Here is a 72,089-nt window from a genome sequence, read left to right on the forward strand (position 1 = left end):
TAATATCATATGTACTGCAACAAAAATTCTTGTTTTGTAATATTATATTATTAAAATTGGATGAGAATTACATGTTGTTGTATGTTTGATTTGCATGCATATATATTAATTAATTATTATTGTTAGTAGGGAGTAGTTAATGATAATTATGATTTGTAATAATGATCTATATATAAGATAAGTATCTTAAATAGCATGTAGTTTTAATTTATATTTATATAGCTAGGTAGATCATGACCATTAAATTCATATTCATCTAACGGATGTGTGTGGTCCTAAGTTCTAATTATAATATTGGTTCTAATTTGAACCTCACCCTATAATTATATATTATATATACTTATATTTATATGTGTAATAAATTATATATGTGTGTTCTAACTTCTAAATTCTCAATTCTAACAATTCTTTTTCTCATACTTGTAGGAGATCTTAAAGACCTAAGCCTACGAAGATAAAGACCACCAGAAAATTGAACGAAGACTAGAGAGGAGAAGAAAACAATGTAAATATGTAATCTAATATAGCAATTTCCAACTATTGTCTCAAACAAGAGATTATTTATCAATGATTAAACATTCAAATTCAATCCATAAATTGTCACAATACTACTGCAGCAAGCCAGCATCAACAAAAGAAATGCAAAATAAAAAAACTGAACAGAAACATAGATTAAACTGCAGAAATCTAGGCAGTTTGAAGCTGCAGAAATATGGGCAGTGGAAGTTTAAAACTGCAGAATTCTGGGCCCTTTTAAGTGCAGAATGTAAGTGTTTAACACATTAAGTGCAGAATAACAAATCTGGGCAGTGGGAAGAATTGAAAATCTGGGCAGTGGGCGGAGGGCAGAAATTAGATATCATCATCATAGAGATCCAAAATATTATCTCTCGAGCGTATCTCATCATTTCTCTCACTATTAGTGTTTGGTTCATAACCAAAATCATCGTCAACATCTTCATCATTATTCAAAATAATTGGTGTCCCCTCTCCTTCCATTTCAACATCATCTTCCACTCGAGAAGATGCAGTAGCCCGCCTATGACTACGACGAACCCCAAGATTTCTAAATGCATCCAAAGCTTCATCTACGGCATCCCACAATTCATTATCAACCGGATCAATAACTTCTCCATTCACCCACTCATTGTCCCATTGAAAATCTTCCAAAACCAAAGGATTAAAATCTCTCCCCAATTCACGCCTCTTTTAGAACCTTGTTGCAATCTTTCGATTGTATTGAACATAAACTGTTAGGAATATGTGATGCTTGATGATACAAAGTATTTTATTCTTACTTAGAATAAAATTGCATGTAGCTGATTAATTGATGGCATGCTAAGGCAGTATCAATTGATCAGATTGACCCATCAACGGATGATGAGGTACTGTAACAAAGCTGGAGTATCTTAGCAGTTGATGTAAAATAATGTGTACTTTTAGATTAGCAGTTGATCTATCAATGGATGTTTAGATAGGGTGACATAATTGTAAATATGAGAAGTCATGTAATCTATCCAAGTGAAGTGAAGATCGATCGGTAATCATGAAGTATCAATGGCTATTTGGAAGAAAGATTATCAACCGCTACATCAACACCATTATCCCATAATTCAAAAAAAAGACTATCAACTGCTATTTCAGAATATTATCAATCGATAATATTAGCAATTGACTATCAGCAATTGACTGCTACAAGTTAGGTAAAAGACAAAGAGCACATGGGTTGATGTGACAGATGCTGCACCAGCTTTGGAAGCTAAACCAAAAGGAGTTTAGTCAAATATTGAGAACCTCGAAGCCTACCATTTCTGGCAAAGCAACAAGAATTTCAAGCTGCCAAATGCAGTATCAAGTCCAAGAAATTCTATATTTGTACTAGCTAGAAAGTGAGTAGGAAAATACTTTTACAGACTAGTTTTGTTTGTATTAGTATATATTCACTTTGTAATATACATTTCAAAGTATCCAAACACCAAGAACTGAAGAGCAAAGCATTAGAGAAAGTTAGCAAGAAATTGTAAGCTTCTGCTCTTCATTCTTATGTAAGCAGCCAAGTACTTTTTACTTGGAAGGTTCTTGATATAAAAATCTCTCAGGTGGATCAAACAATCCACCTGAAATTTTTAAGATCCTTGTTCTTTAAATTTCTGTTTTAGCTTTTATATATATTCTCTTGTAGTTTGAATATAATCTGTTCTGCAAAAGTTGTTGAAATTTTTGTTAGATTGTATTCAACCCCCCCTTCTACAATCTAACTTATTGTTTGTGTTGTCTAAATAACATAAACTAAATTATTTAAGCGTTGGTGTTCCAATCTATTCCTTTTTTTGGTGTGAATCTACAAAAATAAACACACACACACACACACACACACACATATATATATATATATATATATATATTAGTATTCTATTCTAATAATCTAAATCAAAAGTCACTTGCTACTTGTACTTAAGGAAGACATGAAAGTACTTACAAATTCAAAAGTACTCCAATTGCGTTGACAACTGGAGGAAGAACAACAAAGGCCAACAATCCTTTTTGCAAACATTGTAAGTTCAAGGGTAAGACCACCAAAAGCACCTCACCAATCAACTACAATTAAAATACAAAATTACAAATTATGAGAGATAAGTGAAGCTTTAATTTACAAGTACAAAATTACTAAATTAGTCTACTTACGTGGGATTTTGGATTTTCTTTGTCGAATTGAAAGTTGCTTTCTAAAAGCATTTCTTGAGTTTTCATATTGATCGGCTTGGTCACTAATCTTTTCCACCAAACTTGTATCAAGCACCATCTTTTCAAGAACATCATTAAACTTCATCCGTAATTGGCAAGAATATGCATATTGATTTTCTTTGATATCAAAGAACTTTCCCGGATTAAGAAATAAGGCAGCACCATACAATTCTACTTCCATTTGAGTTTCCCAACGTCTCTCAACAATTCCTATGACTTTCTTTAAAATTCTTGTCTTCTTTTCAAGTCCCATGTTTATTCGATTTTTGGCAAAGTCCATTGCGGCACAAAGCTCCGCCATTGCCGGCTTTTCATCCCCATCAACAATCCTCAATACTTGCAAGGAAGTGATACTCGAATGCAATCTTCAACACTATTCCAAAACTTTGTTGAAAGGCTAACACCATGTACTTTCCCTCCCGCAACCATTTTAGCCAACTTGGAATTGAACCAATCTACACTACCGAACAATTTCCTCAAGGCTTCTTGATTCTTGTACAAGCTTTGTAATGTAAGAAATGCGGTAGCAAATCTTGTAGCTCCCGATCTCACAATATCTCTGCCTTGTGTCTTCTCTCTCATGGCAGCTAGGAGTCAGCCATGTCTATATATAAACGTTGTTATTGCTCTACCATGTGTAATAGTGACATCAAATTCCTTTATCTTAAAAATAACCTCTAACATCAAATCTAAGCAATGTGCAGCGCAAGGAGTCCAATATAATGTAGGAATCTGACGACTCAACAAGCCTTCAGCAGTCTTAAAATTAGCTCCATTGTCCGTCACAACCTAGAACATAAAAATTTAGTTTTATAGCAGAAAAACAGCAAGTTTGTAGCTGAAAATACAGTGCAGTTCATAACAGAAAAACAGCAGGTTTATAGCAGAAAAGCAACAGGTTTATAGCAGAAAAACAGGGCAGTTTATAACAGAAAAACAACATATTTATAGCAGAAAAACAAGGCAGTTTGTGCAGAAAATCAGAGTAGTTTAGAGCAATTTAGGACAGACTAGAGCAGTTTAATGTACCTGAATTACTAGATCTTTTGGCTTGAAACATCAACGGAAGATAAGAAGAAGGTTCCTTCCGGACAATTAGCAAGAAAGTTAATCAAGTGTCTACCCCTTTTATCGGTCCATCCATCCAACATGAGTGAACAATCATATTGCTTCCAAGCTTTCTCTTGTTTTTCTTTTAACTTGTCCGTCTCTTTTTTTGCTTTCTCGAGTAATGGCAATCTTAACTCATGATAAGTAGGCGGTTTTAAACCCATTGTCCAATTGACTCAACCATGATTTCATAAGTCCTTGAATTTGTGGCATTAAATGGTATACCATTTTCATAAAAGAAGTTGGCAATGTGCATTTTCACCGTTTCCTTTCCCTCATCACTCTTTGTACAATTTTCAAGAGTAGTTTGCTTGGCACCTTTAGTATGTCTTTCCTCAATCACTTCTTCGGGAGTTTTCCGAATCATGCTTGCAATACTCTTCGATGATTTTGAAGCCGGTATTGTGAAGGCCATTTTTCTTTTTGAAGTTGAATCCAAATGAAGCATTGTGTTGGAAGCGGCAGCTGATGCATTGTGTGATGGAATATCACGAATCTCATCATCATCAATATCAACATCATCATCTATTATCATGGTTTTCCTGGCATGTTTGTCAATATACTCTATCATCTCTTTCTGAATTTTCGTTGTAGTTTTGGGGCACATTAATACATCCGCATATCCACCTGCAAGATGTTTCTTCAATCTTCTAACCCCCGAACACATATTTTTTTTTACAAAGAATGCATTGTACCACATTCTTATTATTTAAATCCGGCCAAAATCCATATTTCCAGGCCGGATCAGCAGATTTGGCCTTCCTTTTGGGGTCATTATACGGAGCATAAACAGCCTTGTTCGATGCCTCAGCCATTCTGCAGATTAAACAAGTGTGTGTGTGTGTGTGTGTGTACTGGCATTAAAAAATAGCTACTGCAGATTACTTTGTGGGTATATATAAGTGTGTGTGTGTGTGTACAAGTATGTGTGTGTATCAGTGTGTATAAGTGTGTGTAAGTGTGTGTATCAGTGTGTATAAGTGTGTATAACAGTGTTTTTGTGTATGTATATAAGTGTGCGCGTGTAATTGTGTATATATACAAGTGTGTGTGTGTGTATAAGAGCAGAGGATGCAGATTGCAGAGCTTACCTGGAGAGAAGAAGAGATGAAGGGAATCTGAGTTGGAGTCTGGAGAAGCTCAATCGAACTAACAACGACTAACCACGAGTCCACGACTAACAGCGACTTGGAATCGATTTGTGGCTGCTGGGCTTTCGTTTCTACGGTTTAAACCAACTGGATGTTATGTTTTAATCAACTGGGTTGTTGGGCTTTTGCTGGGCTGGTGTTTTTCTTAAAATTAAAGGAGAGTCGACCGACTGGGTCTTCTAGTCGACCCGAGTCGAACACTAGTTGGGCGAAACACTAACATTCTCCTAGTCGACCTACCCAGTCGACCTCTGTTTAGTGACTACTCGACGACTAGTCAAGCGACTCAAAAACAATGGTGTATATAAATGAAATAAATAGTCTCTGCGTTTTAAAATACATGTCCACTTTCAAAGAATTACACATATCAAGAAAAGTGAATTTTAATGAAAAAAATATGTTGTATTAAGTCATTAACTGAACATAATATGTGGAATATGGTTAATTTTAGAAATACAAATTAGAAATATGTGAAGGAAAGTTGATTTTGAAAATATAAACTTACATTGAAAGTTAAGTGGATAAGTACATTGAAATATATATTTTTATCTAAAATGGACATTGTGAAACAAAAGGTGTAATATGTTCCAAAATGCAGTTTTTTTATATAACAATTAGTGCAGGTCCCAATTGATTCAACGGTAGTAGTAGAGCATAGTTTATGTGTAATTTTCAGAACAAAAGGACCGACCTGCTATACCCAGGACCGGTCCTTAAACAGCCCAGACTTTTTTTAAATAATCTGGACCAGGCTCTTATAGTTACCGGGTCGGGTCAGGTCTGATAAATTATGGAAAAGAAGGACTACAACTAGCCTGATGGACCAACCCAGTCTAACCTAGCTTTGACCCGGGCTTTTCTTCTCTAAAATGAGTATATACATATCTGTTATCTCTAGAACAAACTATACATCACTACACTAGTTACCGACTCATCACAATACACTCTCCTCCGCTCCCCGACTCGTCCGCCTAGCTCGAACTCGTTCTAGTCACTGAATCTCCGACGATCCACCAGAGTTCCGGTGGGTCACCACTCAGGCACTCACCTCCCTGTCTACGTCGGCGACTAATTGCCTCAAGAGTATGGTTACGAGGAGAAAGGAGTGTTTCGGATCCCCTGTGATGTCGTCGACTTCGAGAAGGTTCTAAAAGCCTCGGGGAAAATTTCATCGATGTTCAGGATCTGATTAATTCCATCTCCGATGAGTTTGATTTTTTTTTCATAGCTCTTTTACAATGCAGTCTAAGGCTCCGTGTTTATTTCTCTTCTTCAAGTCTGCTGATAATATATAACTCTAGATAGATGTTATAATAGGTGTTAAAAATATAGAGTTACAATAGGTGTCTGAATGTGGTTTTTCGTTCTTTGATGTGCAAGCTTGTTGGCATATGGGTATGCTTAATATATGTATGTTATTTTGCCTGGGATTTCCCTTCTTAAAGATGCACTTCAAAATCAAGTACCCTATGTATGTTACAATAGTAGTACTTCAGTTTACTAACTATTTTATTGTTGATGTTTCATTTAATATTATCTTGTTTTTTTTAATTGCATCATGATTAATAGTAATTCTATTAATCTTTTGATATTTTGGTTGTAGGCTATGATGTATGTAGTTGTTCATTCCATCATTATCAAAATGATTGAATGACAATCCCTGTGAGATAATTAGTTTTATTTGCATATCTTTTTGTAATGCATGCTTATAGTTCCATATATAACATGTAGGGCCTATTTGTGATTGACTTGCCTCTAGAGCTATCTTTGATATACAAGAACTAACATGCCTGGTAAGTGTTGAGTTGCTACTAGTAGTTAATAATTTTCCGCAATTAACACACTTTGGCTTGAGAGCACCATTCTCAAGTTTTACTTTCTCGAAAAAACTCTAACAAGGAGTTGAATGCTTATGTTCCACCACTTCATATGCTACAGCAGATGTAGATCTAGCAGTGAAGACTTGAGGATTAGCATTTGTTGGATTTGGCTTGAGGTCATGATAGTTGGATTACACAGTCGTATATGTAGAAATATTGATAAAAGATTGGGAGAAGAAATAATGAGATAAGGTGAAGTATTATTTATGTTATTGATATGTATGAACTTTACGAAAGAAAAAAAAATGATGTTAAAAACTAGTTGTCAATTTTATCATTACCAAAGGTCATTTTATAACTGTTAGAAGAGTAAAATATGGAAATAACAATAATTACTTTTTGGCAGATCACATGGATGGGAGGTTGGAACCTGAAAGTGTGCACATATTTACATGGAGCATTTGTGCATCATATTATTTTATATTGTTGTAATAACTGTAGACATTATTTTATATTGTTGTTATAACTGTAGGTTGTTTCTGTACAATGTAGTACATTGAAGGGAAAATAGATTTTTTTGTCACCCAACTTATCGTGTCTTTAGAAAACTTATCACTCAACTATTTTTTTTTCCTTTTACTCACTAATTTTAGGTTTGAATTTTTTTTTAGTCACTAACTTAGGTTTGGATTTGATTGCTAGCATTCTGATAATTTTTTGTAGCATCATTAATACATAGTGATGGTATGTAATATTTTGCCGATGTGACATATTTTTATATCTTTATATATAAAAATAATAACATAAAATGAGCTGAAAAAAAAATTAGAATGAGGAAAAATTATAATTAGAATTTTAGAAATTCATTAAATCATCGATATAGAATCAATAACTTCAAATAATTAATCATCTTTGATATGATAAAGTCTAATTGAGTAATAGTCTAATCGAGTGATACGATGCATCATCGTCTTTTAATATTAAAGTGTCAATCGACTAGTTCAGCATAAGATCGCTCTTAAATTTATCTTCATAAATTTTAATAACTTTATCTTATTACAATTTTCAAGATAAGCATAAATAAATAGAGATAAAAATGTATCGTTGATGATTGTCCTCTACAATGCATCATTTTATGTTATTATTACTCCCCATGTCTCTCTCATTTGTTTCCTACTACTTCGCACGTACTTGAACACTCTTATAAAACATAGTTTCATAGCTTAGTTTTTAGAATTTCTTTTGTGTATAAAAATTTAAAAGCTAATTTTTTATTCGAAAGAAAAAAAATAATTTATGAAACTAAATCTTTTAGAAGCCGTAAAATGCGTGTCAAACTCTTATCACGCAGGATAAACGACCTTTGGGAGATAAAAGGTACTATATAAGGATATAGACATATATCAAATTATCAAAATATTATAGAGTACCACTATGTTTTAATAATTCTACAAATAATTAATATAATTCTAATATTCAATTCCGAACCTAACTTTAATGACAAAAAAAATCTAAACCTGACATTAGTGGGTAAAATAAAAAAAATTCATAGTTCAATGGTAAGTTTATAAAGACACAATAAGTTGAGTGACAAAAAAATCTATTTTCCCCACATTGAATGTACATAAGTAAATTATTAAATTGAGAAACTCCTTTAACTTCCTGTATTTATTATATTTTATTTTGTCCAGGCTAAATGGGCTTATACCTGACTGGCTGCCAGGCTTTTGTTAGGGATATACTGAAATATTCGTTTGAAGTATATAACAATTATTTGAGAATCTTGAATGCATGTTTTCACATTGTCAGAATATTATATATTGTAGACAATCTAGTATCAAATGGGATAGCAGAAGATTAGATTGTCGAACTCCTTATATAATATAATAAAGGTTCACAGTCTAAATGGTGTTAGACAAACCATTGGAACGACTGAAGTATTATTTGGAAATAGTTTATCTTGACTATTGAATAATACTTATATACTTTGTGTATATTGAACGGGATCAAAATAGTAGAATAATTGTTTCTTTAATTCTGACAATAAAGAACTAAGATTCTATGATGTTATTAATGCTTAAGTTCTTAATCTGGATATAGTGATTGACACTTGTATTTAATGCACATGCCTTGACTCATAAGTTAAGTAATTTATTTTAAATTACGAATTTATGTATTGGGCAATGACATTATATACAGAGTGGGATATTAACTATAAAAGGAAACCGTGTCCGAAAAATATATTCGGGTGATGATGTCCTCTTGAAAGCTCATAAAGATAATTATGCTTTAGTCCTGCAGGCAGATTTGTTCTTGCATAATTATAAGGTTGAGTGGATGATCAAGGATAAAAGATATTGATTAAATTAATTGTCAGAAATTAATTTAATTAATGGACATACGATATCTTAAACATGGGGAATTTATAAGCAATTAATATGGGAACCAAATTAAATAATTAATTTACCGAATTAGGAAAGGTACTGCAAATATTAATTCTTTAGTGGATTGAATTAATATTTAATGACATTGGGCCTGGCCCGGAATGTCATTAGAAGGCCTGACCTAATGGTCCATGATCCCTACTGTAGCCTATATATATTCTCGTTCTCCTAAAGCTGAAAGACACACCAAAACGAATTCATCCTAGAGTCAGAGAGAGGCAGACGTTTTTCTCAAGGAGACAGCTAGGGTTTTGGGTTTTCGGAGCTTTAAGGAGAGGCACGCCTTGGGAGATCGAAGGCCACACTTCGTCCAAGGAGAATCAGGGAATACAGTAGAAGACGTGGATTTGAATCGCTTGTGCCGTAGCGATTAAGGTTAACATTCTGTTCAAACTTTTAATTAGTATCATAAAACGCAAGGCCAAGGTCCGATTGTTCCTACAGCTTTTATCTAGACTATAACTGGGCCACATTATTTTTCGGGTCGGGCCAAGTTTTTATTGCAAAATTAAGAACTTGTTAGGACTTACACGACACTTTTTAAAAAATATAATACATAAACACGACACTTTTTAGTTCTGCTAAGGTTCTTAGGCAAAGAGTTCTTAGAGGACATGACCGAACTTAATAATAGAGTAGTATATTTTAATCGTTTATATCTATATGTGTATATGTATATACAATTATTCTAATTTTATTATATGTGAAAAGTAAAATCACCATATTTCTCATTTTTCTCTACCGAAAATATTGTGTTGTCATGTTATCCTAAAAATATAACTGGCATTCTTCTTGGTGAAAACTGTAAGTCTCAATACTTATAATATTTATTTACAGGCTTAATGACCTTTTAACTCTCAAATTTTGGAGGGCTGTTCGGATGTGGCCTCGATGTTTCAACTCGTTCGCTTTAACCCTCCAACTTTCATGAATGTACCTTTTAACCCTTATACCGGTATCATTGAAAAAACGGTATAAATCAGAGGGTAAAGTTGACAAATCTTATTGTGATTAAAGTTTGAGTGTTCCTTTTTAACCCTTAAAGTATACACATGTGACATCACAGTGACCCACCAACATCAAGTACATCTCTTGTCTCAGCCTTGCACGCTGAGTTCGAAAGAACTCGTTTGCAGGTTAATAGGCTTATAAAGGAACAACTTTCAGACCTAGAGAGTGAGAAGAGAGCAAGAGAGGTACCAGAAGTGTGATGAATTAGCGTTTTCATATTGTTCACTGTGCAGGTGCTGGCTAACATGGAAAAACTATCTCGCCTCAATAATCTCAAGCAAAGACGTATGCACACTGGGGGCAATGGGGGTACTTGCCCCCAGTGAGCTGCATAGTATTTAGTAATATATAGTATACATATTTCATAAATCAAAGCTTTGCCCCCACGGTTCAAGCAGGGGATTTTCATAGAATCAACCAGAGTTCGACTCCTGGCTGCAGCACTTGACAAAACAGAGTAATTTGATCAGAAGCTAAAAAATAGAACAGAGCAAAGCTCCTGCCCTTCCCTGTTTTCCGGAACCAAAAAAATCAAAAGATTTGATATTCAGCCTCAAATCAAAAGAAATCAAAATCTCTCTCTTGTCTATATTAAGGTTAGTGATTCTAATTTAGTTTATCCTCATATCATTTTCATGATTGTTAATTTGTTAGTATATTTTCATTGAATTTGTATGTTTAATTTGTGGTGGATAATAGGTTTGTGATAATTAGTATACATTTGCCATTATTCTATAATTAATTGTGAAATGTTTGATAGTTGATTCTAATTAAAAGCTCATATATATGGATTTTAGGGTTTGAACATAATTAGCTATGGACAAGTTTCTTATTAGGAGAACACCATTTGTTGGAGAACAAACAATTAACAATGATGCTAATACAAGAGATGAGCCGCGTTCTTCAAAACAACCTCGTATAGAAATTGATTTAAATAATCTTTTATCAGATCCCGGGTTAAGAAAAAGCATTCTCGAATATCATCCAAATGATCGAGATAAGATACGGAGATTTTATCTTCAAAAAGGACCATGTCAACCAAAAGATCATGATTTTCCACAACGAAGAATTGGATTGATATTGAGACGATTTATTCCTTCTTGGTTTGATGATTATAGCACTTGGTTGGAATATAGTATTTCAAAAGATGCGGCATTTTGTCTATGTTGTTATCTATATAAGTCGAAGATTGAAAAAACCAAGTGGAGATAGTTTTACCATTGATGGATTTACAAATTGGAAAAAGAAAGAAAGATTTGATTCTCATGTTGGAAAGCATAATAGTGCTCATAATGTAGCTTGGAAGAAATGTCAAGACTTGATGAATCAAGAACAACACATTGAAGTAGCCTTTAAGACACATTCAACTCAAGCTCGAAAAGAATACCGAATGCGTCTTACATCAAGGACTTGTTTTTCGGGGAAATGATGAGTCCTCAGATTCGGTTAATCAAGGAAACTTTCTACAATTATTAAAGTTTCTTTCCGAGCATAATGAAACAATCAATAAAGTTGTTTTAGAAAATGCTCCGGGTAACTCCAAGCTTATTGCTCCTCAAATTCAACATGATATAGTACATGTTGCCTCCGGGGAAACTACTAAAGCTATTATTAATGATCTTAATGATGATTTTTTTTCAATCTTAATTGATAAATCTCGTAATATAGCCGTGAAGGAGCAAATGGCTATTGTATTACGTTATGTGAATTCAAAAGGATGTGTGATTGAGCGCTTTCTTGGTATTGTACATGTAAGTGATACAACTTCTTTATCACTTAAGTTGGCAATGGAAGGACTTTTTTCAAAGTATGGCTTAAGTATATCAAGTTTACGTGGGCAAGGCTATGACGGAGCAAGTAATATGCGAGGTGAGTTTAATGGATTAAAAGCATTAATCTTGAAAGAGAATCCTTCCGCATATTATGTCCATTGTTTTGCTCATCAATTACAATTGGCCTTAGTTGCCGTGGCAAAAAATCATTCTCGTGTTGCTTTGTTGTTTAATGTGGTTTTTATAACTTATCAAATATTGTGGGAGCTTCATGCAAGAAAAGAGATCTTCTTTGTGAGACACAATATAATAAAGTAATTGAAGCAATACAAAATGGGGACATTCAAAGTGGTACGGGTTTACATCAAGAAAGTTCTCTTCAATGACCCGGGGATACACGATGGAGTTCTCATTATGTTTCCTTAGTAAGTTTAATTACTATGTTTTCTTCCGTTATTGATGTGCTTGATGTGATTGTCGAAGATGGTGCGAATTCGGAACAAAAAGGCCAAGCTTGTGCCTTACTTGCTCTAATACAATCATTTGAGTTTGCCTTTGACTTACATTTGATGAAAAGGTTATTGGCACTAACAAATGATTTGTCACAAGCATTGCAAAGAAAAGATCAAGATATCATCAATGTAATAGGCTTGGTCAAGATTTCTAAGCAACGACTCCAAGAAATGAGAGATTCCGGGTGGGAATCTTTGCTTATTGAAGTGTCTTCTTTTTGTGAGAAAAATAATATCAATGTCCCAAAGATGGATGACAAGTTTGTGGATAAAGGAAGATCACGAAGGAATTCTCAAAATGTTACGAACTTGTATCATTATCAAGTGGAGTCTTTTTTTACTATTGTTGACATGCAACTTCAAGAACTAAACAACCGTTTCACGGAGACAAATTCAGAGTTACTTCTTTGCATTGCTTGCTTAAATCCTAAGGATTCTTTTGCGGCATTTGATAAACAAAAGTTGATTCGACTTGCTCAATTTTATCCTTATGAATTTTCAAGGGTTCAAATTGCTATACTTAAAAATCAATTGGAAACTTATATTTTTGATATGAGATCCGACAATCGATTCTCAAAAGTTCAAGGCATCGGTGATCTTTCCAAGACTTTAGTTGAAACAAGGAAGAATGTTTTGTATCCTCTAGTTTTTTTGTTAGTGAAATTAGCTCTAATTTTGCCGGTTGCAACGGCATCGGTAGAAAGAGTATTTTCGGCTATGAATTTGGTGAAGACTAGACTAAGTAATCGTTTAGGAGATACTTTCTTAAATGATGGTTTAGTTACGTATATTGAGAGGGAAATATTTGATAGCATTGATAATGTGAAAATCATTCAAGGCTATCAAAATATGAAGTCTCGTAGGGAACAACTATGAAATGTATTAAATATATTATTATAATATTTGGAAATTATATACTCTGCCCCCATGAGGTTGAAATCCTGGATACGTCCCTGATCTCAAGTGCAAGGTAAATATTTTTGTTTTCATAAGGGCACAGCCGGAACCGGGATCCCCTCTGTCCATATTGTTATCAAAATTTTACATTAAAATTTCTATTAGGATAGTTGGCATAACTAATCCCACTTATTTACATTATGCACACCTCTAGTCGTGACTAAGACCAACAAATTAAGTCAACTGGATATGTGGCTTCGAGAGTAATGCTATAGATGTCTGTCTCTAGAGGCTCTAGGCTTTCCGCTCCATATATGATTTTATAATAAGAACCAAAAAATCTTCTTAATTTGTGACTATGTTTGTCTCACCTGTCTTTCAAATGTTGTCCAGGGTTATACAACTAATAAAAGACTTAGAATGTCTACAATTGTATGAGATCCCTAAACCAACAAGATAAACGAACAAACATTTCTCTGGTTAAGTTGGTCCATATAGTTTTTAGCATCTTTTGTCATCTAATTTCACATGGGGCCTTTGGGATCTGCCTCTCTTCAACTTACATCCAAATATAGTTCTCGGGGCTGATGTATTGTATGACACATGCAGTAGGATGATATGTTTGGCTGCTTGTTTATTCTGTATAACAAATTGTGATTTGAGAGCTTATTTTACATGTGTTGTACAACGTTTGATGATCTTTTTTCCACTGTGACTTTTCTCCTTCAAAACTCTCTTGGATCAGTTTTTATAACATCCTATCACAATAGAAGGTAATTCATAATTTGCATCCTTTAGAATCTACACTGTCATTACTATATAATCTTCTATTTTTTTAAATCTTTATTGAGAAGTCTAAGATCAGACCACCATTATCTGAATCTAAAAGCATGACTGCTTTGTCCTCCTCCATAACTGTGCAACCGTTTAGTCCAAAACTATACGAAATTTCATGCCACTCCACATAGTTTTTTACTTTGCCCGGAACATGTCTTATGCATAATATGTAGCAGATATTAGTATATGTGCTTTGACATAATGTGTACTGGTTATTTTGACGATGTGTACAAGTTTGAATGAGTTTATATTGTTATAGTTACAGAAGCTAAATGTGATGCTTAAAGAAACTCATTCTACGTGTTAGAAACACGTGGCATATGTAAAACATCGAGGGTAAAAAGGTATGCAAAACATCAAGGGTAAAAAGGTATGGCGGGAGTTCTCGAGAATTTTGGAGGGAAACAGAGGGTAAAATGTCAAACTTTTGTCCACCTCGTTATATATCGGTGTATACTATAAGGACTAAAAGGTACATTCGGAAAACTTAGAGGGTTGAATCGACCGAGTTGAAACATCGAGGCCGTATCAGAACAACCCTCCAAACTTTGAGGGCTAAAAGGTCATTAAGCCTTATTTACAAGAAATAACATGATAAATAATGATATTTTTTATTTTCATCTTCTATATTTTAATTTGTATTTTTTAATTTATTTTAGTTCAATATCAAATATATTTATTTTGAATAATGACATAATAAATAATAATACATATTATTACATAATCTGGTCATAAATATATGTGAGCCTTTTTATACTTTTTATGTACATGAAAATATATTCATCAACCTGAAAATATTTTTTATCATATTATCTTAAAATATAATTTATAATTATTTTTTCTACTAAACTTTGTTATTTTAATACTAAAATTATTTATATCTAGAAATAATATGATATATAATACTCTCCGTCTCACTTCTTTTATCCTGTTTGACTTTTTTTAAGTCAAATTGACCAAACATTAACTATTGAGTAATTATTCTTACACGATTTCTAAAAATTGAAAATATATAGTAAATTAAAATAATCATAGATTCTAGTAATATATTTTTTTATAGGGTTATTTATGTAATTGGGCACTCACTTCATACCAATATATCATCCGGGATACTTTAAAATTTTCGGTCTTATTTGAAACACCATTTTCAAAAATTGTATCAGATTATCGGTCTTAAAAATAAATGGTTAAATTCGAAAACAAATCGACAGTTTGAGAAGTGTTCCTCGTTGGGATCTAACACAGCAGGCTATAGAGATTATGTTGGTACGATTAATTGAATTTTCGCGTCTAAAAAATGAGTGAAATTGATGGTGGAAGAAAGAAGTTATGAATAACCCTAATAATCCATATGTAGCCATTTTTTGGACGCAAAAATTCAATTAATCGTACCTACATAATCTCTATAGCCTACCGTGTTAGATCCACATGAGTGACACTTCTCAAACTGTCAATTTGTTTTCGAATTTAACCTTTTATTTTTAAGATTGATACAATTTCTGAAAACGGTGTTTAAAATGAGACCGAAAATTCGAGAATGACCTGGATGATATATTGGTGTGAAGTGAGTGCCCAATTAGATAAGTAACCCATTTTTTATAACTTTTTTCAATTATTTAATATATGTAAATTTCAGTCAAAGTTGACTCAATTTGACCACAAAAGGTCAAACATGACAAAAGAATTGGGATGGACGGTGTAACATTTTTTTTATTTTTATAAATTTGAAATTTTGTTTATAATTTCTTTTAGTTTAATAACAAAAAAATAAAAATAAATAATACATATATAATTTTAATATTTAAAAATAATAATCAATTTTATAAATAATATAAGTTTTATTTTTCAGAAGTTCCGATAATATATTTATGGGTTAATTATCTAACTGGGCACTCACTTCATACCAATATATCATCCGGGGCACTTTCGAATTTTCGGTCTCATTTGAAACACCATTTTCAGAAATTGTATCAGTCTAAAAAGTAAAACGTTAAATTCGAAGACAAATCGACAGTTTAAGAAGTGTTACTCATAGGATTTTAGGACAGTAGGCTATAGAGACTATGTAGGTACAATTAATTGAATTTCTGCGTCTAGAAAATGAGTAAAATTGATGATGGAAGAGATGGGTTATGAAGAACCCTAATAATCCATATATAGCCATTTTATAGACTCAGAAATTCAATAGCCATTTTTCCAGCAATTGATCAATTTAAGTCGATGACAAATCTCAAAATAGCAGCAGCTCTGGACGCTGACGCAAATGCGACAGCTCGGGCTGTGCCAAGCAACGAATTGGCCACTTGGGCGTGAAACTCTAGTGGGTCATTGGAAAGTGAATGGACTGCTGCTTCAAAATCCAGTCCACCAAAATGGAAACCAATCACCAATTCAGCTAAAAGTCTAAAACTGAACATAATCAACAGCTAGACAAGAAGCTCATGTGTTGTAATTCATTTCTGAGGTACCTGCAAAAGTGACTCCAAACGTGATTCTCAACTGTGCACAAACGTAATTCTCACGACAGAAACCACCGAACAAAACGAAAATTGCCAACATAAATACACAATTAAGGGGAAGCGTATAGGAAATTGCCGGAAAGATGGTCTAATTAAAAAACCATAATCTAGCCCGCTTGGAGTAAAACTTAAAGGACGCTAAATCTAAATATTTAGCATATATTCCCCTCCCAACTCTTGGCTCTTACAGATGATATGTTAAACAAAGGATCTTTTGTGTTCAACTCACGCACCTTTGTAACAAAACGAAACATTAGTCTACAGTATACACTGTTACTGATAACCTATATTCTCTACGGGTATATTAAGGGTACTGGAGAATGAATATACGAGCAACGCGGCCAATCTACATCTTCAACTGCCCCCGGTTTTAGATCATACAAAACTGGAACACGTTGAGTCCTGACGAACTGGTAACAGGTTCTATGGGTCCACTTTCACCCATTCATAACGTCCGGGAAGGGGCTTCTCTTCGAGTGGATCAAAGTTGTACCTTAAATAACAAAATAAATGTTTTTAGCATAAGTCATTATAAAATAAAAAAAATACTTTGCAAAGTATTTATGTGCTGTCAGTACTTTTTGATAAACTGTTGTCGTTGCGACTCCTCTGCTTCAGAAAAGAACGCTTCAAATTCATGTGGCGTTGGTACTAGCACTGGGTTAAGAACTATCCCATTGTCCTCGGTTGAGTTGACAGCTCTAGTAACGGAACCAGAAGTTCTAACAACATTTTGGTTCCGTGGCGAACTGCAAAAACTGGCCTCCCGTTCCTCCCTACACAGAACATGTTGAATGATGAAGGTCTACCTTATAAATAATACGACAATATTTACCCTGCATATCTAAGGTGCAACACCACAAAATTACACAATTGAGATGTGACACTTCTACACGGACGACAATCGATCAACAGTATAACAAGCAACATACAGGAACAGCCAAAACATGAAGATTGGCAAGGAGCAGAGCTTTACAGTCAGACAGAAAAATAACTGGTGGAAGAAGTTGAGTGCTTGTGTGTGCACATAACCGATTTTCCCCAAAATATTATCGAATAGAATAGCCAACTCATCGAGTGCACAAACGTTAATATGCAAAGCTGCACTGACTCATAAGCAATCAAGTGAAAACCATTTAAGAAAACAGAAAAGCAACAAACAATAAGCGGACAAAATAAGAATAGCACAAAACATAGTTCAACCCAGCACTCGCACAGAAACAAGTAATGACAAATAATCTGACATGGCCCCTTTTTAGATTAGTAAGCTTCAGAAAAATAAGTGCTTCTTTCTCCAAAAAACACCTATCAGCTAATTTTTTAAAATACAAGTACTCATACGGCAAACAAATCACCTCTATAGGAACATCTTTAGAGGAATAAGCTTACTTTCTAAAGACTAGCTAAACCAAACCGGGGGCGTATAAATAACCTTAACAAATACATATTCCCGAAACAGAGTAATCATTACATATATTAGTATATTACTCATGCCCAAGGAAGACAGATGTCAAAGAACTGTAATAAAACTTGAGATGATAAATATCAAGTAAATGTACAAATATAACAGTTATGACTAATAATAGGTAACACATAAAATCTAAGTTGTAGAATACTTATAAGTTTCACAGCCCCAGAAACAATTCCAAAAGTAGAAGAATATCTATAAACAGATAATGAATTTAGGGGAAAAAGCACAGCTGGCAGGAAAGTGATACCAGCATAAAGCTGCAACCTTTACTTCAACTATCCTCTCAAATATCTCATTAAATAAAGCAGATTTCCAATTAATCAAACAGAGCACAAAAAAGGAAAATAATAATGACAGAAAAACCAATATCCAACCAATACACACAAACAAATACAAGTTTTTAAGGAGGACTAAAAATAAAAATGAAAATGACCCCCTTTCTTTTTCTTCAAACTCCACAATGACAAAAGCAGAAGGAATGGCTAAACATAATTTGAAAGAAAAAAACGGAAAAGAAACGCCATCAAAAGTGCCACGGTCATAAAGCTGCAACTTTTACGTCAAACAAAATCCGAAACATCAGACCGAAACAAGCAGATTTTCAATTACCAAGTAAATCATAAGAGAGGGAACAATACTGACAACAAATTCACACAAACACCCCCCACCCACCCAAATTACACCAAATTCACGCACACACAATAACCCGGTATAATTTACATTAAATCAAGCAAAAATTCAGGTTACCACTCTGATGAAAAATAGCAATAACAAAACATTTACACACACACAAAATTCACATTAAATAAAGCAAAATAATATTACAACAATTCATAATAACACATACACAAAATTACACACACATATTCAAGAGGTGATAAATTAAAAAAAAAAAATAAAAAAAACATCACACACCTTCCGTTTGCTTCAAAAGGCAAAGCATTCCCTCCACCAGAGCCTCGAGATCCCAAATCCCCACCCAATTGACCCGACCCGACTTCCCCACCCGACCCATCCCCCAGCTTCTCCTCAGCCCTAGCCCTAGCTTCACTAGGCCCCCTCCTCTTCTTCTGCTCCACACCCAACACGGGTCTCTCCAGCCTCCTGCTCCTCAGCTGGATGTAGGCCCCACCGTCCCCCACCGGCGCCGGAACCACCCCGGCTTTCTTGAGCGCCAGGGTTTTGGCCCTAGTCAAAACCCCACCAAAAAAACGAGGTGGGCCCCCCACCCCCGACACATCCGACCCTTTGTTGGATTTTCTCATGTACTTCCCCATACCAGAATCTCACATGCATCGGTTTCAGAGAAACAGAAAAATGGAAAGAATATATATAGGGCAAGACAGCCTATATATATATTTATGGTAAGAACGAGGTGAATTGAAAGTGAGGGCTTGAGAGCTCTACTTAGTTTTTTGCCCTTTTGGAACTGTGGGTGTTCAGGGATTGTGTACTTTTTGATTTATAATATGCGCTCGTGTGGTTGTGTTGGGAGTATTATATTGCTTGTATAGGCGGCGGGACTTCCGTTGTGGCCCGCTGGGAATAAAATTTATTTAGGACTGTGAAGTTTGCTTTTCTGGATGTGTAATTTGAATTCTTCTCGCAGAAAAGGTGCGGATGGTGGTCTCAAAATTCTCGCATCTCCGGTTTTGGTCCATTTTTAGATTTTTTTTTTTGAAGATATTGATTTAATTTGGATCGAATTGAATCGGATATTAAAATATTATTAAGATTTAAACAAGAATTGGAATTTTTGTCAGGGAAGCAAATATATCTATATTTATTGTGAAAGTAAGAGCATCTCCAACGGTATTGGCTAAATGAGACCTGTAATATATTATTTAAAATTTGCTTAACCTATAAGATATTTTGCTTCAATGGTATTGGGTATATTGGTTGGTTATAATTAAAAAATAGTATATTATTAATATGTTAGATTGTTAAAATAGAATATATCAGTTCAATATGGTTATAAATGATATGTAATCTTCCAACAAATTTCAGGTTCGTCAAATTTAGCCATCCACAGGAGGTTGGCTAAAATTATAGACAACAGGTGACTATGGTTGGAGTTAAGTTTTTCGAGTTGTAGGCTAAATTTTTTTATTTTTAGTATGCCAACTCATTTTAGCTTAGGATTTTTAATGGTTGGAGATCTCTAATGGCGATAATAAAGCACATGTAATAATAAAAAAGTAATTGTGATTTGGGAAGAACAATAAATGGATAAAAATTTCTTGTATATATTTATAATTATAATTATTTGTCAATAAAGATTCACAATGGTGATTTTATTGATTAGTTTATTAGGTTATATTAGTCGATTAGTTTACTCGGTGTGTATTGGACTGAGATTTTAAAGGATTTTTTTATTCATGATATTTGAGAATATTCAATTCGGTTGTTTAAAATCTATTAAAATCTTGGGGGTATACAATTGAGATTTTAAATTATGTTACAAAATCGGGTGGTATTCAATTTAGATCTTAAATTATGTTTTAAAATTCGATGGTATTCAATTGGGATTGTTTAAAATTATTAAAATCCGATGGTATTCAGGTAGTGATGAATTTTTTTGATTTTCATAAAATTATGGATTTTGTGAACTTTCTCGGTGTATTTTAGGTTTTTTGAAATCCCACCAAAATTCATGAGATTTTAAAGTATTGTGCTTAAATGATAAAAAAAATCTATCAAGGATTCTAATGGATTGCTTTAATTTATGAATTATAATGGACTGTATGTTATTTTGATTTTGTGCGGATTTTTGATAAAACATCGCAGAGTTGATATAGATTTTACAGGGTTGAAGAACAATGCTTCAAAATCTCTTGGATTTTGGTGGGATTCAGAAGACTTAAATACACTCAAAAATCCTACAAAATTCATCATTTTATGAAATTCAAAAAAATCCATCAGTATTTGAATACTATTAGATTTTAATGAGTTTTAAACAATCTCAATCGAATAAACATAATTTAAAATCCTAATCGTAGACCACCATATTTTGTAGTATAATTTAAAATCTCAAATGTACCTCGAGATTTTAATGGATCTTAAAAAATCGCAATTGAATATCCTCAGATTTTATGGATGAATTTTTTTTTTTTGACTAAATGGATGAATTTTTTTAAAAAAATTCCAAACAAATACACCCTTGTAACTCTGCGACATTTTATCAAGAATATAGACAAAATCAAAATCACGTACAGTTCAGTAAAATTCATAGATTAAAAATAATTCATTAAAATTTCAATCAAATACACTCCCTAAATTGTAAATTTGAATGTGGTAGCGAATGTCGATGACGTATATTTACTGATAAAGGGAATATGAAATATGATAATTTTATTTTTGAATGTACGAGTATACATGTTGTAGAAAAATATCAATTTTGAACTTTGTATATATATACGCTTTCTAGCTAAATATTAGATACATAATGTATATCATTAGTTTTCAAATCTTAAATCAGTTCGGTATATTTACAATATACATATATAATATCTTTTTATTATAAGTCTAAATAAATTAATATATGCAAAAAAAAAAACAATTTTGTGATGCAAAATTATGATCAAAACAAAAGGTTAATTAAAATGAAAAAAAAACAATGAATAAAAATCAAAATAAATTAGAATTGAAAATTTTATGATAAATGTATTAAACAATCGAATAAGGGAAAATAAATATATATATCAAATAATGAACAAAACTAAATTGATTCGGATCTTAATTATCTTATCGAATAATCAGATTGTGGAATAAATACATTAAATACTCTCTTTGTTTTGAAATATAGGCCGTTTGACTTTTTTGCACGTATTTTTAAGTCTTTTGACCGCATACTTAAAATCATTATTTTTGAATTTTTTTGAATAATAATATCAATCATAAATTTTTATTCAAAAAAAAATTCAAAAATAATGATTTTTAGCATATAGTCAAAGGATTTAAAAATGCGTGCAAAAAAGTTAAGCGACTTATATTTCAGAATGAAGGGATTACAATTTTTTTTTAAGATATGATAAAAGATATACGATTGATGGTATTATCGGGGAATAACACCGGTGAAATTGGAAAAGATGGGTGGCACTATCAGTAGGGATGGCAACGGGTTGGATCGGTTCGGATATTTGAGATCTCCAAATCCAAATTATTTTTAAAATCCAAATCCAAATCCAATCGGGTTTCACATATCAAATCCAAATCCAAATCCAAATTCACGGGTTTTGGATCGGGTTCGGGTTTGTTTGGATTTATTCAAAACCTGAATTCCGAAAATTATATAGTGTTTTAAAAATATTAATTTTTTGATTTTTTTCGCCCATAAATTTCATTATATTTAAAACTATACTACTTTAATAATAAAGTATTACACATTAATAAAATCTTGAACCGTATTTAATAATTTCTGAACACAAATCTTCACTATATGGAGTATGAAATTTTAAAGTAACTCATTAGTTAAACAAAAAAAATCACTATAACCCAAGAATATACACATTCACACTCTACCTATATATATATATAATAGTAGATTTAAAATTGAAAAAAAGTATATTAGTACATATACTATACAGATATATATTTGGATTTTTTTTCGGGTTTCGGGTTTGAATCGGATTTGGATTTCGGGTCGGGTTTCGAAACGGAATACCTAGTATCCAAATCCAAATCCAAACTCGTTCGGGTCTAAAAATCAAATCCAAATCCAAAATATCGGGTTCGGTAAGATCTATTCGGGTCGAAACGGTCGGGTATCCATTCGGATCGGTTTTTTCTGCCATCCCTAACTACTATATGGTGAAATCAATCGATATCTATGTACCTGAAAAAACTCGAAGAGGGCAACGATGCTGACATCGGAGATAATGGCATGAGAAGTTGTCGTGTAAAGCATAATGTAACATAATTTATAATATCGATAATTTAATTTATAATTAAGACATAAAATAATAGCTAAGTATGATACAGAAAATCACAGAAAAAGGACAAGTAAATATAAAATCTAATGTCTTGTAAACTAAAGCAATCTTAATTCACCGGTAGAAGTTCATTGAATTGTTCAAGTCTCAATGAAGAATAAATTTCTGAGTGTCTCAGGGAACAGTGTTCATCTACAGATTCAGTATCAAATACCATTCATTCAGTATCGATAATTTGATTAATTATTATCTACATCTGAAGCATTTCTGACCCGAGCCTGATTGATCAAAGTTATCCATCAAAAATTGTACGAAATTCAATTTAGTGTTAATCGTGTGTGAACCAGACCAACGTCCTAAACGTCAACACGTACGAAGCGATTCGTCGTATTTATTTATTGAAATGTTTGACCAAATCAAACTAAATCAGTTCAACTTAGATCCTCAAGAATTTAATGAATATATATATATATATATATATATATATATATATATGTGTGTGTGTGTGTGTGTGTGGTGTGTGTCCACACACACATACACAAACACACATATATATAGGCAATTGCTCAAATTGAAAACACTAAAATGAAAACTAAAATGGAAACCAAAAGAAACTATACCTAAATGACCTCACCCACCACCTAAATGTCATCACCCACCCTTATATGTCATCACCCACCTAGGGCCCACCCTCGTCCACCCCTGGCCCGCTAGGGCCTCGCCAAGGCTCCTCACAGGTCCTGGACAGGCTTAAAGAGCCAAACCTTGGCCCCACCATGGTCCCACTAGGCCCCGACCCAACCCTTCTAGGCCCCACTTAAACCCCGTCTAGGCCAATCTCGGGGTCCATCCCCGGTCCCAAAACCCGCATCATTCTTCTTAATCGCATTGATTTCTATTTAGTTTATATTCTAGTAGTTTCTATTGGAGTAGGACCCTATATATATATATGTTAGATATAATTGATGATTACTAATGTTCTTAAAGTTTGTTTTAGAACAGGAGTGATCAGAGTTTAAGCTGGAAGCTGATCAGAGTTTAATAAAGTCTGACCAGAGTTTGATAAAGTCTGATCAGAGTTTACATAGTCAAGACTCATCAGAGTTTACACGTGGAAAGAGCTCAGAAGCGGATATACTTCAAGGAAGGATAGAAGCGGAGGAGTGATTTGCAGACTATGGAAACTAAACAGAAAACAGTAGCAATCTTTGATTGATAAAATACATAGCTGATTTATAGGATATCAAATCAGAGATTGATTTTGTAACTGTGTCTATATAAACACAGATTAGGGTTACTCTATATGAGTTTGGTTATCGAGTATATTCTTAGATAACCCTAGCAGCTCTTAGTGATAATATATAAATCACTGAGAGAGCTTTTGTAACCTACTGAGCTTTGTGAATAAGAGTTTACTGCTTTCAATCTCTTATATTGTCATAATGGGTTATTGATTGTGTTCACTATATTAACTTATATAGTGAGTTTATAGGACCTAACAAGTGGTATCAGAGCCAGCTCTGTTAAGATAACTACAGTGAGATCTTAATCACAATCATGTCTGAAAAATCACAAGCTTCGTCTTTTAGAGTTCCAGTCCTTAAGGCATCTGAATATCCAGTCTGGAAAGAGAGAATGATTATATTTCTAGACTCTGTCGATCCAGAATACCTTGACAGGATCTATGATGGACCACATATGCCCACCAAGCTCTCTTTTGGGATTGCAGATGAGCCTCGGAAGATGATTCCAAAAGATAAGAAAGATTATACTCCTGAGGACATCTTGTCAATTGGTAAAGACTCAAAGGTGAAACACCTTCTGCACAGTGCCCTTGATAATGCAATGTCTAATAGGGTGATTGGGTGCAAAACTGCTAAACAAATCTGGGATGCTCTGGAAACCAGATGTCAGGGAACTCAAGCCATCAAGAAGAACAGAAAAACCATCCTTACACAGGAGTATGAGCACTTTGACTCAAAATCTGGTGAGTCCTTGACAGATCTGTATGACAGATTTGTCAAACTGTTGAATGACTTATCTCTGGTGAACAAGGAATATGATCTTGAAGACTCAAACCTCAAATTCCTTCTGGCTCTTCCTGAAAAATGGGATTTGAAAGTCACTACAATAAGAGACAATCTTGATCTTGGAGAAATGTCTCTTGATGATGTTTTTGGAAGACTGAAGACTCATGAACTTGAGATGGAGCAGAGGAGCAAACGTCATGGAGGCAAATCAAAGTCTGTTGCTCTAAAAGTTCAAGAGGAAGCTGCTAAGAGCAAAGGAAAAGCTCATGTCACAAAGTCTGACATTGAGTCATCAAACTCTGATGACTCAAACTCTGATGTTCCCTCAGACTCTGAAGAAAGTGATGATGAGATGATGCAGTTAGCAGCATTGATGGTGAAAAGCTTCAAGAAGTTGGCTTACAAAAAGTTCAACAAAGGCAAAAGTTTCTCAAGGAAAGACAGAAACTCTGACAGAGTTTATGATAAGAAGAACTTCAGGAAGAATGAGGGCAAGGAAGGAAAAGTTGGAAAAGCTGACAAGTATACCTGTTTCAACTGTGGTGAAAAGGGTCACTTTGCATCTGAATGCAAGAAAGCCAAGAAAGAAAAGGAAAAAGCCTTTATCACCAAGAAAGGAAACTGGACAGATACATCTGATTCAGATGAAGAAGTCAATTATGCTCTGATGGCAAACACTGACAACAACTCTGAATCTACTGCTAAGGTACCTCATTCTACTCTTGCCTTTGATACTGAAGATATAACTGAGTTAAGATTATTCCTTAAAACTTTGCATATCAGCTTTAGAGATCAGACTTTAGAAAATGAAAGATTAAAATCTGAAACTCTAAGTGTAAAGAAAAGGAATGATTATCTAGAAAAAGAATTAGTTCAGATGTTAGAAGTTCAGAAAGAGAGAGATGATGCTGTCATTGTCAAAGATGAACTATTAAAGAGGTATGCATCTCTTCAATCAGAACTTGCTAAGGAAAGGGATATTATTAAGACATGGACTAATTCAGGCAAAACTACTCAGGATATCTTAGGTAGTGGAAACTGGAAGAAGGGACTAGGTTACACTGATAACTCAGAAGCTGAGTCATCAAAAACAGAGTTTGTTAAAACTGTAAAACCTAAGATTAAACCTGTTAAATTTGTTGCTGAATCCTCTAAGTCTAAACAGAGTAGACCAGAATCAGAGATTAACAACAATTTAAAATCTGATAAGCCCAAACAGGTTAACATAGGACTGATGACTCAGAAACAGCTTAAGCATAAGCTTAAAGAAGTAAAGTCTGATAACAAAAATAAGGAGCCTAGGAAAGATAGAAATGGCAAGGTTGGAATAGACAAGAGTAATAACTACATGCCTATTCCAAATGCAACTAGGAAGACATGCCATAACTGTAGAAATACTAATCATCTTGCTAATTTTTGCAGGAAGAACAAGGACATTAACTCCTTACCTACAAAGTCTGGAGTTAGAAAAAGTAGTATTAGATATAAACCACAAGATCCATGTTTTCATTGTGGTAGTTTATGGCATTCTATTTATACTTGCAAAGAATATCATAGTTTGTATTATGATTATTATCAATTGAAACCTTCTTTGAAAAAGGTTAATAAAAACTCTGCAAGTACAAAATCTGTTTCTAGTACAAACTCTGTTCCAAAGTCTGTTAGCTCAAACTCTGATAATGATAATTCCGCTGCAAAAGCTAACAAACTTAATAAGGCCAATGGATCCAAGCAAGTCTGGGTCCTTAAAACTAACAATTAGTGGTCTTTGTGATTGCAGGGCAACAGGAAGAATATCCTAGTCTTGGACAGTGGATGTTCAGGACACATGACTGGAAATAAGGCCCTGTTGTCAGAGTTTGTGGAGAAAGCTGGCCCAAGTGTTTCTTATGGAGATGGCAACATAGGAAGGACTCTGGGATATGGCAACATCAATCTTGGAAATGTCATCATATCAAATGTAGCTCTTGTTCAAGGGCTAAAACACAATTTACTCTCTGTCAGTCAGATCTGTGACAGAGGATATCATGTTGATTTCTATGAAGAACACAGTGAGATAGTAAGCAAGTCAACAGGCAAGGTGGCAGTGATTGCTCACAGACATGGAAACATTTATGAAATCAACTTGCCTACAAACTCTGAAGGAAAAGCAATTTGTTTATCAACAAGAATCTCTGCAGAAGAAAGTTGGAAGTGGCATAAGAAGCTCTCACATCTCAATTTCAACTCCATAAATGAGCTTATAAAGAAAAAGCTTGTGAGAGGACTACCTGAATCACTACTCACTTCAGATGGTCTATGTGATTCATGTCAAAAGGCCAAGCAGAGAAAGACATCCTTCAAGAGTAAGACTGAATTCTCAATAAAGAAGCCATATCATCTTCTACATGTTGATCTATTTGGACCAGTTAATGTACCATCCATTGCAAGGAAGAAATATGCTCTTGTCATTGTTGATGAGTATACTAGATACACTTGGGTTTATTTTCTTCACTCTAAAGATGAAACAGCTTTGCATCTGATGGATCATGTGAAGCAACTGGACCATGGATCTGAAGACAAAGTAAAGATTACTAGAAGTGATAATGGAACTGAGTTCAGAAATTCAACAATGGAAGAGTTCTGCAAAAAAGAGGTGTAGTGCAACAATTTTCTGCACCTGGAACACCACAGCAAAATGGTGTAGTTGAAAGGAAAAACAGGACTCTAATAGAAGCTGCCAGAACTATGCTTGATGAGGCTAAATTACCTACTTATTTTTGGGCAGAAGCTGTTCAAACAGCCTGTTTCACTCAAAATGCAACTCTGATTAATAAGCATGGCAAGACCCCATATGAGATGGTGAAGAAAAAGAAGCCAAATCTGAAGTACTTTCATGTATTTGGGTGCAAATGCTTTGTATTGAAGACTCATCCAGAACAGCTTACCAAGTTTGATTTAAAAGCTGATGAAGGCATTTTTGTAGGTTATCCTCTGACAACAAAGGCCTTCAGAGTCTATAATCTAAGAACCAAGGTGATCATGGAACCCATACATGTGTCATTTGATGACAAAAGAATTATGGGTTTAGCAGACATGGATGATCATGAAAAACTGCATTTTGAAAATGAAGAAATATTCTATGATTCGACAAACTCTGATGAACAGTCAAACTCTGACTATGAGCAAAATACAGCAAACTCTGGTGAAAATTTACAAGTTCATGATGATAAAACATATTTTGAGGGGGAGCATCAGAATGTTTCAGACTCTACCCAAGACTCAAACTCATCAGAGAATGCTGACTCAAACTCATCAGAGAATACTGATTCAAACTCTGAAAGCACAAATTCAGGGGGAGCTACAGAGGAAGGTCAACAGAATCAAGAGAGCATGGATCAAGGGGGAGGATCCAATGATGAAAGTAGCCAACTTCCACATGCTAGGAAGTGGACAAAATCTCATACACCTGATTTAATAATTGGAAATCCAGAAGCAGGTGTGCAAACAAGGACAGCTACAGCAAATGAGTGTTTACATCATTGCTTTCTGTCACAAACAGAACCTAAAAAGGTGGAGGAAGCTCTTCAAGATGCTGACTGGATTCAAGCAATGCAAGAAGAGCTAAATGAGTTTGAGAGAAATAAAGTCTGGACCCTAGTACCAAGACCTAAAGATAGATCCATAGTTGGTACAAAATGGGTTTTCAGAAACAAAACAGATAGTGAAGGTGTCATTACAAGGAATAAAGCAAGACTTGTGGCAAAAGGGTATTCACAACAGGAAGGTATTGATTATGATGAGACATTTGCTCCAGTTGCAAGATTGGAGGCAATTAGAATCTTTCTGGCCTATGCTGCACACAAGAAATTCAAGGTATTTCAGATGGATGTCAAAAGTGCTTTTCTTAATGGGAAACTGGATGAAGAAGTATATGTTGAACAACCTCCAGGCTTTGTGGATCCAAAGCATCCAGACTATGTTTATAGATTGGACAAAGCACTCTATGGACTAAAGCAGGCTCCAAGGGCATGGTATGAAACTCTGGCTCAATTTCTTCTTGAAAGTGGATTTACTAGAGGTACCATAGATAAAACCTTCACTACTAGAAAAACGTCAATAAACATCGGTTAAACACCGATGTCTATGAAAACCAAAAAACGATGTCTTTGTGGGTGATGTTAAAGGTCACCCCATTTAACATCGGTTTTAAACTGATGTAAAAGATGACAATGACATCGTTTTTTCAGTTGGAAACTGATATATATCTCTTGATGTTAAATTTCTAATGCACATCTATTATTTATATATTATTATAATATGATCTTTTTATCAATTTAAAGATATGCAAGACAAGCAAAAATCTTCCATTTGCATAGTAAACTGATGTTACTAACATATCTCACATCGATTTAAGAAATAAACCGATGTTAGTAGATCCTTTAACATCGTTTCTTGACCTGGAACTGATGGCTAAGTAGAATGCACTGATGTCTATCAAATTAATAACATCATTTTCTTTTTATACGCCGTTGTGTAAAATGGGTTGCACTGATGTTGATTACCTGCTTTTAAAATCGGTTGCTTTTTAAAACATGATGTCTGATTTATCTGCTTTTAAAATCGGTTGCTTTGTAAGAAATGATGTCTGATAACCTGCTTTTTTTATGCAAATTTAAAAACAGAGCTGCCAAAAAATTACCAAAACCAAAATACTACAAATCAAACAACCAAAATCGGTTGCTTTGTAAGAAATGATGTCTGATAACCTGCTTTTTTATGCAAATTTTAAAAACAGAGCTGCCAAAAAATTACCAAAACCAAAATACTACAAATCAAACAACCAAATTAACATCCAAACAATCTCCAAATATATATACCAATTGTCATTCTCCTAACCAACTTCTACTACACATCCAAACATCCACCAGCATCCAAATTAACATCCACCATACCATAGCATCCAAAAATCAATAACACCAATATATCCCAACAGTATACTAAACCATCAAACATCAACTACTACTACTACTTGACATTAATTCATCCATGATTTTTAAGTTCTAACTGTACTAGCTAGCTAGCTACGATATCCGAAAACATTCAAGCGAAATATATAGAGCTGTTTTTAGATTGCAAGACAAGTACTACCGGTCACCAGCAGCTATATGATGGATTGGATATAATCAAGCGTCTCATAGCGAACGACGTCAAGCTCCTCCCTTGTATAAGTCTTGCGACTCTTTAAAGCCCACTGGAACACAAATAAACCTATGTCATTCCTTAACCAACTGAAAAACTTATATACTACAAAATTGAGTACTGTAAAAGATTAAATACTGCTGCCCTATATATACTTGAGTACTGAAAAACTTATAAACCTTGTCTAGCAGCTTCATCTCCTCGTCCGCAACTAAATCTTTCATATAACGCATGACCACATATCCACATTCTGTACCGCCTGGTTGTTTAGGGCAGCCCTATACATTCCAAAATTTTTTTAATGACACTAGACATTTCACAAAAAATGAAAATAACAAATCAAATAAATACTCACTAGAACGTTTTTAACTTTGGGATTCTTGTTTACCCGTCCTTCCTGGGCATTAAAAGATCTCACTGCTCTGTAAAATGTATAATTACAAAATACAATGTCAAATCAAGAAATTACCCATTACATTATATATATTATTATAAATTGAAGTAAAAAATTACCGCATTAAAGCCTTTTCAAGGTCCTGGGGATGTGGATAATGAGGCAATGGATTAAGGATGAAAATTTCTGACTCCCAAAACACAATCAATATCCAATGCAAACTGTTTTCATTATATATAAACTAAAGTGAGAATTTAAACTGTTTTCATTATAATATCTAATATTATAATTAATTTACCAACAACTATATATATGACTAATCAAGGCGATACAATATTGTAAAACGGGACGCATAAAAAAGAGACGTACTTGTATTTAAAAGGCAAAAAGTTCATGCGAAGAACTCCGTCTTTCAGCCTTTGCACAACATAATCATTAAATTCATCATTGAGCTTGTACGTGGACGGATGAAGAAAAGAAAACATCGCTGACAAATCTCTACTCGGCGTATCCCGAAACAATGAATACAAATACCTAAAAATACAAACAAAAAATTACATTTGGTGAAGAAATATCATTACTATATAAAATTAGACCAGATTCGAAAAGAATATAAAAAAGAAGCTTACGCCATGTATGTTGATATAACAGACTGTCCAATCATTCTAAACTCTAGCAATGCAAGTACATTCTCTTCAAGTAGATAAATCGTTCGTTCAATTCCAAAAATTTCAAAATCACATGGAACCGGTATTGACTTTCCACTTTCCTTCATGACTGTCGATGCAAATTTGTACAACACCCTAAAACGAGGAGGCACACTGTCCTTTGGCTTCACAGAATTAAATGCTTTATGCACTCTCTCGACCTCAGTCATCTTCCGCACCTTTTTAATTCTCTGTAAATAAACATTTAAGCATAGAAGTCGTATTATTACTAAAGTGCAAATTTGAAAAAAAAATATAATATTACAAATATAATATTATTACTAAAGTGCAAATTTGAAAACAAACATAATATTACATGTATATTATAATATATACCTCAGAACTAGTACATGTATATTATAATATATACCTCAAAATTTAAACTGTTTATTTAAATTATATACCTCCGATCCAGTACTGGAGATGTAGCTGATCATGTCTTTGGGCCATGCTAAATGAGAACCGATGGCTTGGTGGACGGTTTCTATCTCACCAATTACAGGAACAGGCACCAAAGCATCGTCCTGAATGCTTCCGTCCACACTAACACGAACAAATCCTGGTTGTAGAGGCACTCCATGAACCGATGTACTCAATCCATCTTCCTCATCAAAAACAACACCAAAAGCTACCTTATTATCGATGTTGTCCACTGCCAGTTCACATTTGCGAGGACCCTAGTTTAAAATTATACATCAAAATAGACACATTACATTACCGTTACAAAAAATTTAATTATATTCGACATTATCAAACAAATGAATCAAGTAAACACTGTAACTGTATACCTTTTGTTCCGGAGGACCAGGAGGAGGAATAATAACCAAATCAGCACCCTCTTTATCCTCATCGGTCATCAATTCATCTGCCATCAGTTTTTTTGCAACAGGTTGCTTTCTGGTCTTTTGTTCTTGTTCTTGTTCTTTCACCGCCCCTGGACAACTTGCTTTCTCGGAATTTTGATGAATTGGTGAATTTTGATAATTGCCCCCAGCAATCAAAGCTTTTAACTCAGCAATTTGCAACTCAAGATTATGAAATTGCTCTTTGGTAATGTGATTCCTCGACTTTTTCGGCAAGTCGAAGTACACAGTTGGAGGTATGAAGTTTCCAACCCCACGAACCCTTCCCGCATGCTCGGGAGTTTCCAATACAGTGGTGAGCACATCCTTAGTTCCATCCGGCTTGAATTCACCATTTTGCTGCTTTTCGAGTAACGAATCCTGTTAAAAAAATTAAATTAATTAGGCATGATATTGAAAATGAAAGAAGTAGAAAATTAGAAGTCTTACAATTTGTTGAATTTTCTGTTTCAGTTTTGGGCTAATATTCCCGTCATTTGGCTTACGAGCATTTTTCCACATAATTGCCCTATCTGGCCTTTCAGCAGGCTCCAACCTCCCTGACCGTATCTATAAAAAAAATTAACACATTCATACAAATAGAAATGTGAAAACTATAATTTAAATGATAAGACTCTTACTTCTTCTTCTTCAAATCCGATGTATCCTTTTCTTGACACTCGGTGTGGATATTTCCGTTTTCCCACTCTCTCACTCTGTTTTCTATTCTCTTCCTGTATACAAACATATCTTGTTACTTACTAACAAGTAATGCAATTTTACTAACAAGTAATACAAACAAATTTTTAGTAACAAGTAAAGCACACCTGCCAATCTTTTGTGACTCTAACTGCAACGAATCGTCTCCATGCTTTCTTACCGACAAAAGCATATTGTTTTGGTGGCTTCTGTAGCTTCTTCTTCTGTCCAACATAAGGCAGCACATATTCCGCTGTCAATTTAGCCTTGAAATTTCTCCATTTTGCGCCTGCCGACTGTAGAATCCTCTTCCGACTTTCAGGAATCAGCTCGAATGTATCCTGAAGCACAAATTTAACAAGTTCAGACAATACAAATTCTATAAATAAAAACCATGACAGTACAAATTGTAACTGACGTACCTCAAGATCATTCCATATTTTCTCTTTTAATTCAGGGTCAACCTTTGGCCAACTTGGAATGTCGATTGGCACCATTGTCCTTGCTAGCATGCCTATATAGGACTGCAGTTTGTGCCGTTCGTCTCCAACTGGAACTGCAACTTGATTGAACCGTAAATTCAATTTCTCTCCCTTCGCTTTCTTCATCACCACTTTGTGCATAGCACAAACACCTCGTGCTGCTCCAGATGACCTTTTTTTAGATTGTGTACTACTTTCTATGGGTTGTGGAGCCGTCTGGCGGGAAACAATGGTGTCCGCTGGAGTAACGGGGTCAGGCTCTGGTATTCCTGGATTTCCTTCCAGGAGAGCTGGGGATTCATTTATGTGCTTCTTCTCATCCAAGGATTCTTTAGACTGTTCTTTAGCTCTTTTCTCTTTCTTTACCATATTTCCTGCATTCACCACATGGAGTAGGAATATACAAGAGATACAATCAAAATAAATAGAAATAAGGCTATAAACAGTGAAAAGAGATACAATTAACCAAATGGAGTAGGAATAAAAGATACAATTACCAATGACTACATATAATTTAAGACAATACTATTGCCACACAAAAAGATTCAGTTTTATATTTATGGAATATATTGCAACAGGTTCATAACAATCCATAACAATTTTGCAACAATCAAAAGTAGCTGAGAAATATATTTTTGAATAAAGATATTTCTAGACTTAAAAGCTGATAAATAAACTTCTTCAGGAATTTTAAGCCTCTAATCACTTCTTCAGCCAGATTCCCTCGCCATCCTTTCTTTTATTGCCAGCATTAGACTCTTCGTCATCATCAACACCAAGATCAACTATGGGGATGTTAGAGCAGAATGGGGGGGTTCTCCAAGATCGTATCTCCAAGATCATCATCATTGTAGATCTCGTGATAATCTCTGTTTGTTGAGGTCAATATGACTGACCATTTAGAATCAACGGGATCTTCCACGTAGAAAACTTGTTTCACTTGATGCACAGACACATATTTGTCATTCTTGTGGCCTTGTCGACTAAGGTCCACAAGTGTGAAGCCAAGTTCGTCAGCCTTGACGCCTCTGTCACAGTCAGCCCATTTGCACAAGAACAACGGGGCTTTAAATGAGTGGTAATCTAGTTCCCAAATATCTTGAATCCTCCCATAAAATGTCATATCACTTTCTACGGGATTTAAATCCTTAGCACTCGAAACTTGGACAGTTTTAGCAACTAAAGAGACTCCACTATTTTGAACAACCCTAGCATTGTCTCGTTCCCCTGTGAAGTATCGGATCCCATCAACTAAATACCCATCAAAAGTTAAAACATTAAATGATGGTTTGCCTGCTAGCCACCTTATCGTTTCTGAAACACCTTCGACTTTCTCATTTAATTCAGTAATAACTTTGTTCTGAAACCAATCAGCAAACAACCTATTATGCTCCCCAATCATCCACTGGATAGACTTTTTCTTTCCCTCATAAAGTTTTTCAAGCAACTCCTTATGCATCCTTCGAAAATGCATAAATTAGTTAGTTACAAACTAAAATAATGCTTCAATTCTTACAGAATAAATCAAGAAAAGAAAAAGAAAAGTGGCTTACTTAATATATGGAAACACATCACTGTTGTTTAAGAGGACGTGTAAATGCGCCTCATCTCGTTCTTTCTCTTCAACAGATTTTATTGTTGCAGCCGAAAGTGGACCAGAAAGTTTGCCTTGGTCCTTCGGCAGACCAGCAGTTGTGAAACTATTTCTAGAGAACTCTGCACAGAATTCTACAGATTCTTCTTTCAAGTATGCTTCAGCTATACAGCCTTCCGGAAAATAACGGTTTCGCACATAACTTTTCAACACTTTATTAAAACGCTCAAATGGGTACATCCATCTATAGAAAACCGGTCCACATAAACGTAATTCCCTGACCAGGTGCACTATTAGATGTATCATTATATCGAAAAAAGAGGGGGGGAATATTTTCTCGAGCTCACATAAGGTTAATACCACATCGGCTTGCAATTTATCAAGTTTTGACACGTCAACAATTTTGTTGCACAGAGTGTTGAAAAAGAAGCAAAGCCTTATTATGCTAACTCTAACATTCTTCGGAAGCACCGAACGAATAGCTACAGGGAGTAATTGTTGAAGAAGTACATGGCAGTCATGAGACTTTATCCCAAATATCTTTAAATCTGCCATGGATACACAATTTCTGATGTTTGAGGAATGCCCATATGGCAGCTTCATTGATGATAGTGACTTCAACACTTCTCTTTTTTCTGCTTTTGTTAGAGTAAAACAGGAAGGAGGCAGATAAGTTTTTTTTACTCCTTGTTCTGGAGCTAAATCAGTCCTAACCCCCATGTCCATCATATCAAGACGAGACGCCTCGCTATCTTTGGACTTGAACTTTAAATTCAATAACGTCCCAATTAGACAATCGCAGACATTTTTCTCCACGTGCATAATATCAAGGCAGTGACGAACATAATGGAATTTCCAGTATTCCAACTCAAAAAATACTGACTTCTTCTTCCAAGCACAGTCCACCTTCTTCGACTTCTTTACTTCATTTCCAAAAGAAAATTAAATGTTTTCTTGTTGTTCTAACACCTCTTGTCCAGAAAGAGGTGGCCTGGGCTGCCCAAACTCTTGTTGACCGTTAAAGGCTACTTTATTCTTCCTGTATGGATGATGTCTAGGTAAATACCGACGATGACCTTGGTAACATATTTTCCTACTATAAGGCAAGTACTTAGCAACGGTATCATCACTACACACTGGACAACCCAAATAACCCTTGTTGACACAGCCAGACAAATTACCATACGCCGGGAAATCATTAATCGTCCATAACAAAGCCGCCCTTAAAGTGAAAAAAGATTTTGTGAAGGCATCATATACATTCGGTTCACCTTCTTCCCAAAGCTTTTTCAAATCATCAACTAACGGTTGTAAGAACACATCAATGTTGTTACCTGGTTCATGTGGACCAGAGACTAATATAGTTAACATCATAAATTTCCTCTTCATACATAACCACGGAGGAAGATTATATGTTACCAATACTACCGGCCAACAAGAATAACGATTGGTCAGCCCATTGTTATGTGGGTTGATACCATCAGCCGCCAAAGCTAGTCGAAGATTTCTTGGCTCACTTCCGAAGGCAGGCCACCTGTAATCGATATTCCGCCAAGAAGGTGAGTCGGCAGGATGGCGCATCTGTCCATCCTGAATTCTTTGGTTGGTGGAATGCCATGTCAACAACTCAGCTGTCGAAGAAGATTTAAACATCCGTTTAAATCTTGGAATGACCGGAAAGTACCACATAACTTTTGCCGGGACTTTATACCGTTCTCTACCATCCTTACCCACCTTCCCGCGCGAAAGCTTGCACTTTGGACACTCCGAAGCAGTCTCATATACACCCCTGTATAGAACACATTCATTGGGACACGCGTGGAATTTTGTATACTCAAGGCCTAAATTCGAAAGAGTTTTTTTGCTTCGTATGAGTTAACAGGTAATGTATTATCCTGAGGTAGGAATGAGCCAACTGTCGAGAGCAGATCATTGAACGCACTATCACTAACACCATATCTCGCTTTCCAGTTCTGTAATTTCAACATTGAATCTAATTTTGTGCAGTCGCTGCCCTCAAATAAAGGTTGTTGAGCATCGACAACAAACCTCTTAAAATCATGCGAGTCTTTATCGTAGTCATCACCCCCCGAATTATCCCCCGGATTACGATATGCTGCTTCACAAACTGCAGCAGCTTCTGAAGCACCAGCAGCCACCGCTTCTGATGCAGCAACCGCTTCCGGTGCGGCTTCAAAGGCTGTAAGAAATGCTTCTGCATTATGCTCCTCTTCCTGAGGGGGCAGTGTGCTACCGGCAGACGAAATACCAGCCTTGCCTCCGTGCCAAATCCAATCAATATACCCGAGACTGAAACCGTTTTCGTAAAGATGACCCCTCATTATTTTTACCGGAAATTTCTTGAAATTGACACATTTGCAGCAGGGGCAAGGTATTTTTTTAGGATTTTTACAGTTTTGCTCGGCGCAAATCAAAAACTTTTCAACCCCGACTTCATACTCCAACGAATCCCTCTCTTTCGAAATCCAATCTTTCTCCATATCTATAGGATAACCTATTTCCTACCTAATTTTCATATCAAATATTTAAAACAAGCAACGTACAATCACAAAAGCATGATCATATATATATATATACACACACATAAAATGCAACTATATATTATATAGTATTAAAGAATATAATATATATTATAATATACATGTACTAGTCAGGTTACCCAATTTAGAGCAACAAAAATGAAAACATCATAATAACAACAATACCCAATTCAAACTTAGATTAACATAAAAACATGAAAATATGCTCGATAAAATTACTACTAACAACAATAATATGCTCAACATCATATAATTACAACTGAACTGCAGCATGAGAAATTTAAAAATTAGGAGATGCTCTGTAACATGCACAATAAGAACAATCACTCATCCAATTACAAATTTAAAAATTAGGGTTTCGAAGTGAAACCCCCAATTCTAAAATTAGGGTTTAGAACATACCCAATTCAAGTTGTAACCTCCGAATTAGTTCTAAACTCCCACTTGAACTCCGACTTGAGCTCCGACGACCCTTTAACCTTCAACTTAGCTCTAAACTCTAACCCTTTAACCCGACTTGAACTCCCGACTGGAACTTCGACTTCGACTGGAACCTCGACTTGAGCTACAGAGACAGCCCAGAGAGAGAGAGAGAGCAGCTTCACAGCTTCACAGCGAGGTGAGAGAGTGACGAGAGAGGAGAGTGACGAGGTGAGAGTGAGAGGAGAGGTGAGAGTGAGAGGAGAGGAGAGCTCGACTGTGTTTTGAATTTTATGTTTTATGTTTTAAGTTTTATATTTTATGTTTTTTATTATAATTTATATTTATTTTTAATTTATTGAGTGAGAGGAGAGGACATTGAAAAGAAAAGAGCGGGGGTGGGAAATTTTGCTAAGGCAAAAAAACAGGGGGAAGTTTTAGGAGGGAATGAATTATTTGGCCAAGGGGGGAAAACGGGGGAAGGCGCGCTTGTTTATTTTTTAAAACAGACTTATAACATCGGTTTGACTAAAACACCGATGTTTATATCAACAAAAGACATCGGTCGTTAAAAACCGATGTGGGAAACACCTTTTACATCGGCGGATAGAGCAACCGATGTCTAAGAGGCGATGTCTATTCTACTTTTTCTAGTAGTGCTTGTTCTATTTGAATCATGGTAATGATCTGCTTTTAGTTCAAATCTATGTTGATGATATCATTTTTGGTTCCACTAATGCTAAACTCTGTCAAAGATTTGCCAAGCTCATGCAGTCTAGGTACCAAATGAGCATGATGGGGGAACTCAGTTATTTTCTGGGTTTACAAGTTAAACAGACTGAAGATGGGATCTTTATCAATCAAGCCAAGTATACCAGAAATCTCTTGAAGAAATTTGGTATGCAAGACAGTTCAGCTGCAACTACTCCTATGGCAACAGCAACCAAGCTAGACAAAGATACTGGTGCATCAGTGGATATCACAAACTACAGAGGAATGATTGGATCTTTGCTTTATCTGACTGCAAGTAGACCAGACATAATGTATGCCACATGTCTATGTGCAAGATTTCAGGCAGATCCAAGAGAGCCTCATCTGATTGCAGTAAAGAGGATATTCAGATATCTCAAGGGAACCACATCATTGGGATTATGGTATCCTAGAGAATCAGATTTTAGTCTAATTGGATACTCTGATGCAGATTTCGCAGGTTGCAAAATTGACAGGAAAAGCACAAGTGGGAGTTGTCAATTTCTGGGTGGAAGACTTGTTTCTTGGTACAGCAAGAAACAAAAATCAATATCAACATCAACAGCAGAGTCAGAGTATATAGCTGCAGGCAGCTGCTGTGCTCAAATTCTTTGGATGAAGAATCAATTGTTGGACTATGGGTTATCCTTTTTCTAAAATTCCTATTTATTGTGATAACCAAAGTGCTATTGCTATGACAGGAAACCCAGTTCAACATTCTCTGACAAAGCACATCAGTATAAGATATCATTTTATAAGGGAGCATGTGCTGGAAGGAACCATTGAACTTCACTTTGTTCCCACTGAACAGCAGCTAGCAGACATATTCACCAAACCACTATGTGAAGCAACCTTTACTAGGCTGGTGAATGAGCTAGGAATGATATCAGGAACTGAGTAAACATAATGGTCAGATCTTTCAAGTTTAATTACCATATGTATTGCTCACAAATTTGCCATGATATACTCTGATTGTTAAACTCTGATGATATTCTCTGATGATATACTCTGTCTGTTATACTCTGATTGTCATTCTCTGACAATATTCTCTGATGTCTGTAAACTCTGAATCTTGATAAATGATCTCATTTTTTTGAGACAAATAACCTGTGAAGAAACTATGAAGCATGATCTGAATTAGTAATCATGAATCTCAGTTAAGTTCTTCAATCTTGATCTCAATTTTGTGCAACTGTATTACACAAGAAGCATGTTAATATCATTGAGACTCTTTTACTTCACATATCTTAATTATAAGTGAGACTGATTAATTTGAATTTTCTCTCATTAAATTAGAGATCCACAGTGGTTATAAACTCTGATGACTTTATTTCTAAGCTAATATACCCCAGATGATAAGCATGGTACTCCTTTGAGATCTTAGATGTCTATATGACAGTGACTGGGAAGACCCAAACATTTGCTGGTATTAAGTAATTGCTAAGATTTTATAATCTATGGTGACCAGTCACAATCTCTGATTACTGGAGAAATACTGATGCTATATTATATTTAAAGGTCGTGCCTCATTTACACTGAGAAGCGTCCTTAAAAAAAATGTATATATAGGGGGTATTTAATTGCATAATTCTTCATCAGAGTATGTCACTTCTCTATGTCTTGAGAGTTTGAACAGATTATATTTGTCTTCCTTATTCTTAAGAAATTATGAAATTCTTTAGTCTCTGATTAATATGTTAAATCACACACATTATTTCACAAAGCACATTATTGAGCTATGGATTTTATGACAAAATCTGATTTTCTGATAAATTTTCTAAACATCATGTCTTATTCTGAGGTACTTAGAAATTTATTTTCTTTGTTTTAAATCTCAGAGTTTAAAATTCGAGGGATTTTATCTTGATTTTTTTAATCTTGTATATCTCAGGAGTTTAAATATTCAGAGAATGTGAAGAGAGTGTACCAAACGGCTGTATTGTTAGTGGGCTTACATGTAAAACATTTTAATAGGAGAACGTGTAATCAGCATTTATAACTGCACAAGTTTTACTGCGCTCATGATTACTATTTTCTTTTCTCCATGCCACTAACACTCATCTACCAGTTAAAATCTGACAGGTGTACAGCTGAACAAGAGCCCAAGCGTGTACAGCTAAACAAAATCTGAAGAGTTTATCACATCAGATTTTATTGCTTATACACTTCATCTTTACACACACTCTCTCAACAAACTCTTAAGCTTTTCCCTCTACAACTCAAATCTTCTCTTACACACTTTCTCAAACACCTTTCTTCCTTCACAAACTCTGTTCTAATGGCGACTTCAGCGTTTATTCATGCAGGTGTGGAATTTGTTCCCAACAACCACGCTGCCATTCTTAACACAGCAGATGCTCCAAGAGATTATCATCCAATCCAGCAATTCTTGGCACAAAGTGCCCTGGCTACTGCTCTTACCGCTCCTGCCAGACTCTCTGGAAGCCATATCATCAATTTTTGGAGGACAGGGCAATATGATAATGGTGGTGCAGATGGATCACCATCTATTGTGTTCGCATATGAAGGGGAGGAGTATGCTGTTACTCCAGCCACAGTTCGTCAAGCATTCAACTTGCCAGAGAATGCAGCTTACATCACAAATGGAGATACCAATCTCAGGGGCATGATGAATGCTCTGGGCTACAGTGAATCGCTTGATAAACTGGGACAATTGAAGCGTCCAGGACTAAGAAGGGAATGAAGCTTCTTCTTTGACTGTATCACAAGGGCGTTTCAGAAGAAGAGCACCAACTGGGATGCTATACCCATGGATATGCTACAAATTGGGTATTCTCTGATCTACTCTACTAATTTTGATTTTGGTAGATTAATTCTTAGAAATATTGGTGAAAGAATGCATGAAAATAGACAAGTCATATATTTCTCAAGATTCTGTCAATTATTGTTTAATGCCACTGTTGGTGAGGTGGATTTTGCTGCTGATGATGAGATCAAGCCCTTTAGGCTTCATAAAAGGGTGTTCAAGGACCTCATCTCAAAAGATGAGAAGTATCCAATCCAGAGGCCCCTCCTAATTCCAGCTCCAGTTAGAGCTAGGATGGATTTGCCCCCAGTCCAACAACAACAATCTCAACCCTCCAGAACTCCCACAGCAAGCAGATCTTCTGCATCAAAGACAGCAAGGGCTACAAAGTCTGATGCAGCCCCTTCCACAGTGAAAACCAGAAACTCTGTTGCTACACAAGTTCTGAAGACAAAGTCTGATGTGCCAACAAACTCTGATACAGTTCCAACAATAAACTCTGACACAGTCTCTAAGACTTTAAACTCTGAAGCTGCTTCTCCACCAAAGCAGAAAAGAAGGAGACTTGTTGCAGCTTATGATTATGATGATCTGGAAGCCTCTCCTGCAACAAACTCTGAACCTCCTCAGGCTAGCCCTCAGTCAAGAAAAGTCAGATTTAAAGCAAGGGCAAACAAGCCTAAGAAGGCAAAGGTTCCCATCACTGAGATAACTGATTTCACTCTTGAGGAAGAGCAAGCACCATCTACTACTACTCCTGATTTATCTCAATCTCTGATGGTGCATCCTTTTCAAGCTGTTTCACTCTCTACTGCTACAGCATCTTCTACTTCATCTGAAGTAGATGAGGAAATAATCTGCAAGGAACCAGTTATAACTGAAGCTGTGTCTGATCCTCACACTCCAATCTCTGATCATGGACCCTCCACTCCAATTCCTCATTCTCCATTGAAATTTCCTGAGGGTGCCATTATTCATGATACAGCTCCAGAAAATTACAAGTCAGATGCTGTAATTGAAGACTCTGACAAGGTAGTACTGGAAGCATTGCAGTCTCTTGCCAAAGCTGATGAGGAGCCCAGCAAATCAAAATCTGCAGATAAAGAGAATGTTGTTCCAGATTCTGTTAAAGATGCTGTTGATCCTGCATCTGATGATGATGAGGATGATGACAATGAAGATGATGAAAATGAGGATGAAGTCCCCATGTCTCTTCAACAACAGAAGTGGGAGTCTACCAGTCAATACAATGCCAGACTGCAGACTCTGAAGCCAAACTCTGAGCCTCTTCCCAGGGATCTTCAGGTTGATCCACCAAATGAAGTATGGGATAAACTCTGGCTGAGTCACCAGCATTCTCTGGAGCCAGTAAAGGCTGAAGAATTCTTATCTATGGCAGAGAATAAAATTACAAACTCTGATGTCATGTCAAGCCTCAAAGCCACAGTTCTATATCTGAAGACATTTCATACTGCTCATGCTCAGACATCTAAGTCAGTAGATGGTCTGAGAACAGAGGTAGCTAACTTTAAGGAGACTCAGAATATGGATAAGAAAAGGCATTTACTACCTCTGAAGGAAGACATGAAGAAGCTGGTATCTGCAAATCAATCTCTGGAACAGAGGATGTCAACCATTGAGTCCACTCAAGAGACAATGTCTAAACAGCTTGAAGCCATCCAATCCTCACTTTCTCTGATAACCTCAGTACTGATTCCTGATGAGGATGATGTCAAAAAGGGGGAGAGAGTAGCACAAGTCAAATGCAAGTCCACTTCTCAAACTCTGAAAAGAAAGAAAAATGATGATGATGATGATGTGGATGACTTTACAAAGAACAAGAGATTTCAAGCTGCAACTGGTGGAAGAGTTTCAAACTCTGACAGTGCAAAACAGTCTAAGCAAAGTTCTAAATCTGCTCCAACACACAATGTCACATCTGGATCAAAGCAAAGATCAGATAAACCAATGACTGATGAAGAATATGCTAGACTGTTATTTGAACAAGAAAATCCAGAAGCTAAATTGGATTTGGAGTTGATTGCTGCAGAGGAAGCTGAACTGAAGAAAGAATATGTTGATGCTATAAATTCAGGCAAAATCCAAAAACCTGCAAAATCAACTGCCAGACCAAAAGAAAAGGGGATACTGATCAAGGAAACTACTATTGCTGATCAGAGTTTACCAATCAAAAAGGTATACTCTGAAGATGAGTATACATCCAAGGGAAAAAGCAAAGTAGATGAACACCTAGAGAAAGGTTTGATTCAGAAGAAGCCTACAACCTCTGACAAAGATCAAGTTGTAAAGGGAAAGAAATCAGAAGCTGCAATCTCTGACAAAGCTCATATTGCAGAATCACAAGAAGAAAAATTAACCTCTGACACAGCTCAAGTTAATGAGAAAGCAAAGAAAGACACAACCTCTGACAAGGCTCAAGCTGTGTTTAAACCAACAACAACCCCATTGCCAGGATTTGCAAAGCCAAGTCTGATGACTGAGATAAATTTCGACAAAGGCTCAATTCAACCAATCTCTCATCGAAAGGCAGGAAGAGATAAAGGAGGATTAGGATCTAAATATGAAAAATTCTCTGTGCACCCAAGACTAGAGCATTGCAAGAAAGAATGGACAAACTTGATTCAGTCCAACTGGTAAAGAATGACAGAAGTGATAACATTCTTATCTACTTTATGTCTGATGGGACAGTGTTTAGAGTTATTGAAGCTGATCTCTATGCTAAACACTGGGAGGAATTGAGATATGTCTCACACATATTTCAAGTGAAGAACAAGTCATGTCAACACATCTCAAATCTGATCAAAGATCAAATCAAGAGAAAGATGGGTATAACTGGAAATAAGAATGCTGGACCTTTTGTTCCAAAGTACTTCAATTATCAAGGTCAGCTAGTTGAGATGAAGAAGAATTCAGCAAAAATAGAAACAATAGCTGGAATCAGTACTCTTAGTTTCAATGAAGAGTCTGACAAAGGTTATTACATCAGGCTGGATAAAGACATGAGAAGAAACAAGATCTATGATCTTAGAGCTGCAATCTATCAAACTGGAGTTTTAGATCCAGAACTAAGGGAGATCAAGAGACAGATGATCACAGCACTTGCAGAAGCTGAAAGAGAACTCCTCAGAGAATACTTAAAGACAGCCAATGGTGTCTATGAAGCTAAGGAGTAAAAGTATCTGTAAGTTTTAAAAGTTTTCTGTTATATAGCTAAACTGTTAGGTCCGGAAGCGATTGTAGAAGGGGGGTTGAATACAATCGTCACAAAATAATCGCGGAATAAATCTGATTGGAATATAATTTGTTAATCAGATTTTAATTAATTAATATAACAATGTTTGAAGTTGTTATATAATTAAATTGGTTCAGTTTTAATGTCCACTAATGTTCGTAGAATAAATTCGACATGGTATATTCTAGATTAGTGATTAAAACAACTGGTAACAAAGCACAGTAAAACTGTGGATGTAACAATAGCAAGTTTTAGCAAAACTTGAAAGCTTTTACAAGTGCTTGTGTTTGTCAAAGTGAATGAACACCTTGGAATGAAGAATGGTGGCCATATTTATAGGCAAAACCATTTGAACTACTAAGACAACTAAAGCTTAGACAACTAAAGGCAAGACATGACAAAGCATAAACAAGGTATGACAAATTAGTAGCTTTGCCATGGCAAAACAAGTGAGGGTAAGACAAGAGTAAAGAAGGGAAAGACAACAAAAAGCAAGACAAGGCTAGTTGTCACCAATCATGACATCACATAATCAATCAAAAGGACAAGGAATCTTCCTTGATTGGTACCACTTGATTATGGCATGTGAAAGCATGTGGAAAGACATGGTTGTCTTGTACTTGGTGTGTGCTAGCTTGTCTTTGCAAAGAAAAGAGTTGTCTTGACCATGTGCTTTAATAACAAGGTGGGACAAAGCTTTTCAATGTCTTGGAGTGTCTTAAAAGGAGCTAGACAAAGGATTTCTTTGTCTAACTAGATGTAGAAAGCTTTAAAGTGATTTGTTTAGTAAATAATAAATAGAATATAATCCACTTAATTAAATTAGTTGAGTATATTCATTAGATAAATTAATTCAAGAGTGAATCAATTTACTAAATAAAATATACTACTAATATAATTATATTAGAAGTGAATATATATAATCTATTTAATATTTAATCACTTTCCTTCTTTAGCAGAGCTTCTGTCTTCTTTGAAACTTTAATATCTTCGTCTTGAATTGTCAATCAATTGAACTACCACATTTGTTTGACGTAGAATATTTAATCCATGTAGCTGACACACAAATGTACTGTCTGGTTCATCTGTATCTAGCTGAATAAAATATTCTTCGTCATTAAAACAATTAAGCTGTGGCTTGTTCGTCGAGTCTTCGTCTTGTAAGTTCTTCTTCATAAATTGGAATCATCTGAATAAATAAAGTATAGAAACTTCATACCTTCTGAACTCCTGGACGTGCCACAAAAGATTATTTGTGAACTGAGGCTTGAACATATTAATGAACTTCTCTCAGTGGACTGCAGCAGGGAATTTTTCTGACATAAAATTCTGATAATTCATTTGACGTTCTTCGTACGGATTCCGGTGACTTGCTATTTACTGAGCTTTCTTATCTGAGTTGAGTTGTACCTCTTTAAATACAAATAGGCTAAACATATGCCTTTCATAAACTCTGTTGCATTTGACTTATTTGTTTTGACATCATCAATTATCTGTTAACTTGCACATAACATATTTATGCACAAGTTGGGGGAGATTGTTAGATATAATTGATGATTACTAATGTTCTTAAAGTTTGTTTTAGAACAGGAGTGATCAGAGTTTAAGCTGGAAGCTGATCAGAGTTTAATAAAGTCTGACCAGAGTTTGATAAAGTCTGATCAGAGTTTACATAGTCAAGACTCATCAGAGTTTACACGTGGAAAGAGCTCAGAAGCGGATATACTTCAAGGAAGGATAGAAGCGGAGGAGTGATTTGCAGACTATGGAAACTAAACAGAAAACAGTAGCAATCTTTGATTGATAAAATACATAGCTGATTTATAGGATATCAAATCAGAGATTGATTTTGTAACTGTGTCTATATAAACACAGATTAGGGTTACTCTATATGAGTTAAGTTATCGAGTATATTCTTAGAAGAACCCTAGCAGCTCTTAGTGATAATATATAAATCACTGAGAGAGCTTTTGTAACCTACTGAGCTTTGTGAATAAGAGTTTACTGCTTTCAATCTCTTATATTGTCATACTGGGTTATTGATTGTGTTCACTATATTAACTTATATAGTGAGTTTATAGGACCTAACAATATATGCATACATATATATATATATATACATACATATATATTAATTCTTAAATAATATATTCCAAGTAATGGGATTATAATTTATACGAATTAATACATAATTATATATATGTATACTCTTGGAAATTTGAGGAATTGGCTAACTCCTCTTAGGAGTTGGCACCTGATGCAACATAAATAGTGTACATGTATCTGTGGCACCAACGTATATCACTTAGTCAATTTTCACTAAGTTAAATGGACTTGGCGCCTATAGTACAGGCACACTATATCTATGGCGTCAACTACTTTTATGTGATGATTTGTCCAAGTATGGAAAGGGAGTTGGCGCACACACAGTGTTCCTATGTGTGGCGCCAACTCACTTGGGTGTTAGATATTGTAAGGCAAGATGTACTATACACATGTGTGCCGCCAACCCATCCGAGCTAACTCTTATGACAACCATTTTGTCTAGGTCAAGGATGTACGAAGGGTAAAGCCAACTTTGTTACTGGTGACAACTCAAGGAAAGTTAATCACAATTAAGTTATTCAAGGGCCTACTATTTTCTGCCACACTTTGGAGCCAACCCTAAAATGCAAGAATATGGTTAAGTAAAACCAGTAGGTGCTATGTTAGGGAGCCAACTCTAGCACAAGGAACTAACTGCAATTTTGGAGCCAACTACAATTAATAATTAATCATGGTTAAGGAATGAAGCCTTTAAATAGAGAACTGTGTTTTCATGTGGAAACAACTACACACACAGTTGTAATTGTGCTCACACTTCACTTATATACTTCAGATTTTAGAATAAAAGATTGATAGATGACCGTATTTTGTGAGTGTGAACTTGTAGTCTTGTAGCCAACTTAATTGTTTGATTTGACACCTTTCGAGGTATATATATCAAAATGACAATTGCCCCGAACTTGTTGTGTTCTCTTAATTACGATTGAAGACGAATTGAATCAGAAGTTTATCGCAATCAAATTAAAAAAGGACAAATTTGGTAAAGACGTGTTCAACCCCCCTTCTATGTCTACTTGGGACTAACAAATGGTATCAGAGCTACGCTGACCGACATACATATCTGAGAACTGCTACCAAACTGAAAAGCTAGCTAGCTTCGCACTCACTCATAATTTTATCTGATAAAATAACAACCCATAAGTTAGGAGGTACCTCCATTCGACAATGATGACTATAGCAATTGGAAGATGAAAATGCTTCTTTATGTTCGACCTGCAAATCCCATGTACTTTGGGATTCTGGAAAATGGTCCACATATACCAATGAAGATAATTCCCGAATCTGTTGAAAATGGTGTTCGCATACCTCAAAAATATGTGCTGAAAGAAAGAGCAAATTCACTGAAACTGATAAGGAATATATTGCTCATGACCATAATATGCAAATCATCGTAATTCTAGCAGTGAACAAAACGATGTCTCACATGATATTGATCTTAATTATCTAAAGGAAATGTGGGAAGATGTTGAAGCATTGATGGAGGGATTCAAAGAGGTAAAAGATAACCAATACGATCTGCTGCTTTCCATATATGAAGCTTTCAAATCTTTAGCGGTGAAACAATCTCCCAAATCTTTGAGAGGTTCATGTTGCTGTTGAATGAACTGACTCTTCATGGTAAAGTATATCTGCAAAAGGAGATAAAAGAAAGTTTGCGTTGGTGATGCCATCATATCTAGTCAACAAGACTGAATCCATCCGCGAAAGAAACTACTTCAGAACCATGTCCCTAGAAAAGTTGTTTAGGATACTAAAGACATTTGAGATGGAACTTGAGCAGAGACTACAAAAGACTTTATGGTTCGGGATCATTGGAGGCCAAGCATACGAGCACTTCTAGAAGATGAGCCATACTTTGGCTATCAGGAACTGATTGACTATGGCGAACCTAACTATTCATCTACGAAGAATGATTACTCATCTATCAATTCTAAATAAAATAATATAAAGCCTGAGATTGTCAAGGTTGAAATTGATGAAGTTTTCATGGATCCAGAAGACAAGTTTTACACTCTAGAGGAGCATGAACAACTGGAGGATAAGTCCATGCTTATATGCCTGCTAGGAAAGAATCCCCGGTACAAGAAAGCATCTAGAAGTAAGTTCCAAGACAAGAGAGGTTATTCAGGATCATGGACCGGTGAAAGGAATATGACTAGGCCTATTTGTACAAAAATATGACAACTCAACTTGATTCAGAATATCCATCAACTTGATTCATAATAACTCAACCTGGATCAGTATCTGATAAGAATGTTAAATAGAGAGTAGATAGTATAGCTGGAATCAGATCAAGAATGTTAAGTAAATACAAGAATCAGAATATCAGAAGATTTTCAAGATATTTGTTACAAGCCACTGGAAGAAGTTCATTTCAAATGATCGAGCCTCAGCGACAAATAACTTTTTTAGCATTTCAAAGAGTTCAGAAGGTACGGAGGTTCAAGTATTTATTTACAACAGAGATTCAATGTGAACTGATTATGAAGTCCTACTTGAAGACGAAAAATCAACGAACTTGGCCAAAACTTAAAATGTTTAATAGTGGAGAATATATATTCTATTAGACGTAGATGAACCAGGTTGTACATTTGCGTGTCAAAAATATGAATAAATATTCAACATTAAAAGGTAGGTGGTCGTTCGATTGATAGACGTTCAATACGAAGATTTTAATGTCAAAAAGACGAAGCTACTGGAAGACAAAATTTATTTATTATTTATCCACTTCACTCTTATTTTATATTTGGTTAAGTAATTTATTTATTAAATTAATATATCTTGAGTTAATTTAATTCTTAGATTATTTAATCAATTTGAATAAATGAAAAATGATTTAATAGTGATTTTAGTTAGTTTATTTAGACAAATATGGATTGTTTAAATACATCAACTAGATTGTCTTAAAACAGACAAGGCATGACAATCAATTGTCGTACAGACAATCAATTGATTGTCTAGCCTGATTTTCTGAAAACCGAGAAGGTATGACAATCCCATTGTCATCCTGATTTTCCGAAAATAGGCACTATATGACAATCCCATTGTCTGTATGCTTAGTTGCTTTTGCCTGAACATTGTCTAGGAAGCTTTCAAACAATCCGAATTGTCTGCTGATTGTCGTACCGATCAACAGATTGTCTAAATGTTGTCCAGAATTGTTTAAACATTGTCCGACTTTGTCTCAATGCACTTTTGATTGTCTTAAAGTGCTTTTTAGTTGTCTTAAAGTGCTTTAATTGTCTAAAAGGATATAAAGCAATGTCTGAATGCACTTTTTGATTGTCTTAGCATTTTCTTGAAGACAATCAATTGTCTTACAAGTATAAACCTCCCTCTATAATTATGAGGCATTGGTTTTTCATTTTCAGTTTTAGAAAATTGTAATCTCTTATTAAGTTGCATAACTTGCTTATTGTTATATTCATAGAATTTATGTGCTTGATCAGTTCGCGCAATTGTTAAACTCTCGAATCTATTATCATGTCTACCACAAAAATTAGCAAGCTTAAAATTCCACCTTTTGACAAAGATAATTTTGGTCTCTGGACGAGACACATGCTATTATTCTTCTAGGCAAGGAACAAAAAATATTTAAATATTTTGACCGAGGGTCTTTCGCCCCCAATGCATGTGGTCTTGGAACATAGTGAGAATAGTGTTACGATTCCACACAGAACTTATCTACAAACTTCGACTGAGTTTTAAGATAAGGACAATGAGATGATAGCTTTGTTTATAAGCCCGCAGCTCATTCTGATTGAGTCTTTGGATCTTGTTATTTACAATAATGTTGATAATTGTACAAATGCTAAAAAAAATATGGGATACATTGCAGATAATCAAGGAAGGATCTGAGGAAGTCCTGGAAAATAAGAAAGAAATACTTGTTGCGTAGTATGAGTAGTTTGGCTCTAATCTCGGTGAAAGGATTTATGAGGTTTTCATCAAATTCAATAACCTCATTAATAATTTGAATTTGAATGGAAACGCTATGACAACAAGGAGGTGAACCTGAAGTTTTTATTGACGCTTCCCGAGCATCTGGAGCATAGGATAACAGCCATAAGAGAGAGTAGAGATCTACGGCGATTTCACTTGAAAAACTCCATAACGTTTTGAAGACTTATTAGTTGGAACAAACCCAAATGAAGCAGATATATGGATGGGGAAAGACGGTCAACGCGCCTTTGGATTTCAGCACGTCTACGGCTCCAGTAGTAGAATCACCTACTGAGAAAGAGCGGAATGTTGTTGTGCCTTCAAGAAGCGCCCAGAAGTATCTGGTTCCTGAGAGAGGACATACTTTAGCAAGTATGAGAGATGATGAGGTCTACTCTATGTAAGAGTTGGATCAGCTTGAGGATGATTATCTTGATATGTTCATCAAGAAGTTTGGGAACATGAGATTCAAGAAGAACCCCTCCTACAAATTCAAATACCGGACTCCCCCCCTAATAACACGATTAATAACATAATAAGATGCTTTAACAAAAAAAGTGAGCTAGCCATGTTACAACAATTCCAAACATTGTCTCTCAATCTATAATTGACTTGGCATAAAGAATATGGAGAATAAAAGTTGATTTATCAGCTCTAAAACAGCCTTCACATTATATATAAATTTACAGTTTCGTATATGGGTTTTGTATATTCACTAGATAAGCCCATTCTGTAAAAGAGTCAATCTAGACTCCTGCTCCCTACCTCCTCTCCCTCAATCTCTCTCTCGCCCTTTTTTTATTCCGCAATGTAAGATTTTTAATGTTTCACACACCTCATCCATATTTTCTTTAATTCCAGAATCAAAACCTAAGGTATGTTATAATACAGACACCAGTAACATCAATAAACCAATGCAACTTTTACATATGTCTTTATCAAGGAAGAGACATGCCTTGGTGATTGTTGATGACTTCTTTAAGTTCACATGGATTTATTCTTGCATTCTAAGGATGAAACTCTGCAATTGGTAATTAATATTATCATGCAAGCAAATCGAGTTGGATTCTAATGATAAACTTCGTGTCCAACATTGCCCACTGCTGCCCCCCGTGGGAGTCAGGCCGTGTCTTAGTCCGAGTGTGGCTGATCGTTTGAAAGATTCCTACGACGAGCTAAAGCAGAATTATGAGGCTCTATAAAAGAAGCATCAAGGCCATCAAAGACAATGAAAGTCCTACATGGGAAAAACGAAAAGTTGGGATGACACAGATAGTGATGAGGAGGAAGATCTAGGGAATGTTGCCTTAATGACATTTGAGGAACCTTTAACACCTCCAAATCATATTGGCGGATTACCGGTAGCTTCTAATTACCCTAAATTTTTATGCAAATAGGACTTGAACGTGATGAGGCTCGCAATAAGCTTAAAGCTCCGATTCTTAAACACAAAGCTTTGAAGCAAGAATTTAATCAGTTTAAGTTAAAAGAAAAACTTGTTCTTAATCCTAAAATTGAACAACTGACTAGTGATTTGTTAACTCAATATAACAAAGTCAAAGTTTTTGAATTTAGGGAAAATGAACTGAATGATCAACTAGCTGCAGAAAAGCTTAGGTGCCTTGCTGATATAGAGTCGACTGAAACTGTCAAGAACCTAGTGGACGAACAAGTGATTAAGAGAAAAGTTGGTATAGGTTTCAATTACAATTAGTCAGCAAGTAAGGCTATGAATATAAATTATGTTGTTAAAAGTGCTAAAGACAGGGGTATCCCACATGTTTTAAAGGATGCTCCCAATTTATTTAAAATCCCTGTTGTAGAACCATTGCTTGATATTTTTGTTGTAATTAAATATAAAATTTATTTAGAGGATATTGAGAATGAGAAATAGATTCTGGCACTTGTAGAGCCAATGCAAGTTAAGGCGATGATCTTTTGTCTCATGGTAGCCTGCTCTAGTCCCCTTACGAAACTTTCGTTATAAGGTTAGCCATATACTTCACATGTTTCTAGCGATTCACATGGCCTCATCAAATGATAAAAGTCTTGGATAATAATCTACAACACACTAGAACACCCTTGTTGACGATCCTTTCCTCCGACAGCATCTAGGGTTCCTCGAACAATGTGATATCTCACACTGAGTATATCCTTAACCGTTCTGCCTCTTACCAAGACTACCGAATGTTCTTGTGAATTATGGCCAATACCGGTTATATAAGCAGTGATTTCAAATCCAGAGGTTAATCGTACTCTGGAAACTTTACGTAGGGCATAGTTTGGTTTTTTAGGGGTGAGTGGAAAAGTTAACAGATAAGTCACCCTTACAGCCATTCTACAGAAACATACATGAGATTTTCACCTCTTACGGCTCCTCGTTCAATTATTTCGAAGTCATTGGATCCTTTTACGCGTTTGAGAACCCCTCCTCTTAATGCCCCATGAACGACCTATATTCATTGAAATAGTTGGTGTGTCAATTATCGGTGTCTTGATTAATATATAAAATATTTACTTCCGTTTCGTCTTCAATAATCAAGTTGTGCAAAATTACACAAGATGTCATTATGTATTTCATTGTCTTGATATCCCAAAATCGTGAAGGTCCATGTATTATTGCAAATATATATTGTAACACTCCAAATGCTCGCTCAACGTCTTTTCTAGCCACCTCTTGTGCAACATCAAAATACTTCTCTTATTATTTTGAGGAGCTGGAATAGTTTAAACAAAGGTTGGTCAAGAAGGATATACCGTCAACGAGATAGTGTCATATCTTATATTCATTCCGATTGATTCTAAAATTAATTTCAGGTCAATGACCTTCTGCTAATTCATTAAAAATATTAGATCGATCCACAAATTGATATCATTTAAAGATATAGGTAATTCAAAGAATGAGTGTCAAATCCAAAGATCATATGAAGCAATTACTTCCAGAATAATAGTAGGTTCATGAACATGACATGTATAAGCTCATTGCCATGTAGTTGGACAATTTTTTCACTTCTAGTGCATACAATCAATGCTTCCTAACATACTTAGAAAGCCGCGTTGTTTTGAAAATGCCAATAATCTCGATTTATCTTCCCTATTTAGCCATCTTAAATATTCAGGATCGAATACTTCAACAATTGCTTTCACACATCTTTTAAAATACTGGGTAGCAATACTTTCACCAATCCTAACGTATTCATCGACGGAATCTGTAGTCGTATTATAAGCAAGCATTCTAAGGGCAACTATAAATTTTCTGTAGGCGGGGTAATCCACGAACTCCAACAACGTTGGTTTTTAATAAAATAACTATCATGAGTTGTAATTGCTCCTTCAATTCACAAGAATAGTTACCGACATATCCAAAATCTTCTAAGAAATATCGTTTCCAAATATATATATCGAAAAAATAGTCATGATAAAGTCTAAATGATAAGTTGTAAACTAGACTTTATAAAAATTTTAAAATACGTGTCAAGTAATGTAAGAAAGTGCATATAAATGAGTGAGACGGGTTGAATATAATATATAGGGGCCGTTTGTCTAAGCATAAAAGAAGTGACTTCTTGCTTAAAATAGATAAGTGGAGTAGAAGTGAGAAGCAAAAGTAGAAATTTTAAGTTGTTAAGTGTTTGGTTACTTGAACTTATAAGCAGGGACGTATGCACACTGGGGGCGGTGGGGGTACTTGCCCCCAGTGAGCTGTATAGTATTTACTAATTTATAGTATACAAATTTCACAAATCAAGGCCTTGCCCCCACGGTTCAAGAAGGGGACTTTGGTAGAATCAGCCATAGTTCGACTCCTGGCTGTAGCAAATATCTTCCAGACTTCCACAGGAAGTCACTTGACAAAAACAGAGCAAATTAGGCAGAAGCTAAAAAAACAGAACAGAGCAAGTGAACACAAGCTCCTGCCCTCCCCTGTTTTCCGGAGCCAAAAAAATCAAAAGAATTAATATTCAACCTCAAATCAAAAGAAATCAAAATCCCTCTCTTGTCTATATTAAGGTTAGTAATTCTAATTTAATTTATCCTCATATCATTTTCATGATTATTAATTTGTTAGTATATTTTTATTGAATTTGTATGTTTAATTTGTGGTGGATAATAGGTTTGTGATAATTAGTATATACTTCCTATTATTCTGTAATTAATTGTAAAATGTTTGATAGTTGATTCTAATTAAAAGCTCATATTTAATGGATTTTAGGGTTTGAACATAATTAGCTATGGACAAGTTTCTTTATAGGAGAACACCATTTGTTGGAGAACAAACAATTAACAATGATGCTAATACAAGAGATGAGCCGCGTTTTTCAAAACAACCTCATATAGAAATTGATTTAAATAATCTTTTATCAGATCCCGGGTTAAGAAAAAGCATTCTCGAATATCATCCAAATGATCGAGATAAGATACAGAGATTTATCTTCAAAAAGGGCCATGTCAACCAAAAGATCATGATTTTCCACAACGAAGAATTGGATTGATATTGAGACGATTTGTTCCTTCTTGGTTTGATGATTATAGCACTTGGTTGGAATATAGTATTTCAAAAGATGCGGCAATTTGTCTATGTTGTTATCTATATAAATCGAAGATTGGAGAAAAACCAAGTGGAGATAGTTTTACCATTGATGGATTTACAAATTGGAAAAAGAAAGAAAGATTTGATTCTCATGTTGGAAAGCATAATAGTGCTCATAATCTAGCTTGGAAGAAATGTCAAGACTTGATGAATCAAGAACGACACATTGAAGTAGCCTTTGAGACACATTCAACTCAAGCTCGAAAAGAATACCGAATGCGTCTAACAGCCACAATTGATTGTATTCGATTTCTCTTACATCAAGGACTTGCTTTTCGGAGAAATGATGAGTCCTCGGATTCGGTTAATCAAGGAAACTTTCTCCAATTATTAAAGTTTCTTTCCGAGCATAATGAAACAATCAATAAAGTTGTTTTAAAAAATGCTCCGGGTAACTCCAAGCTTATTGCTCCTCAAATTCAACATGATATAGTACATGTTGCCTCCGGAGAAACTACTAAAGCTATTATCAATGATCTTAATGATGAATTTTTGTCAATCTTAATTTATGAATCTCGTGATATAGCCGTGAAGGAGCAAATGGCTATTTTATTACGTTATGTGAATTTAAAAGAATGTGTGATTGAGCGCTTTCTTAGTATTGTACATGTAAGTGATACAACTTCTTTATCACTTAAGTTGGCAATGGAAGGACTTTTTTCAAAGTATGGCTTAAGTATATCAAGTTTACGTGGGCAAGGCTATGACGGAGAAAGTAATATGCGAGGTGAGTTTAATGGATTTAAAGCATTAATCTTGAAAGAGAATCCTTCCGCATATTATGTCCATTGTTTTGCTCATCAATTACAATTGGCCTTAGTTGCCGTGGAAAAAAATCATTCTCGTGTTGCTTTGTTGTTTAATGTGGTTTCTAACTTATCAAATATTGTGGGAGCTTCATGCAAGAGAAGAGATCTTCTTCGTGAGACACAATATAATAAAGTAATTGAAGCAATACAAAATGGAGACATTCAAAGTGGTACGGGTTTACATCAAGAAAGTTCTCTTCAACGATCTGGGGATACACGATGGAGTTCTCACTATGTTTCCTTAGTAAGTTTAATCACTATGCTTTCTTCCGTTATTGATGTGCTTGATGTGATTGTCGAGGATGGTACGAATTCGGAACAAAAAGGCCAAGCTTGTGCCTTACTTGCTCTAATACAATCATTTGAGTTTGTCTTTGACTTACATTTGATGAAAAGGTTATTGGCACTAACTAATGATTTGTCACAAGCATTGCAAAGAAAAGATCAAGATATCATCAATGCAATAGGCTTGGTCAAGATTTCTAAGCAAGGACTCCAAGAAATGAGAGATTCCGGGTGGGAATCTTTGCTTATTGAAGTGTCTTCTTTTTGTGTGAAAAATGATATCAATGTCCTAAAGATGGATGACAAGTTTGTGGATAAAGGAAGATCACGAAAGAATTCTCAAAATGTTACGAACTTGCATCATTATCAAGTGGAGTCCTTTTTTACTATTGTTGACATGCAACTTCAAGAACTAAACAACCGTTTCACGGAGACAAATTCAGAGCTACTTTTTTGCATTGCTTGCTTAAATCCTAAGGATTCTTTTGCGGCATTTGATAAGAAAAAGTTGATTCAACTTGCTCAATTTTATCCTTATGAATTTTCAAAGGTTCAAATTTCTATACTTGAAGATCAATTGGAAACTTATATTTTTGATATGAGATCCGACAATAGATTCTCAAAAGTTCAAGGCATCGGTGATCTTTCCAAGACTTTAGTGGAAACAAGGAAGAATGTTTTGTATCCTCTAGTTTTTTTGTTAGTGAAATTAGCTCTAATTTTGCCGGTTGCAACGGCATCGGTAGAAAGAGTATTTCGGCTATGAATTTGGTGAAGACTAGACTACGTAATCGTTTACGAGATACTTTTTTAAATGATTGTTTAGTTACGTATATTGAGAGGGAAATATTTGATAGTATTGATAATGAGAAAATCATTCAAGGCTATCAAAATATGAAGTCTCGTAGGGAACAATTATGAAATGTATTAAACATATTATTATAATATTTGGAAATTATATACTCTGCCCCCATGAGATTGAAATCCTAGATACGTCCCTGCTTATAAGTTTTTTTAGTGTTTGGATAATTTGACTTATAAGTTCATGCAGTGTTAGGTACATTATAATAATATTATTTTTAAAAGAGTTTGGATTGATAATAGATAAACTTGCTAATAAACTAAAATACAAAATAATAAATATGGATAATTCAACTAAAAACAGTATAGCACTTAAGGAATATTTATAGCAATTTCATCACGCTTTGCACTCCAACTACGATCCCGGTACCCTTCTCTATCAGATTCTCCCTAACTAGGATTAGGGGCTGAAGTCGCATTTTCAAGATATAAGTTTCTTGTTCACCAGTTATTTTGTAAATAGGCATATTTGCTAAAATAGCAAATTTGGCCTTCCACGCTCCAAAAGTACGTTCAATAACCACTCTACAGGAAGAATGTTGATGATTAAATCTTTCTTTCGTATTTCGAGGTTGACACGCAGTACCATTAGCACGAAAAAAAAATCTTGTATATAAGGTCATATACTTGAACCCTTATACAAGGCCATATATCCTTTTTTGTATTCATATCCCGCATCTACAAGATAATATATATTTCCAGTTGGATGTGGAAAATTAAGTTCGGGTTTAGTCCTGGCCTCATTTAAAATATGACTATCATGCGCTCCACCTTTCCAGTTGTTTGTTCTGATTCCCGTTAACCGTTCTCTTTAAATATGAACCAAATGCCCATTGATATGTGTTCCATCGATAGCTCCGATGGCATCCCAAACACGAAATAAAAATAATAATAAGTATGTATTAATTATATATCCTTGAAGATAAATTTGAAAATCTACATCTCTTCGGAACTTACTTTAAAATGTGGATAATATTTACTATCTTGAGGTTTATGAAATGCATCTTCATCATTAAAATTTGTAGCTGGAGTTATGTAATCCCTGGTCATTCGACATATTGCAGTTAGAACTGAATGAAAATGCCGAATAATTGAGTGACAGTTGAGACTTTAGAAGCCAGAAACATAAAGTTAAACACCAAGTATGATGCATTCAACTTGCATAATTTGGAAACTAGTGTTTCCAGTTATTATACTCAATAAGATGTGTACTTCCACGAATTTATCAGAGGTGGTAACTGAATTCCCTACCTCTTTATATTTGCATATGATATATCATCAAACATAAGAAAAACGATGATATATCTGTCTAATGGCCAAATTCCTAAAAATCTTTATTGTATCAATTATCAGCTCAACAACGTTAGTTCCAAATGGCTCAGAAAACCGCAAACTCTCCTTAACAGACTTTTGTTAACGGCAAGAAAGATCTTAATCTTAAAAAGAAAGTTTTAGAACTAACCTCATTTTTACTCATGATAAATAATAGATTAGTCTATAAGCGAACACCTTTAATCAAACCACTGTAATTACTACTAGTAAGGCATACACAACTATAAGCTTTCAGTGGAAGGTAGATTGGAGTTGATATCCAGCAACAACTCAGTAAACATAGTAACATGAAAGACATAAGCTGCATAGCAAACAAATAGTGGAAGATTTCATTTAGACTTCTTAAAAAGAGTTTCACCCTTAAAGTTTTTTTATGAATAATCAAGCACTCGTATTAAAGCCCAAACCACAATATACGTAAGAGATCAAGTGGGAATAACCTGTATCTTTTGTAGCCACCATAATTCCATTGCCTCAATCATTTTTGTAGTCTCATTCCAGCCCAAGCCACTATCCAAAAATTTTAGCTTTTTTAAAGTTTGATATTCATCTTTCATTTTTTTCCTAGTGATTCTTAAGATGCTCTTGAGTGCACACCCCATCCTTTTGTGTGGTCAATCCTTTATATGCACCGTAATTCAAGCTTCTTTTCTTAAATTAGACCCAATCTGATTGCCCTTGATTACCAAAGTAACACATAATTCAACAAACAGTGAATGTAAATCTTTTGTCCACTTCAACGCTGCCATCTACATAATTATTACAAACAGCATATTAATCACACAACTACTAAAAGCCTATTAATCACGCACAAATATTTTTCAGAGGGGCCAACTTTATAGTATTCACATAAGTTCTGAGGCAGCTAGAATTTACGGAAATCAGGGGTTCAGTAAAGAAATGACAACTGAATTAATCTGGCAAAATGACACAGAATATGTAAAGAAAGCCCAGCTAATTTTGCAATTCTTTATACAACAAAAGAATTGACAGAACCTTCAGGCATTATAAGGAACTGAAACAAGTCAGACAACAATTACAAAAGCAAACAAATAGACTAAACAAAAATAGAATCCACAAGTTCATATTTCATTAAAGAAGCTCTGTCCTCTGTCAAACTTTCAAGGTACACAAACAAATAGAAAACCACATCCTAGCTGTAATACAAGAAATGAAGTGTGAATTAGTATATGAAAACGATTGCTGATTAGGTGTAACACCCCACTTTTATAATAGAGATAAACAATTAAACAAGTCCAAATGCATTCAAAAATATAATAAATTAGCAAACCCAAAATCATACTAGATAATAAAGTCAGAAACTCCATAATAATAACTCCAACAAAGTCTGTTCCACTGGATGAATTGAAAATGGTGAGCGACGAGTTTCCTCCATCACCTCCTCCCTACGTTCCTTGTTATTGGGCACACATAATCGGTTATCCATCCAAACAATACCCTGATCATCAATGCGAAGTTCTAGTTGTTTTCCAGCTTTCATGTTCTGTATAAGGTACCACAAATCTCCATCACCATCCTGAGCTGTCTTAGTCATGGAGATAAGACTAGGCTCCACATGCATACTTGCCACCATACCAACTGCATCATGATATAAAACTCCAAGCAAAACTTCTCAATCTTAAGCTGAAGAGGTCTTTGTTGTGTCATGAATCCTGTCAAATTACCAAAGTTCTTCCGACTCAAGGCATCTTCTACCTTATTAGCCTGCCCTGGATGATACCTAATACTCACATCATAATCTTTCAATAGCTCAATCTACAGCCTTTGCCTCATGTTAAGCTCCCTCTGGGTAAAATGTACTTTAGACTTTTGTGATCATTAAATATCTCACGTTTATCACCATACAAATAGTTTTGCCAATTTTTATTGTAAAAATCACGACCGCCAGCTCCAAATCATGTGTCGGATAATTCACCTCATAAGTTTTTAGTTGCCTCGAAGCGTAGGCGATCACCTTCCCATGCCGCATCAGTACACAACAAAGTCCTTTCTTTGAAGCATCGTTGTAAATCACATAACCACCCATTCCAGAAGGTAGAGTCAACATTGTAGATGTCACAAGTCTCTTCTTCAATTCATCAAAACTAGCCTCACATTCATCAGTCCATATGAATTTGTTCTTTTTTTGAGTCAACTGCATCAATGGCATAGCAATGGTCGAGAAACCCTCAACAAATCGTCGATAAAAGCTAGCAAGCCCTAGAAAACTCCTCACCTCCGTCACAGTGGTAGGTCTTGGCCAGTTAGTAATAGCCTCAACCTTTCCAGGGTCCACCTTGATTCCATGTGCTAATAAAATATGTCCCAAAAAGGTAACTTGGTCAAGCCAAAATTCACATTTCTTATACTTTGCATACAATTTGTGCTCCCGTAATGTTTCCAATACCACTCTAAGATGCTCCACATGTTCTCTTTAGTCTTTGAGTACACTAAGAAGTCTTCAATATAAAAAGATCAGAAATTTGTCAAGAAAATATTTTAATACCCTATGTATCAAGTCCAGAAAAACTGTTGGTGCATTGGTCAACTTGAAAAATATTTCTCGAAGATCAATCTTCGAGAAATATTTTGCCCCTTGTAGCTGGTCAAATAAATCATCAATCCAGGGTAGTGGGTACCTATTCTTCACTATAATTCGATTCAACTCTCGATAGTCAATGCAAAGCCTCATCAAACCATCCTTCTTCTTCAGAAATAATACTAGTACTCCCCATGATGAAACACTAGCTCTGATAAAGCCTTTATCAAGTGATTCCTACAGCTATTACTTTAACTCTTGTTGTTCAAGTAGAGCCATTCTATACGGAGCCTTTGAAATTGGTTGCGCACCTGGTAACAAATCAATAGAAAATTCCACATCTCTGTGTGGTCGTAATCCGTCCAAATCTTCTGAAAATACATTAGGAAATTCACGAGCCATACTGACATCATCAAGTTTAGTCTTCTCCATAGAAGAATCAACAGTATGAACCAAGTATCCCTCACGATCATGTGCAATCATCCTCCATGTCTTAATAGCTGAAATAAATATTCCCAGAGAATTAAGCTTAGAACCTTGGAACTAGAACTAAGGTGAATTTGGATTCCCAAAAGTTATCTTCTTCCGTTGACAATCGATAGTAGATTTCTGTTGTTCCAACCAATCCATCCCCAAAATAACATCAAAATCTCGCATCGGAATAGGTAAGAGATCAACAGGTAATTCCTTATCTTCGAGTCTAACCACACACTCAAGGTATTGAACATTCACAGACATATTTAACCCCATAGGGTTAGTGATAGAAAATTCAGACAATAGTACAGTAGGTGTGCATAGATGTTTAGCCTAAAATGTGGAAACAAATGAATGTGTAGCACCAGTGTCAAATAAGACTGTAAATTTGCCCATACTGTAAATTATTGTTCTAGTCCCCGAATTTTTACAACGGTGCGTTGCAGTCCCGGATGGTATGACCTTGACGACAATAGTTGAAACATGCTCTTCAAATCCAGTTACAAACACCACTGTGAATTTGCCCATAGTGTACACAAGCAGACCTTCTTCCATTATGATTCCAAGTTTGACCTCCTGACTTGCTTTGCTGATTCCCTTGATTCCTATTTTTCTGCTGATGCGGGTATCGTACCTCTAATTGTTTTGTTTAAATCCTCCCGAAGATCCGCCTTTATATTGGAATCTGGGTGGATCATCATCTTTCTTCCTCTTCTGGCCCTACATGTCCTTTTGTTTACGAAAATCAGCTTGATGAAGCTCCTAGTCTCTGGCACTATCAACCAAGATGTCCATAGTGGTGTAGCGATTTGCAATAATATGATTTCAGATTGAAGCCTACAGAGCCCACTTGAACTTCATGATTTTATCCTTCATGTTCCCAGCAATAGACCGAGAATAAATATTCAACCTCTGAAATCGAATTTGGAAATCTGTCACATATTCATCCTCCTTTTGAGCAATACTCTGGTACGCACGAGCATACTCCACACAAACACTAGCAAGAAAACATCTCTAATCAAATTGTGCTTTGAACACATTCTAGGTGAGAGTGTCCTCATAACTAGCTGCATGAGAATCCACCACTAACTTCCACCAAGTACTAGCATCCCCTTCAAGACGGTAAATAATAAAGCGAGCTTTCTCCTCCTCGGAACAATTCAGGACTCAGAATATCTTTTCTATGTGATCAATCCATGCCTCAACATCCATCGGGTGTTTAGCTTCATTAAAACAATTGGGTGCTGCTTCATAAAACGGTCGAACATAGTCTGGACTTCTTGATTTGGCACATTACCATTAGGATTCTGCCTTTGCTGATTAGCTACCTCCCTAACCATGTGGAGGAAAGTGTTCCTCTCCGTCACGATTTGTTGTCCCCGAATCACTTCTCGCGGAATCCCTCCAAGGCGGCATCCTACATCATTCATTATGAGAACACACACACACACACATGTTGGGGTAAATATCACAGGGTTATATCAAAAATCTTACTTCTACCCATACGAACTCAACCCAAAGCTCACAGGTCAAATGCCTACAGGCTAGTATACAGAATCATAATCTAAGCTCTGATGCCAAATATAACACCCCAGTTTTATAATGTAGCTAAACAATTAAACAAGTCTAAATTTATTCGGAAATATAATAAATTAGCAAACCCAAAATCATACTGGATAATAAAGTGTGAAACCCCATAATAATAACTCCAACAAAGTCTCGAATTGTGCTTATAAAGGCCTAAATACTCTTTTATCTAATCAATATGGGATGTTACAAGCACCCCCTCTTATGAGGTCCTCGTCACATTCACACATAAACTTACGAAACCCGGACAATGCCTTTGCACTTTTGGCCGGGTAGAGCTCTGATACCATTTATAAAATCCCCAGCCCACAACTAGATACATACCGGACCCAACAATCCACCACAGGTCGGCCCAAAAGTGCTAGCAAATTGGTATATATTAGTTATTTAATTGTTCTTATAAAAGCCCAAATACTCTTTTATTAAATCAATGTGGGATGTTGCATTAAGGATTAGAGTACATAAGAGTACGAGATTGAAAGAGGAGAGAAACATACATACAACTAAAAACATCAAAATTGTCCCAAATCTACCTCTATGCTTTTTACTACACTAACCCCTCATCAGATTCCTATAACTCTCCCCGCCCCTCTTTATTACACAAGTGCCAGCATAAATCGAAACAAGTACCCCATTGGAATTGTATGTAACCAAAAACAAAACAGAGTAGCTGAAAGGGGTTTGAAACTGCCTGAGCAAGCTGAGCGAGGATTATGTCCAAATTGAGAAGAATATAAAAAGTTTTGTTGATAGAACGAGCTGAGTAGAACATCGGAGTGAGTTCATATTGAAAGAATAATTTTCAGAATTAAAGAAACCTGCAAAGAACGATGCTGAGAAAGAAACACGAATATGACCGCAAGCTTGTGTTAGAATGGATATAGGTTTTTCTGTTAGTGGATAAGATAAGAAGCAGAAGAAAGAAGGTAGGATTTCAAACTTCTCAATTCAGGCTTTTAAAACCCATAAAGAGTGGCTTGTTTTTTTTTTCCACACATTTATTAGGCTTCTGAACTGAGCTTCTACTTAAAATAAGCAGGTACTTCTGCCAGCCAAATACACGCATATAATATAGGTAAAAAATGACAAGTGAAGTTTAAAATTTTTGAGTTACTTTCTAAAAATAAAATTAGATTGAGGCCTTTGATGGTATGCAAGGACTGTTGGGCCAGCTAAACGAGTCCAATTCCACAATAGTATGATATTGTCCGCTTTGTGCCTAGCCCGCACGGCTTTGCTTTTGGGCACCTCCAAAAAGGCCTCACACTATTGGAGTTGTTCAGACTGCTTGTATTCTAGCTTTCTGCCCCTCCCACAACCGATGTGGGACAACTCCTAACAATCTCCCCCTTCACACATCGGGCTCAACAACTGTCGAATTTCGCCACCTGACATGTGATCGGGCTCCCCCTTAAAACCATACTGGAAGTCCGTCTGGCCATCTAGGTCCCCCTAATCCCAAACTAGAAGGCCCGTTGCCTTATCCTTAAGCCCATTCTGGGTAGCCCATCTGCCTTTTTCTAGGCCTGTTCTGGAGCCTACTTGAGATTGTTACGGATCGTTCCAACCTGGCTTTGATACCACTTTTTGGGCTAGCTAAGCGAGCCTAACTCCACAATAGTACGATATTGTCCGCTTTGTGCCTAGCCCGCAAGGCTTTGCTTTTGGGCATCTCCCAAAAGGCCTCATACTATTGGAGTTGTTCTGACTGCTTATATTCTAGATTTCTGCCCCTCCCACAACCGATGTGGGACAACACCTAACAAATTGTTGGGTTTGTGGAGTCAGATTCGGAATAGGATTATGATTTGGTTAGAAATATTGGACTCCTATTAGAGTTAGGTATTTCAAAGTTATACTCCTATCTTGATTAGGCTAGTTTCTTCTCTTATAAACACTCTCGTGTAATTGTAAAATCACAACACAACAAAATTGTGAGAGATCAATAAAATTAATGTGGTCTGTGGAGTAGGATTTTCAGAACTATGTTAATCTTTGTGATTGTCGTTTATTTTCTTATCCTTGTTTATTCGATTTTGGGTTTTGCTTTCGTTGTTGTATACTCAACAACTGGTATCAGTGCACGTTTGGAACGATGCGTAACATGGTACGTACATGTTGGTGCCTTTGGAACTACATTTTGTGGTTCACATTAATCCGATGAAATCCAGCGGAATCTACATCGGCGGCGCATATATTTACATTATTTAAAAGATATATAGCAGACATTTAAAAGACCAAAAAAAGTCGTCACTTAAATGTTTATAGTACGTGTATACGGTTGCAGCTGCACTAATTAATAATTTGAAAATTTCGACCTACGAAAGCGGTAGTATTTGTAGAAGATAAATTAGCGCAGGGATTCGAAGCGTCACTCTGGACATAAACTCAAATCCACAAGCTAGCAACAACGTTGGCTACTTATTCTTTGTAGCTAATTACGGTGGCTACTTATTGGTTCTCCTATTAATACTGCTAGCCTTCGCCTATATTTAAAAATTTATAATTTAATTATTGATAACTAAATTATCTAAAATTATATATATAATAATATTATTATTATAATATGTATGTTGCATGTGTTATTTTTATAAATCATATTTTTAGTTAGGAATTTGAAATATATTGTGTTTTAGTTAAAAATGATAGTTGCTAAGTTTGCCAATGTCATTTTAGAAAAATGAATTTCTTAATTAGAAAATATAAAAAGTTAGTTAAAAAATATAATTGATTATTTAAGGTGGCCTATAATTCGGCCCAAGTACAGACTTTAATAGTACTAGTTTATAACACATGCAATGCGCGGGGGCTTTTTAATAATATTATAGTTTTTTTTAATATATTAAAAATGTTGAAAAAATTTATTTATTTATATTTTTAAGTAAGAACTACTTGTGCTGTACTAAATCTTGTCTGGTTGTTTGATCACGTCTTATTTTTGTCCTTTGACTCGTGCTCATTTAGTAGTATTATTGTATTATTCGCGACATCATTTATTACAGTCAATTCTTTGATATATTTTTTATATAGTGTTCATGAAATCGTATTTTTGTTCTTATCTCTCTGAGTCTTTAACACATTCATATTTTAATATTAACAAAAATTTATATAATAATATAAAGATGAGAGGAAAAGTTTATGAGTGTGAGGTGGAGTTGTTTAGGTTCAAGATCTTGACCACATTTATGTCTGGAAGCTTGTAGTGTTTCGGCGGAAGTTGAAGATCTTTATCCGTATAATATTTTTGGTTGATTTGTATTTGTATGGGAGGTTTGTATATGTAACATAACTTTTATTACGGTATCTTCACCTCTTTCTCTTAATTTTATGTTTTGATATGTATTCTTATGACCGAGTTTTATATATGTGACACGAACTTCTATTAGATTATATTTATAAATGTGTTTTATATTAAAATTATAATATCTAATATAATTTATTTATTTTTCTAAAAATTTATATGGTTCCAAAATTAAAATTGGTAGTTATAATTTGTTTTGAATTAAGAAAAATAATAATAAACATGCAAGCAGAAGACAAGAACATCCAGTGCTACACTAGTCATGTCTGGACTTCCATCTATAATCACACTTATGACCAAATTAGCTTTTTACCCGCATATGTCAGTCAAGCAATAATTTCTTATAAAATATATCCTTTTCTATTTAATATGTAGGGATTAAATATGTCTTATTAATTTTAATATTATGAATAATATTATCTTGTTTAATATGTATTTAAGAAAATATATTAGATAAAATTAATTTTGTAATGGTCTGATTTATATGAATGCTTCCTAAATTAAAATTAGTTGGTAATATTTGATTTGGATTTAAAAAATAAATCATAAACATGTAAAAGACAGAATTTGTTTTGGATTAGAAAAAAATTATAAACGTGTAAGTAGATATCAGTTTATTTATATTATTTTATATAATCTATCAGTGCTTATTTATTCTGTATATTATCCGGCGGATGATAAATTTTTGGTAATAACAAAACCGTACGATCAAATTATATTCCTTACGCTTATTATATATAAGTATATAATAGCATATATATACAGAGAGAGTCTTATTTTTATTATAAACTCTCTTATTATATAAACTACAAACCCAACTAAAATATCACCAATAAACAAATACCACTAATTCATCCACCTCTCCTTCCACCTTCATCTCAAATTCTCGACCTCTGCCCCCACACGACCTCCACCTGAAACAAATACCACTGATTCAACCACCTCCCCTCCACCTCTTCCACCACCTTTATATCGAATTCCCGATATCAGCCACTACGACCTCGATTTCTACCACCACCACTCAAATTCAAATGTAGCTGATACAATTAACTCGTGATTAATTAAAAAAAATATAACATATAAGTCCCTCCAGCATATTCATATTTATGGGGTACGAGTAAAATCTAAATATATAGGTCAGGTACATAAGGAGTAAAGATGGCCGGCCGGGCAGGATCAACCGCGGTCCGAGATGATTTCAGAGGACCCATAACCGGCACGACTGCAAAGGCGTGTCGGGCCATGCCGAGCTTACAAAGAGAAGAACCGTAACCGGGGATGACGGGTTTGACGGGTTAGGCAGGTTGTGCGGGTTGGCGGGTTACGTGCAACCCGCACAACCACTACGATAAGAAGCATGCATTTCATTTGCGCACGGTCAATTTTACTACGCTGTCCCGACTCCGAATAGAGTACGATTGTACGAGTACTTGTTTTCAGATAAGAAACGACTATAAGAAATTATCCATTTTTTTATAAGACTTTCACATTAGTGAATTATACCAAAATATAATATCGAAAAATCGGAAGAGCTTATTTCATACATTTCTCCTTTCTTCTTAGTTTCGTGGATTTTGTTTTTGTTCAAGTATTCTTTTTCAAGACATTAAAATTTTATCTAATTTCTTGTGAGACATTTCGACATGCCCTCTGATTAGATGAAAGTTTTTTACTTTTATTCAAAAAAATTTATCGACTAACCAAAAGTCATGCAGAGATTACCCCGAAAATTTAGCAAATAAAACTTTAATGATTGAGAATAAAACCCAGATGAAAGACAAAAATCCACAGAGATGAAGAAATAAAGAGGGAGAGAAAAAAGGAGGAAAGAAAGAAAGAATCAAGCACTAAAGATTAAGCGAGGCATCAAAACAATATCATCTAAAATGACACAATCGTTAATTAACACAGTGGCGGAGGTAGAATTTCAAGTCAGGGTGAGCCAAAAAAAATTTGTGCTTCTAAAACTATTTTATACAACCTTGTACTTATCATATTTGCAAAAATATAAAATCAGGCAATGCATAATATAATAATCGGAATATAAAATTAAAAATCCTAATAATAAACATCATTGTTCATTCATATATATAAATTGCAAAGACAATATAAAAACATTTAGATTTATCTGAATTTGTTGGTCATGAAAAGAAGAAGTAGATTTTTTGGTCTTGGAACTCCACTCTATATTTGTTTGCTTTTTATCGGGGCTGCATTCCCAAACAACCCGACTCGTAGACAGCGCCTCGTGGTGCAACATGGTCCGGGAACGATGGGGCTCTCACCCTTTCTGGCGACCCCTACCAAAGGACTTGTGCCCGGCCTGTCACTGAACACGCTTCTCCATACTACAATTTGAACACGTAGCTACTCAATTTTCAAGCTGAGTTATTCACGGTTCACTTGCGTTACTAGGGGAATCCTTGTAAGTTTTTTTTCTCCGTTTATTGATATGCTTAAACTTAGCGGGTAGTCCCGCCTGACCTGGGTCACAATCGAAGTGCACACTTTTTTGTAGTGCCCAAGAGCCCTCAAGTTCCCTACTGCGACGAGCATACACAACGACACAAGTGGATCTTCTTACAACCACCGATATCATGATGCCCGTCATTAGAGTTCATTTTTGAGCCAACCACACACAAAAGGCAGGAGGTCAATTTCCGCCCCTGAACAAATAAATCTCCCGAGAAGATGTTTGGTCAGGGGCAACATTATTATTTTGTCCAAAAGAATTCTTTTAGGACGTGTTTTAACAAAAGAGTTAATTAAGTCCCAATTTTATAAAGATGAATAAATAGGTTTATATAAAAAAAAAGGCTATAAATATTCCAAAAATAGCTATACTAACTGAAAAAAGAGAGTAGATTTTTTTAGGGGGAGGGGGTGGAGAATTTAAAATTCGAACTTCTTACTTTTTTTTTGATGTACCTACTAATATATATGCAACAACAATTAAAGTAGCTATATATATGAAATTTGAGATATAATTATTAAATTATTGGATTTCAGGGTAGTCGATGGCTGCTTCTCGACCCTTAATGCCTCCACCCCTGAATTAACAACAAACAGGTTGTAGCAGATTGTTTAAAGTCATGATCTGAGGACTAAGTTTAGAGTGTAACTGATCGAAATTAATCAGCAGAAAGTATAGTCATGATTATTACGAGTACAGTAGTACGTGATACTAATCTTGGCTAAAACGCGCATCATATCTTTGAAAACACTGCACAGGCAGCATAGAGAGTTTCAAATAAATCACACTAGTTGTGGAATATGATTCATGGAAAACATCTCACAAGTTTCCGCTGTTTAATATTTTCTCTGTTTTAAAATAAGAGTCGTTTTAACTTTTTACACGTAATTTTGAGATGCAAAAAACACGTATTATAATTTCAACACATTATTAAGCCTGTATGTATACTTATATTATGGTTCCTCTGTATATTCAAACGTACAAAAGGATATTGAATAATAATACTGTTGGAGACTTTACAATTCTAGATATAATATTTGTTATTCCACGCTGATAATTAACCATGTGTAAACAAAAATGAACTTATTTTCAAGAAAAGAAGAAAGCTAACCACTTATAGTTAATTCAATCTAGACCAACAATAGCTAATCAGGGCATCTGATCAGCAGTTGGGTTCTTACAGGACCTACCACTAGCATATCATGGGGTCTATTTATAGTACTAAATGCATTTTATGAAGATGCTTGTGATTTTGGTTTACCTTAACTCTAATGACAATTTAGCTATATATATATGTAGTGGTTATGTGCAAGTGTGATAGAGGTGTTTGCATGATTAAGTGAGTGAATAGTATTTATAAGCATTGGTGCTAATAGTGAAAGGATTAGTGGTGTTTATGAAATAAGATTGTATGGGGATTAAGATCAAGGAGTTTGGTGTTGGTGCTTTGGTGGTTTTGTTGGTTTTCAATGGAGTTGGAGTTTTTGGAGATGAGAAGAATGGTGTTTTGGGACGTAAGGGAGGGGGTGGTGGTGTTGGGAGAGGATTAAGTGGTGGAGGTGGTGGATTTGGGGGAGGTTCGGGTGGTGGTGGAGGAGGTGAAGGTCTAGGAGGTGGTGTATTTGGCGGATTCAGTGGATTTGGTGGAGGATTTGGACAGGGAGGTGGTTTTGGTCCTTTTGTAGGTGGTGGAGGCTCGGGTGGAGGATATGGATTTGGCCAAGGAGGAGGTTTTGGAGCTGGCGGTGGAGGAGGAGGTGGCGGTGGAGGCGGAGGTGGAGGGGGAGGCTCGGGTTCAGGATTCGGATTCGGACAAGGAGGTGGTTTTGGAGCTGGCGGAGGCGGAGGAGGAGGTGGAGGTGGAGGTGGTGGCGGGGGTGGAGGCTTTGGTGGCTTTGGAGGAGCCTCTGGTGGTCACTTGTAGAACAACATTCACATTTCACACTACATATATAAAGTAATAATGAGCATAATGTTTTCCCTATGTTTATCGACGTGTTGCTTCAAATTTTTGTCCATGTGTTATGATTTATGAATAATGTCAGGTATCCTTTTTCGTTTGTATGATCCAAATGCTTTAGGATTTCGATGAAAACAATTTAACTAAGTAGCTTGATGCATCGAAATTAATAAATATTTTTTCACCTATTCTCATTCTCATCTATAACTTGACCAGCATTACCATGCTTTTTGTTTCACAAGTGGTAAATGGTTCGATTTAGCGCTGTGACACTGCAGTCTGTAGATCTAATATATACAAGAGCATAAAATACAAGTTCCATGACAAAAATAGTTGATTAAATCTCAGTAATTACCCCCACTAAAAAGTCAAATATTTCCATGCAAATGGAGTAATTAACACATACAGAAGCTCACTAATCAACCAAAACACAGACTCCCGTCCTCTGTTCCTCTTGCTTACTAGTTGGACTCTGGATTTGGACCACTGGGGACATCGTGCGCCACAGCTTGAAAACCTCCGTCTTTTCTCGTAAACGTGGAGGCCTTAGCCGTGGCGGTGGCAGAGATCGCGACAGTATTCGTTGCAGTTCTCCCCTGTGTTTCCATAAGGAGACGAGAAGGCGAAGCTGAGGAAGCCAGAGACAAGTCGAGAGGACGAGCAAAAATCAAAGGAACTAGGCCAAAAATGAGCAATAACATCGTAGAGCTCTCGAAAACTGATTTTGAAGGCGTTGCCATACTCTCGAAACAAAATCTTTAAACACCCTGTTTTTTCATAGTAAGTATCTGCAGAAAGAACTCACCTTATATATAAATGAATGAGCATTGTAGTTAAAAGCTCTGAGAAAGGAAAGAAGAGAAGAAAGAAATTTATATTTACCATTTTGTCTGTGTCCTTGTTATTGAACTACAAGGACATGCCCTTGT

At 35.3% G+C, this 72,089-nt stretch overlaps 5 protein-coding genes and 2 pseudogenes across 5 annotated transcripts; 4 read left to right on the top strand and 3 right to left on the bottom strand.

Moving 5' to 3' along the window:
- The first annotated feature begins 11,095 nt into the window (after window positions 1-11,095).
- LOC135147883 (uncharacterized) lies at window positions 11,096-12,371 on the top strand (annotated as a pseudogene).
- A 122-nt stretch (window positions 12,372-12,493) lies between these two features.
- On the top strand, window positions 12,494-13,441 carry LOC108194688 (uncharacterized). Its single transcript, XM_017361640.1, has one exon. The coding sequence runs from the start codon at window positions 12,494-12,496 to the stop codon at window positions 13,439-13,441; it is 948 nt and encodes a 315-aa protein (XP_017217129.1).
- Window positions 13,442-16,957: 3,516 nt separating this feature from the next.
- On the bottom strand, window positions 16,958-19,891 carry LOC108195259 (cyclin-dependent kinase inhibitor 4). Its single transcript, XM_017362213.2, has 3 exons — window positions 19,205-19,891; window positions 17,397-17,594; window positions 16,958-17,311 (listed from the first exon to the last, which is right to left on the bottom strand). Exons 1-3 carry the CDS (start codon window positions 19,564-19,566, stop codon window positions 17,242-17,244), a joined length of 630 nt encoding a protein of 209 aa, XP_017217702.1. The 5' UTR covers window positions 19,567-19,891; the 3' UTR covers window positions 16,958-17,241.
- An 11,559-nt stretch (window positions 19,892-31,450) lies between these two features.
- On the bottom strand, window positions 31,451-33,924 carry LOC135147884 (uncharacterized). Its single transcript, XM_064081920.1, has 7 exons — window positions 33,496-33,924; window positions 33,202-33,414; window positions 33,016-33,108; window positions 32,825-32,944; window positions 32,321-32,755; window positions 31,937-32,209; window positions 31,451-31,723 (listed from the first exon to the last, which is right to left on the bottom strand). The coding sequence occupies exons 1-7, from the start codon at window positions 33,922-33,924 to the stop codon at window positions 31,451-31,453; spliced, it is 1,836 nt and encodes a 611-aa protein (XP_063937990.1).
- Window positions 33,925-34,351: 427 nt separating this feature from the next.
- Window positions 34,352-37,650, bottom strand: LOC135147885 (uncharacterized). The gene is made up of 4 exons (XM_064081921.1): window positions 37,092-37,650; window positions 36,119-36,990; window positions 35,109-35,914; window positions 34,352-35,015 (listed from the first exon to the last, which is right to left on the bottom strand). Exons 1-4 carry the CDS (start codon window positions 37,648-37,650, stop codon window positions 34,352-34,354), a joined length of 2,901 nt encoding a protein of 966 aa, XP_063937991.1.
- A 17,530-nt stretch (window positions 37,651-55,180) lies between these two features.
- Window positions 55,181-57,399, top strand: LOC108194691 (uncharacterized; annotated as a pseudogene).
- A 13,212-nt stretch (window positions 57,400-70,611) lies between these two features.
- Window positions 70,612-71,124, top strand: LOC108194692 (glycine-rich cell wall structural protein). The gene has a single exon (XM_017361644.2). It carries the CDS (start codon window positions 70,612-70,614, stop codon window positions 71,122-71,124), a length of 513 nt encoding a protein of 170 aa, XP_017217133.1.
- Window positions 71,125-72,089: the final 965 nt, after the last annotated feature.

Source organism: Daucus carota, chromosome 7 (assembly GCF_001625215.2).
Source record: "Daucus carota subsp. sativus chromosome 7, DH1 v3.0, whole genome shotgun sequence".
Classification (NCBI taxonomy): domain Eukaryota; kingdom Viridiplantae; phylum Streptophyta; class Magnoliopsida; order Apiales; family Apiaceae; genus Daucus; species Daucus carota.

Bases quoted from the DNA above. Each gene is read 5' to 3' on its own strand.
- LOC108194688 (XM_017361640.1), top strand. From the start codon at position 12,494: ATGTTTTCTTCCGTTATTGATGTGCTTGATGTGATTGTCGAAGATGGT.
- LOC108195259 (XM_017362213.2), bottom strand. From the start codon at position 19,566: ATGGGGAAGTACATGAGAAAATCCAACAAAGGGTCGGATGTGTCGGGG. The intron at 17,595-19,204 runs GTGTGTGATGTT...TGTTCTGTGTAG, and splicing joins CCTTTTGAAGCAAACGGAAG to GGAGGAACGGGAGGCCAGTT. The intron at 17,312-17,396 runs GTACTGACAGCA...TTGTTATTTAAG, and splicing joins CGACAACAGTTTATCAAAAA to GTACAACTTTGATCCACTCG.
- LOC135147884 (XM_064081920.1), bottom strand. From the start codon at position 33,924: ATGGTAAAGAAAGAGAAAAGAGCTAAAGAACAGTCTAAAGAATCCTTG. The intron at 33,109-33,201 runs GTGTGCTTTACT...GTTTGTATACAG, and splicing joins GAGTCACAAAAGATTGGCAG to GAAGAGAATAGAAAACAGAG. The intron at 32,945-33,015 runs GTAAGAGTCTTA...TTTTTTTTATAG, and splicing joins TCGGATTTGAAGAAGAAGAA to ATACGGTCAGGGAGGTTGGA.
- LOC135147885 (XM_064081921.1), bottom strand. From the start codon at position 37,650: ATGGAGAAAGATTGGATTTCGAAAGAGAGGGATTCGTTGGAGTATGAA. The intron at 36,991-37,091 runs GTGCGTTCAATG...TTTCGAATTTAG, and splicing joins GAGATATGGTGTTAGTGATA to GCCTTGAGTATACAAAATTC. The intron at 35,016-35,108 runs GTAAGCCACTTT...GCATTTTCGAAG, and splicing joins GATGTGTTTCCATATATTAA to GATGCATAAGGAGTTGCTTG.
- LOC108194692 (XM_017361644.2), top strand. From the start codon at position 70,612: ATGGGGATTAAGATCAAGGAGTTTGGTGTTGGTGCTTTGGTGGTTTTG.